Source organism: Triticum aestivum, chromosome 5D (genome assembly GCF_018294505.1).
Source record: "Triticum aestivum cultivar Chinese Spring chromosome 5D, IWGSC CS RefSeq v2.1, whole genome shotgun sequence".
NCBI classification, from domain to species: Eukaryota; Viridiplantae; Streptophyta; class Magnoliopsida; order Poales; family Poaceae; genus Triticum; species Triticum aestivum.
In genome coordinates, this window is record NC_057808.1 from 105,130,858 (window position 1) to 105,202,946 (window position 72,089).

Consider the following 72,089-nt stretch of genomic DNA (forward strand, 5'->3'; position numbering starts at 1 on the left):
TAAGCAAAGGCGTCGATGCTCCATGGCCAAAGGGATCCTTCCCGGAGATGTCCAACTTATGGCAGCGGGAGTGGTTTTACATCACGGCTCCCCGAAGTACTAAGTGGGTAGCTGCCCCCGCCTTCCGTTCGGTCCCCCCGCCACAACTGGAGTCATGGGTCAACAAGGGGCTGGACTAGGGGCCGGCTAATGACGTGCCGACGTTGCAGAGTCGCATCCGAGATCTCCTCAAGAGAGATGTCAGCCTTGTCAAGGTAATGCAAGTCATGCTAGTTCGTCGGGTCCTGCCATGCCAACGTCGACCTCTCCGTATGTGGGAGTTCAACCCAGAAGGACCGCGAACTATTCAGCAATTCTTCGGCGTGACGCTCGAAGAGATGTATAGATTGTTCTTCGTATCACGAATAAAGCGTCCGGACACCACCGAGGATGCGGGTCTAAACTGCAATCGTCCAGACACCCAAGTAAGTAATTCTTTGGCCGAACATGCTGTCTCTTTATTCATCACAACATCATTCTGAAAAGTCGCTCTTTGACCAGGACTGGATAAAAAAGGCGAAGATGATCAGGTGTTCGGCCCCCCTTCCCGAAGGCTCAACGGATCTAGTACTAGCCAGAATGCTTGAGCTCGCGCCTTATCAAGTGCCATCAGGGGAAGATAAAGGGAGGAATAAAGAAGCCGAAAGCGGGCCTCACTCATTACTCATCCAAACCAGGGGAATTAGTGTCTACGCGAAGGAGGATAACCGGGGAGAAGAATCTAAAATTCCCTCTCCCCAAGGAAGGAAGAGGACCGCCTCTGAAGACTTGGAAACAATGGTTTCCAAGCGAGGGAAAAAACCTTCGCCAGGGGGCCCTGCCTCGGAGGGCATCCTTACCGCACAGTGCCCGCAAGGGGATCAGCCCTCCATCGAGCTGTAAGTAAACAAAAGTACTTTTGGTAAATATATCCTGCTTCATTTCTGAGGACAATAACCGAGACGTATGTCTTGTAGTTCGGATCATAGCCCTTCTCAACAGAGTTCGTCTTCGGGGGATCTTCTTCCGGAGATGATGGAGAGCGAAACGCCTCCCCTTGTCTCCCCACCTCATGAGGCGGACGACCCTGAGGTGTCGTCACGGAGGATTTCTCCTGATCCGCCAAGGCCAGAAGGTAACCCTTCGGCCGCCCAAAGTCCGGAGTATTCGGCTCCTAAGGAGAGCCACAAAAAGAGTCCGGGACTGTCCGGTGCATGACCGGACGCACTGATGAGTTTTCTGGAGCAAGCGGCTGTCTCAGAGGCGCATCGTACTTTAATGGGTACGGTGGTTGAGAGGATTTCATCTGCCCAAAGTGGGTTGCATGAAGCTTTTATGAGCCTGCTGAGAGGCTTTGAGGTACGCAAAGTAATATATATATTTTTGACGGTACCACACACGCTAGGTGTGCCCTATGCACATAGTAGCCCCTGAGACTCTGGTTGTTGTCGAAAAGGCGGCAAACAGAGGATCATAGTCCCTGGTAATGATCATGCCGCTTTCATGTGCAGGCGGCTGGGGGTCCGGTGGCTAGCCGGACTGATGAGTTTGCCAAACTGAGGCGGCAACTCGATGCGGCACATGCTGACATCGTGCTTGTAAACAAGCGGCTTGACGAGGCACAGGGTATGTATTCTCCGGTGGTTAACAGGTATTAAGAGGAGCATGATGCTAGTATCTATAATATTCTGTGACTGCAGATGGAGCTGCCGCCATGGATACCCTTCGAGCGGAGCTTGCCCGAGCCAAGGAACAAGCCAGGAGAAGTGATGCGGCCGCCCTAAAGGCGGTCGAAGAGTTAAGAGCCGAAAAGGCTGCTCATCGCCAGAGCGAAGATAAAATAGCCAAGATGGCTATTGAGCTGAAGGATGCCGCCGACCGGTATGAGTTTATTGAAAGGGAAAGCCAAACGAAGACGGCGGACCTGGAGAAAGCCATGGTAGTAGCCAAGGAAACCCACTCTAAAATCAGAGCGGCGAAGGAGGAGCTACGTCAAGCCGGAGATATCACGGCTGGGAAGCCCTTTTTGTTGCGGACGAAGTTCGGAGATCCTAAGTATGCCCTTCTGGATCAATTATGGAGTTCTGCAGACGCGTACTTGGACTTGGCAACGAGTGTTGCTGATGCGACTGAGTTTTTCAAAGATCAAAAAGATCACGAAGTGGAAAAGTTGTTCTGGTCGCAGTTCAGTGCTCCAACGCGTCCGCTGCTGTTAAATGAGCAAATGGCCGAGTGGGCTGAGCTCCATAGGTTGTCCGGGCTTGCCATGAGGTTTGTTGTGGATCATCTTTGGCCGGAAGGACCAAGGCCGAATAGTTATTTTGGTTTAGTGCAACGATTTCTTGGTGCTGTGTTGCATATCGACGTTGTAAAGAGGTCGGCGTGCATAGAGTGTGCGCGGATGGCTCTTGCCCGTGTCAAGACATACTAGACAAAGATGGAGGCCACCGCTATCGCAACCCAGAATCCGGCCATAGGCCAGGTTTCGGCCGAGCACTATTTTGAAGAAGTCCTAGAAGGTGCTCGTTCAATAGAGGCTCAGTGCTCGAAGAGTATCATGTTTGAGTGACATGTATCCCAATTGTAAAAACAATGCTATTTGGATTAAAAAGGCTATGTTTATACTTTTGCCTGAAAGTATTATGATGCCTCCTGTGCGGCCGTTTATGTATGTATATAACCTGAAAGTTTGCAGTCGTCGGCTTCAGCCCCCACGCATATAATGCGGGGGTGTTCGAAAAAGCGCGTGTTCACACTTGATCCAACGTGTTGGTCCATTAAGGAGGTGATAGCGCGGCGAACAAGGCAATCGGACTATATTGCTTTAACACTTTCACTTAGCCATAGGAGTTTGACAGTGGGGCTACTATATAGCCCCTGGTACTTCCGCGCTCGTCCGAGTACGGGGCGCGTACATACATGACCGGGAAAACCGGCCCTTCGTTAATGCGGGGGAATCGCGAAGATTCCGCTAAGTCATCGAGTGGTTGACCAGTCTCGCGCTTTAACATGACAGTCAGTTTTCGGCTTTCTCTATTGAGGTGCTCATCCGGATGAACCAGGGCACAATCGCAGTAGTTCTCCCGGTGCCACCTTAGCCGATAGAGCGGAACGTAAGGTAGCAAAACACGGGAGCCGGGCAAACCCAACTATTGACCAAAGATATGATTCAGAGCTGATGCATATAAGGCCAAACTCGCGACGCTGAACACTCCCTAAGGTATTCGGACTTTAGCAAGTATACCGGGCGGAGTAACGCCCTTGATAATGAACCCTGAATTTCCAGGTACGTGCATTAGCCTGACGTGGCGAAATGCCAATAACGCCAGCATCCCTCTCGGTTGTGGTGAGTATCCGGGGGCTGTAAAGCAATAAGAGACAGTAAGAAAGGTTTACACATGGTCTTAATCTAAAAAGAAACCTGTGAGCGGGGCCCTGCTGCACGTCTGCGCCTGTGTCTCCGTTGTGCCGTATCCTGAAAGGGTGTAGCACGATTGTCATTTGTAAAAGAGAAAAACTTAGGTGAAAGTCTTCGTGCGAAAAATTGGTTATTCTTAATAAACCATTTAAAATTCAATCTAAATAGGGTCAAGCCGAATTGTAGTCCTTTTAACATGCGGGAAGCCCCTAGCACCATCTATGGGGGTATATCCATCAACCCAATCCCAGTTTTATCTAAGCTGTTACAGCTAGTGGTGCGTCGGACCCGTCTAGCTGTGTCCGCGGTCTTGATGACCGATCGTTTATTCTAGTTGGAGAGGTCGTTTAGTGTTCGGCTGCTAAAGCCGCCACACATTCTTCCGCGCGTAAGGAACGCTCAGTGTTTCCGCTAACTATGATGATGTCGCGTGGACCGAGCATCTTAAGCTTAAGATAAGCGTAATGCGGTACTGCATTAAAACGAGCGAAGGTCGTTCTTCCGAGTAGTAGTTGATAGCCGCTTCGGAATGGAGCGATGTCGAAGGTTAACTTTTCACTTCGGAAGTTGTCAGGAGAACCGAATACAACCTCTAGTACGAGAGAGCCCGTGCAGCGGGCCTCTGGGCCTGGTATTACTCCTTTAAAGGTAGTATTGCTTTGGCTAATTCTTGTTGGGTCTATCCCCATTTTGCGGACTGTGTCCTGATATATCAGATTAAGACTACTGCCGCCGTCCATAAGGACTCGGGTGAGATGGTATCTGTTGATTATTGGGTCTAGTACCAAGGCAGCCGATCCTCCATGTCGGATACTGGTCGGGTTATCCCTGTGATCAAAAGTGATCGGGCAGGCCGACCAAGGGTTGAACTTGGGGGTGACGGGCTCCAAGGCGCATACGCCTCGGAGTGCGCGTTTGCTCCTCCTCTTCGTTACGTGAATCATGTTCACTGTTTTGACCTCTGGTGGGAATTTTTTCTGTCCCCCAGTGTTTTGCTGGCGAGGCTCATCCTCGTCTTCACTTGGTGTCTCCCTCCCCTTGTGTTCGGCGTTTAGCTTACCGGCCTGCTTGAAAACCCAGCATTCTTTGTTGGTGTGATTTGCAGGTTTGTCGGAGGTGCCATGAATCTGACATAATCTGTCTAGAATATTGTTTAGGCTGGACGGTCCATCTCTGCTGCCTTTAAATGGCTTTTTCCGTTGACCGGGTCGAGAGCCCCTGAATCCGGCGTTTACCGCCGTGTTGTCTAGGTTGTCTTCATTGTTTCGACGCTTACTTTTATTGCGTCATGGTTTTCCATTATGATCCCTGACTTCGGATGTGCTTGGGTCGCTGGTGCCGCTACGGGCCAGCCAACTATCTTCGCCCGCGCAAAAGCGGGTCATAAGGCTTGTTAGGGCTGCCATTGTCCTCGGTTTTTCCTGGCCGAGGTGTCTGGTAAGCCATTCGTCCCGGACACTGTGTTTGAAAGCCGCTAAGGCTTCTGCGTCTGGGCAGTCGACAATCTGATTCTTCTTAGTGAGGAATCTGTTCCAAAGCTTTCGGGCTGACTCTCCGGGCTGTTGAATTATATGACTTAAATCGTCTGCATCCGGAGGTCGGACATAGGTCCCTTGAAAATTAGCCCTAAAAGCATCCTCAAGCTCTTCCCAACTTCCAATTGAATTTTCGGGGAGGCTCTTCAGCCAGTGCCTGGCTGGTCCTTTCAACTTGAGGGGCAAGTATTTGATGGTGTGGAGATCATCTCCGCGAGCCATATGGATATGGAGGATAAAGTCCTCGATCCAGACCCCAGGGTCTGTCGTTCCGTCGTATGCCTCTACGTTCACGGGTTTGAATCCCTCTGGAAATTCGTGATCCAGCACCTCATCGGTGAAGCATAGGGAGTGCGCGGCACCCCTGTATTTAGATGTGTCATGGCATTCTGACGGTTGTAGTGTTCGGTTTTTCTTCTATGCCGGAGCTCGCTTCCTAGATCCGTAGATGGACCTGGTTATACCGGATTTTTGGTGCAAGTCCTCACATAGATCGTGTGCTGACTTATGTGCGGCATCGTTAGCCGCCCTATCGCGGCCACGAGGTGGTCGATCCGGCTGATTGGCCGTTTTATTTTTCGGCTGTATAGGCTCTAAGGCCTCGTCATCGAATTCAGGCAGCAGCTTGCGCTTTGGATAGCTCTTTGTGTGGCGACTGCCACCGTACTTTTCTTCAGTATCGAGCACTTTGTTCCATCTACTGTTGAGTGTGTTTTGCGCGGCCTTGAGCCTTTGCTTCTGCTTCTTTAGACTCCTCGCGGTGGCAATAAGCCTTCTATGGAGGTTCTCTTGCTCCAAGTGCCTTTCCGGGATGATGTGTGCATCGTCGTCCGGACTGTTCTCCTCTCTAGAGACAGGTTGATTAGCTTTATCCTCGGCGTCGCCGTGATCGGACAGCGGCTCCGTACTATGTTCTCCGTCCGCTGGCTCGTCCTGCTCTCTCGCTGGGTCCATGTGGTCGTCATTTCCTCTGGAGTCGACCGGGGTATTATTTTTTATTGCGCTGTTATCGCTGTTTTTGCCGAGGCAGGATTTGGAGCGGCGCCTACGCCGTCGCTTTGGTTGCTTCTCGAGGGAACTATCCTTCGCTGCGTCCTTCCGTTCCTCGTCATTGTTTTCTTTGGGTGTATCCACCATATGTAAATCGTGTGATGAAGTGGCTGTCCAGCGCCCTGTGGGCGGTGGTTCCTGTTCCTCTCCTGCATCGTCGTCCATACCGTCGATGTCTTCGGAGTCGAAATCGAGCATGTTGGTTAAGTCGTCGACAGTGGCTATTAAGTGGGTGGTGGGTGGGGAACGAATTTCTTCGTCGTCCGCTTCCCGATCGAGCCGGACATAGTTCGGCCAAGGGCCTCCTGACAAGGAGAGAGACCTTAATGAATTTAGCACATCGCCCAAGGGCGAGTGCTGAAAGATATCCGTGGAGGAAAACTCCATGATCGGCGCCCAATCAGATTCGATAGGCATGGACGCAGGCGGTTCGGAGCCCGTGGCCGGGGACGAATCCAAGGATCCGGCGACACAGGTCTCATAGGAGGTGAAGTCAGTATTCGTCTCTATCGCCACTAAGTGTACGGCCTCCGAGGCGGGTTCCATCCATCCGTCCTCGAACGGCGCAATCGGCTCCGGATCGAGGGCCGGAGTAGCCACAGGTGTGATCTCCCGAACACCGTCCGACGGCAGAGCTAAGTCATGCTCGTCGTGACTGTGCGGCGCACCTGACATGGGCTTGAATCCGTCGAAGATCAAGTCTCCGCGGATGTCGGCAGTATAGTTTAAGTTTCCAAACCTGACCTGATAGCCAGGGGCATAGCTCTCGATCTGCTCCAGGTGGCCAAGCGAGTTGGCCCGCAGTGCGAAGCCACCGAATACGAAGATCTGTCCGGGGAGAAAAATCTCACCCTGGATCGCATCGTTGTCGATGATCGAAGGGGCCATCAAGCCTTATGGTGACGGCACAGTGGAACTCTCAATGAAAGCACCAATGTCAGTGTCAAAACCGGCGGATCTCGGGTAGGGGGTCCCGAACTGTGCGTCTAAGGCGGATGGTAACAGGAGGCGGGGGACACAATGTTTACCCAGGTTCGGGCCCTCTCGATGGAGGTAATACCCTACTTCCTGCTTGATTGATCTTGATGATATGAGTATTACAAGAGTTGATCTACCACGAGATCGTAGAGGCTAAACCCTAGAAGCTAGCCTATGATTATGATTGTTCTTGTCGTCCTATGGACTAAACCCTTCGGTTTATATAGACACCGGAGGGGGCTAGGGTTACACAGAGTCGGTTACAAGGGAGGAGATCTACATATCCGTATTGCCAAGCTTGCCTTCCACGCCAAGGAGAGTCCCATCCGGACACGGGACTAAGTCTTCAATCTTGTATCTTCATAGTCCAACAGTCCGGCCAAAGTATATAGTCCGGCAGTCCGAGGACCCCCTAATCCAGGACTCCCTCAGAGTACAATAGTGATCTAGGAGTAGATCACTGGACAACGGTCAAAATTATCCTTAGAGGACTAAGGAAATATTTCTCGGTTATGGAGGTGATAAAAGAATTCGTCGTAAAGAGTTACGTCGATGCAAGCTGTGACACCGATCTGGATGACTCTAAGTCTCGATCTAGATACATATTAAAAGTGGGAGCAATTAGCTAAAGTAGCTCCGTGCAGAGCATTGTAGACATAGAAAATTGCAATATACATACGGCTCTGTATGTGGCAAACCCGTTGACTAAACTTCTCTCACAAGCAAAACATGATCACTCTTTGGGTGTTAATCACATAGCGATGTGAACTAGATTATTGACTCTAGTAGACCTTTTGGGTGTTAGTCACATGGCGATGTGAACTATTGGTGTTAAATCACATGACGATGTGAACTAGATTATTGACTCTAGTGCAAGTGGGAGACTGAAGGAAATATGCCCTAGAGGCAATAATAAAGTTGTTATTTATATTTCCTTATATCATGATAAATGTTTATTATTCATGCTAGAATTGTATTAACCGGAAACTTGATACATGTGTGAATACATAGACAAAACAAAGTGTCCCTAGTATGCCTCTACTAGACCAGCTCGTTAATCAAAGATGGTTAAGTTTCCTGACCATAGAAACGTGTTGACATTTGATGAACGGGATCACATCATTAGAGAATGATGTGATGGACAAGACCCATCCGTTAGCTTAGCATTATGATCGTTGAGTTTTATTGCTATTGCTTTCTTCATGACTTATACATGTTCCTCTGACTATGAGATTATGCAACTCCCGAATACCGGAGGAACACCTTGTGTGCTATCAAACATCACAACGTAACTGGGTGATTATAAAGATGCTCTACAGGTGTCTCCGAAGGTGTTTGTTGGGTTGGCATAGATCGAGATTAGGATTTGTCACTCCGTGTATCGGAGAGGTATCTCTGGGCCCTCTCGGTAATGCACATCACTATAAGCCTTGCAAGCAATGTGACTAATGAGTTAGTTGCGGGATGATGCATTACGGAACGAGTAAAGAGACTTGTCGGTAACGAGATTGAACTAGGTATTGAGATACCGACGATCGAATCTCGGGCAAGTAACATGCCGATGACAAAGGGAACAACATATGTTGTTATGCGGTTTGACCGATAAAGATCTTCGTAGAATATGTAGGAACCAATATGAACATCCAGGTTCCGCTATTGGTTATTGACCGGAGATGAGTCTCGGTCATGTCTACATAGTTCTCGAACCCGTAGGGTCCGCACGCTTAACATTCGGTGACGATCGGTATTATGAGTTTATGTGTTTTGATGTACCGAAGGTAGTTCGGAGTCCCGGATGTTATCACGGACATGACGAGGAGTCTCGAAATGGTTGAGACATAAAGAATGATATATTGGACGATGTTATTCGGACACCGGATGAGTTCCGGGGGTCATCGGATAAATATAGGAGTGCCGGAAGGGTTACCGGAACCACCGGAGAAGTAATGGGCCTTATTGGGCCTAGGGGGGAGAGAGGGGCTGCCAAGGGCTGGCCGCGCGCCCCCCATGGGCCCAGTCCGAATTGGACTAGGGGGAGGGGCGGCGCCCCCTCCTTCCTTCTCTTTCCCCCTCCTTCCTTCTTCTCCTAGTAGGACTAGGAAAGGGGGGAGTCCTACTCCTACTAGGAGGAGGATTCCTCCCCCCTTGGCGCGCCTATGAGGGCCGGCCGGCCTCCCCCTTGCTCCTTTATATACGGGGGCAGGGGGCACCTAGAACACACAAGTTGATTGTTTAGCCGTGTGCGGTGCTCCCCTCCACAGATTTCCACCTCGGTCATATCGTTGTAGTGCTTAGGCGAAGCCCTGCGTCGGTAACTTCATCATCACCGTCATCATGTTGTCATGCTGACGAAACTCTCCCTCGACCTCAGCTGGATCTAGAGTTTATGGGACGTCATCGAGCTGAACGTGTGCAGATCGCGGAGGTGCCGTACCTTCGGTGCTAGGATCGGTCGGATCGTGAAGACGTACGACTACATCAACCGCGTTGTCATAACGCTTCCGCTTTCGGTCTACGAGGGTACGTGGACAACACTCTCCCCTCTCGTTGCTATGCATCACCTAGATGGATCTTGCGTGTGCATAGGAAAAAAAATTAAATTACTGCGTTCCCCAACACTATAACGTGGAAGACTTGGGCACCACCTAAGTGCAAATTCTTTGCATGGTTAATCCTGCAAAACCGTGTGTGGACTGCGGATCGGTTGCATCGGAGAGGGTGGCGAAATTGTGGCCTATGCCCCCTTTGCAAGCAGGCCTCGGAGACCGCCGCACATCTCCTCTTTCAGTGTAGATTCACCACTCGAGTTTGGAATGAAGTTGTCAGCTGGCTCGGCCTGCATGGCCATTCGCCGATGGCTTGGCACCATGAAAACTCTGTCCGTGGTTGGTGGCTCCGTTCGGTGCAGGCTGGAGGCCACATCAAAAAGGCCACCGCCTCGGTGATGATGCTTGTTTCTTGGGAAATATGGAAGGAGCGAAACGCCAGAATCTTCAGCAACACTGCCGCCCCGACCACCGTTGTCGTTGCAAGGATCAAAGAGGAGGCCCAGCTTTGGGCGTTGGCGGGAGCGAAACATCTGAGTAGTCTGATGTCACGAGAGTAGATTTTTGTTTCTTTGCCGCTCTGCGGCGTTTGTCTAAACCTTCTCCTTAATTAATGAAATCGGCAAGTCTTTTGCCTTGTTTAAAAAAAAATATGTTGACATTTGGGTTCATTTCATTTTAGTCTACAAGCTTGTGAAACGCAGTGATAAGCTTTTTGCGGTGCAAAGTCTTCCGATCACTTCCAACCAATGCTAATCACATGTTATTTTATAATAAAAATTCTTTCAAGTGTACGAATAACATGAATCTGTCCTTGATCAGGCCATTTATGTCTTCTTTTTAGAACCACGTGCATTTGGAATGAAGACCAGTAGAGTTACCTCTAACTATACTATGCTACTTCCTCTGATTTGTTGGGTTTAGTCCCACATTGATTGTGGGAGGAGACATAATACGATTTATAAGGATGAGGATGTTCCCTCCTAATAGGCTAGTGTTTTGAGGGGAGAGGGCTCAAGGCCTCTCATAAGTCGGTGTTGCTCCCCGGTTGGGCCTGGTTGACGCATGTGGGTTGGAACGATGGTGCGCTAGCGGACCCGAAATTGCGTAACATGATTCATATTAATTGTTGTTGGCTTAATATAACATTGTATTATCTTCGATCCATATTACTTGTCACTCAAACGGATGTACCTACACATATTTTAGTGCTAGATGCATTTATTTAAATGGTGACTAATATGAATCGAGGGAAATACTAAAGTTGTATTAAGCCAGCGATAATTAATATGAATCGGATGGAGTACTTATATTCAATAAATATTTTATAATTATGCAAAACACCAATGAGTTACCGTTGTCGAAAACATCCACACCAGAAGAGCAACACTGCAGCAAGAAATTTTTTGCGCTGCCACAAGGACTCCATCAAGGGAATCCTCCTTGGGTTTTTGAAGCCGTTTGAGCCACCCAGGCTATCCAGGGCAAAGTTCTTGGATCAGCGACATCTCCAATTGTGAAGAAAGAAACTGTCATTTGTAACCATTAGAAAGGAAGAAGGGCATTAACCATCTTGCGATGGAACCACACACACTAACTGTCGAGATCTATAGAGAGCCCACAGATCCGAGGATACAAACTCTCACATTACCTTGGTCGGCAATGGACCAGGCATCATTGAGATAGGGAGACCTTGTTCCAATCCTATATAACTAAGTAGGTGACCATTACTAACAAATTTATCTTAACATGGAAAAAAGCCCATCCCACATTCAATCATGCATGCAAAAAGCCTCAAATATTTATTTATATTATGCTACTTATATTTAATAAATATTATATAATTATACAATTTTAGTTTTACTTCTCATAATTTTAATTCCAATATTCATGTTCAAGTAACGAAATTTTGAAATATATTACAAGCAATTTCTGCCGAATGTGCAGGGTACCTCTAGTTTTTCCAAAATCAGACTACTGCCCATTTGACTTCACTCGTAAGACATAATTGCACTCGTACAATAACTTCATATCTGGGTTCATTTCATTTTAGTCCACAAGCTTGTGAAATGCAGTGATAAACTTGTTTTCCGGTACAAAGTCTTGCAATCACTTTGAATCAATGCTAATAACATTTTTTTTCTAATATGAGGATCGGGCTCCGGTCCAAATGGCCGCCTACTCTTCCTTGTGTTTGTCACTTCTTTCGGGCCAACAGAACAACAAGGATCTCAACACCGTTGCGACGCTTGTCCTCTGGGAGACGTGGAAGCACAGGAATGCGGTCGTGTTCGACGGCGCCTCCCCGTCCCTACGGGATGTACTTCGGTAGGTCATCCAGGTGGCGAGGGAGTGGGCTCATGCCAGGTTTTTTTTCCATGTTGACATGAGTTGTTGTTTGTCTGAGTTGTCTGGGGGAGGGGGGCTAGTGGGGAGATATAGCGATGTGTAATTCGTGCTTTGTCCCTCGGGCAAAGTGTAACATTGTGGACGAGTACTCTTTTACCCTCTCCTTCTATCAATAGATGATACACATACTCATGTGTATTCTAAAAAAATCTAACAAAAATTATTTGAAGTTGTACGCATAACACGAGTCAATCCTCGATCGGGCCATTTATATCTTATGGCTAGGACCCCATGCATTTGAAAATTCATTTCCCCTATGTCACCGACGAGTGGAGATCACTGTAGTTACCTCTAATTATATTATGCTACTTATATTCAATAAATATTTTATAATTATACAGAAAATAACTCTCCATCAACAACTCTCTCTCATCTTTCTCAAGATGACGTGTGAGTAGTTCCCCCTAGGGGCTGAGGTTATGTACTAGTAGCAATGTGTTCAATCTCTCTCTCCCACGATCATGTAGGTTTTCCGATCTTGATTGTACATGGTCTTTGTTAATGGAGTTGAATCTTGTGATATTTTTGCCCTCTATTATTTTTCTAGAGAATTGAATTTGTTCTTTGAGTTTCTTTATGTTGGATTGATCTTTTGGGAATCATTGAAATTACATGATGCATGTCTAGTATAACTTGACACTGGGTTACTCTATACGTAATATGTTGAACAATAAGTACCGTATGGTGTTGTCGTGGTACAATTCATGGGCTGCCCGTTGAGGCATTGGGGTGATTCAATAGACTAAGATTGGAAAGACGACTCAGAGGTGGTTTGATGTTAGCGCACCTACGCGATCTCATCTTAATTTGATTCGACGAAAGAGGAAACTTTGGAGTGATTCTTTAACACACTTTTTGAGGGCTTATCATGTGTTTTAACTATGCTCATGATGTTGAGACTTGGCACTAGTGAAAGTATGAACTCTAGGCCTTCCTTACAAGCATTGAAACACCATCTGTATTCACTTTTGTTACTTGTTACATTGTTGCCTGTATTTATTCAGATTACAAAAAGCTACTTTACCATCCATATAACATTGTTGTTCGAACTAGTGCACATATAAAACTAAGAGCATCTCCAACAGCCGCCAACGCGCGGCGCGCTAAAAACCCATTTGCAGCGCGCGGATCACCGGTTTTAGCGTGGCGCGGTGCGCTTGCTCCAGCAGCCACTGCAAATTTTAGCGCGCGCGAGCCGCTCCAGCAGCCGCTGCAAAAAATTGCACGCGCTCTCGCACAAACAACATATGCACTTCGAACTATAAATATACAAAAAACATATGCATAGATTAAAAAAAAGATACATAGATATTTCACAATGCGTACATAGTTCATCATAGCATAGATAGATAAAAAACTAGTCCAACACGATAAAGAAAATACGGTGCAACTAGATAAAAACTACTGTGCAACTAGAACCTACTCCGAGTTGTCATCATCATTCTCGCGTTGTCCGAGGTATCGAGCCACAAGTCATCCCAACGATCATCGTCTGAGTCAAAGAACTACTTCCCACCTACGTTAACGAGATCGCACTGTGATATGGCCAGTGCTTTCCGCCGACGCCTGTCCCCCCGCTCTGCGCGGTGCCTTACCGTCCTCTCCGCCCAGAAGGCGTTCTCGTAGGTGACGTCCTCCGGGTGGCGCCGGCGCCACTCCGCCATGGCTCGCTCGTCCTCCTCGATGATGAGGAGGCGGCACTGCCGCCGATGGTGTTCCTCACGGTCCTGGTCTGTTATAAGACGAGGCGGAGGGGCGACGGTCTGCGCCTGCTCGCGCGTGTAGACGTCGTGGAAGTTCATCTGCACGTGAGGCCTCTCTAGGTGCCACGCCGCAGCGTCGTACGCGCGGGCGGCCTCGTGCACGGTCTCAAACGTGCCAAGGCCGAGGCGGACGTCGCCGGACCGGATCTCAGCGTAGAAGGCACCGGAGGGGCGCTCGCGGACGCCGCGGTAGCCCGAAGATCCCCGGCGGCGCGGCGGCATGGTGGCGCGGTGGTGGCGGGGCGGGGAAGCGGCAGAGGAAGCGGGGTGGTGCGCGGTGGTGGCGGGGCGGGGAAGCGGCGAGGAAGCGGCAGAGGAAGCGGGAAGAGCGCGCGTGGCAGTGTGGATAGCGGTGGGAGCCGCGTGGCGAGCGCCACAATTTATAGGCGCACCGGAAGCGGTGCGCCAAATCTAGCACGCGACCGCCCGCATTCTCCCCCGCGCGCGCAATTGTTTCCCGCCTCCGCTGGAGCACGCGAAAACGTCTCGCGCGCGCTAAAATGACAGTTTACCGCGCGCGCGTCTTTTGGCGCCGCTGTTGGAGATGCTCTAACGGTTGTATTGGATGTGTTGGAGATACAAGAGACTACCTGTATCTAATTGCAGTGTTGTTTGAGATGGATAACTTTCAACCTACACCTTACGTGGAATGATAAATCTTAGGTCATCTACTTGAGAGAAATTTAATGTTGCCCTACAATCCTATGCGATTGGAGGCCCAATAAAGTCTCCAAGAATAGAAGTGAGTAGAAGACATCAGTGCCATAGGGTCCCCGAGGAGATATCGATGCTCAAGTCGGCCATATCTGCCTGACCTGAGTATGGGGGCTACTGCACATCCGTTTGTTCTAAGTACAAGTTTTCAAGCAGGATTTCAATTCTCGGGACGATTGTTTCCAGATTGGCATGATTCTCGGGGGCTACTGGATCAACGGATTTATTTTAACTACAAGCTACTACCGAGGAAGATTTTGATCCTCAGGTCGGCAACTTGTGCCCGACCTGAGTCTCAGGGGTTACTGCACAAGTGTTTGTCCTGTCAAGTCTAAGATTACCGACATGCAGATCGGCTTGTCCCAAGCTGGGGGAGAAGCTCAAGAAGCGGTTGGCCGCCGGTGGCCCTGGTGGTGGCAATGGGCGTGGAGGTCGTGGTGGCCGAGGCGATTGGCACGCCATGGTCGGAGTCTTACAAGCCTCCGTACTACTACACCGCCAAGAAGCTCGAAACCCCCACCGGTACGGTGCCTTACATCATCGACGTTAACGCGGCCCCGCTCTTCTCCGAGTATTCTTCGCCACGGCTCATCCATGTGCAGATGACAGCTGCGGAGCAGATGGGTGCCCGCACGCTATTCGCTAGAATGCCTAGAGCAGGGGAGCAGGCGCACGACGCGGACAGGGAGATGTTCGACAGCATCCACGATGTAGACGAGGGAGGGGGGCTATGAGGATGGGCAGGTGGAAGACTCGGATCCCACCCAGTCTGGCAACTACAGCAGCAACAGTCCTACACCCAGACCGGCGATGACACGCAACAATAATAGCATTGGGCCGCCGGAGAGCAGCAGCCGGAGGATGAGGATGAGGAGGACGACAACGATAATGATATGGATGATACAACCGGCGATCCGAAGAAGAAGGGTAGAGGAGAAAGCTTCAACATGCAGGAGGACGAGTTGTTGTTCGATGTATGGATGGCCACTAGCATTGATCCGATCCATGGCACGGAGCAAAAGGGCACAACCTTTTGGAGGACATTCACATATGGTTCCATGAACATAAGCATTTCGTGCCCTACTCCAGTGCGGTCATCCACAACCGTGAATGGAAGTCCCTCAACCATCGATGGTACACTATCCGAGAGGTCGTGTCCAAGTATTGTGGGCACTTGAAGCATCTCATTGCACGATGGCCTAGCGGTGCACAAATCACCAAGCAAGTAAGTTCATCACTAGCCGGATATGCTTTGGTTTGGTTGATCACTAGCTGGACATGTATTGTTTTGTTGCTCACTAGACGGATATGCATTGTCGACATTGTTTCACTTTGTAGCCTACTCGTGCTTGTGTGGTGTACAAGAAGTTGGAGAAGAAGTCCTTCACCGTCATGCATTGTTGGTGGAAGTTGAATGGGCAACCGAAGTGCAACCTTTTCATTGCCAAGACCGCCGCCCAAGCCAACGAGGAAGAAACCGGTAACCCTACCGATCCAACCCATGAACCGCCGAAAAAGGTTAGAAAAAATTTACGGGAGAAGAAGTGGAAGGAGGAAAGGGCGAAGCGAGAAGGTGCGGCGGCCAAACTGACGGAGAGGTTCGAGTACATCCTGGCGAAGAAGGAGCAGGCACGCGTGAGGCGCTCGGACATCAAGCAGGAGAAGAAGGCAGAGAGGTTCAAACTGTTGATGGAGGCGGCGGACAAGAAGCTCAAGCTCGAAGAGAGGAAGGACGCGCTCGAGGAAAAGAGGGTGAAGATCACCGCCAATACGGAGGATGCCAAAATGTTGACCTTGAATGTCAACTCTTTGGATGCCGACGCAAGAATGATCGTGCAATCCGTCCGCTACCAAATGTTGCAGCGACAAAAAGATGAGTTGGCGGCAACGGACTATAAGGACACTGTGGAGGCGGAGGCGGAGGCGGACGCGGACGCGGAGGCTGCCTATGCGACGGCGGCAGCAACTTCTTGATCGGGGAGCAACTGTTGGGATTGCCGGTCCGGCAGGGCAAAAATGCACGGACTGTCGGACTGATGTTCTTTTGGATTCGGACATGTAAAAACTAAGCATATTTGCCTCTTTTTTATTGTGATCAGACATGCGATCCAGTGCTTGTCTGATATCAGAGTATATTTGAATTTGAATTTAATAGCGGACATATACATAATACGGTTGGATCATGGCCTCCTGTATCCGTGTCCACGGACTGGTCCCTATCCACGGACGGATGCCGGAATAAATTTACAGGTTGACGTTGGAGCTGCCCTAGTTTCGCCATCGTTGCAACGAATCTAGATGCAGCGAATCGACGTTCGAAACGTGGGTGCCGTTGGTTTTCCTTATAAACCATGGGAATCCAACCGAAACATCATGGCTGATGACGGCAACCAATTGCAGCAAGGTTAAGAAACGAATATATCTATGTTTGTGGCGTAACTGTGCCATTTGTTTTTACCAGGTGGCTCCGCCGCTTACGGAAGGAATAAGTAAGGAAAAAGGAAAGAGGAAGAAAAGGGGGGAATAATACGTCCAAAACCTCATTGTCATGAGAATATGTGAAGTGGCCTTTCATGGGAGCACATAGGGTCACTTTTGCACGATTAAAAAAAGAAGAAAACTGGCAAGACGCAGTTTTGTCAAAAGGGAATAGCTGCAAATAGTGGTACAACGACTACTCTCGGATACATCAAAGAAATATTGTGTAGCCACATGATAAACGGTGCGAGATGAGAAACTTTGTATTTGTTTCCTTTGTACTAGTAATCCAAAAGAAACAGATATGTTATGTAATCGATCGAAGATGGCATGGCACACATGCAGAAATGGAGGACAAAGGTATGAGAAGAAAATTTAGGGGACATGGTGACCACTGAGACCCCGACTGACTCTTGGGGCCTTGAACAGTCGACCAACGTCTCAGTAAAGCAAAAACAGCCAGGCAGGCTCAGAGATAAAGAGAGGTGAATTGATGAAGAATGGACAAACTTGTCATTGCCCAGCCAGCCACAGTGGCATGAAGGGAACATGACACACACTAAGAATTGTCGAAATTTAACTCAACTGCTATATAGCCAGGAACAGATTACTGAACCCTTCTTACCAGGCTGTTCCAGGCACCGCACTACTGTTCTCGCCACTAACTAATTCAGCGCAGTTGCACACGCAAACCAGAAATTTCTGGAACAGGCATAGTGAAGGCGTCAAGAAGAAGGATTGCAGTTGTACGTGTGGAGGTTTCCACGGAGCACTCGATTGGCACTGAAATTGAAATTCGCACCGACGATGATGACCGACCGCTCCTGAAATGAAGATAGTGCATTCTGCCACTGCCAGAAGAAGAAGCGGGCTGCGGCGGTCACCTACACGGCAGGTGATAGGGACACAAGAGAGGTCCAACACAGCAAAACAACAAGGCACAAGAAATGGAGAAAGAAAGGAGAGGAAAATAGAGCAAAGAATGGGGCTCCTTTGTACTAGTGGGGTGGAACAGTAGCGTGCCGCGCTGCAGCGGTGTTGGGAGGAGGCTCCCAAAAGCAAGATGCCAAGATAAAAAGGTGGTGGCTGCTGAGAGGAGAGGAGGCCACCCCGCAGCAGCAGCCCAAAGTGGACTGCAGCACAGATCGGAGCGGGGTGTGGGTGAGTGGCCTCCACATCGGACCAGAGCTAGCTTCTTCCGTGACTTTTTGGCTGTCACAGCCGAGGCACACGCCAGGAAATCATTTCCCTTCTGTTAACCAGACTTTTCAGAGAGAAACAAACAAATGGTGGTACAGTAATGGAGGAGTTAGGTCCCATAGATCAAATTATTTCTCACGGCCCTACCCCTCTGCTCAAGTGGTCGCCACGCTCCACAACAATCTTTGCGCATGATGCAGGCAAAAAAACTAGGCTTCAGCATGGATGATGGCAGCAAGGGGAAAAAAGGCGAGAGATAGATGATGCAGGATCATTAAGCATATAACTAAAATGGAGCAGCATGTCCTAACACCCCGGTCAATAATCAATCATGTCACGTGTTATCGTATAACACGTGTCGTCGGGGCCAAAATATTTCTTAATAAAGCAAAGCAAACATAATTTGGGAGTAACTTGGGGATCGCTAATGGAGCATAAGTTGACCTGACGGCACCCAGACATTCAAAAAAGGATGCTCAAAACTTCCAAGACACATCGTGCATCGTTTCGGCTGCACAACGATGAAGAACATCCGTCCAAGGCTACGGTCAGCTTGTGACCACATATTCACAAAAAGCTTGATCTCAGCTTTGGCCCAAACAGCTCTAGAAGGACACTTCTTGCAAGGACAGGTTTGTGCAGGCACTCAGCAGTAGTAGGTGTGCTGGGCTGTGCCTATGATATCAACTTGTAAGATCTTTTTCTGAGCCTCGATAATGGCTGACAAAAAAGGTGGGATGGTGTCCTCCGTGCCAATGATAATGGCTGACAAAAAGGCCAATACTGCTTTTCATATCAAGAGGACAGAAAAAGAAAACCAAGGAAACCAGATAGAGACTTCACCAAGATTCCCATTTCCATTCGCAAGCAAGAGGTAAAATTCTAGAATACATTACCTGTTTCATGTACCACAAAGTAGTAATTTCCATTCTAAATTACTACCGCCAATCAAAAGGGAGGAGAATTAATACTCACCAGTCAATTCAAAGTAATTCATTTCAGCCAGATAAAAGGGAAAAACAGCCGGTTTACAGTTGAATGCTGATTACTGTTTATTTCTCCCAGCAGTCAACAGTTTCCTGTTTAGCACAGACCATTATGCATTAGTACTTTCCAGGATTCAACTCTATGTAGGAAAATGTAGTGTGCATGTGTGCCTCAGCAAACACATAACACAAGTGATTCATTTAAAACCAAAGCATGTTTCCTGAACTTTCACACATGCACACCGCCAAACACGGGTGAATCTGCAAACCCTTTGTTGAAAAAAAATTAGTATGTCAAGATTCAAGAGCATAGGATATCCATCCAGTTTGATTGTAATTATAGGTCTAGAATTCTCACATCAATCAACAAAAAGAAAATACTGCTTATAGTTCTATGCATGGTGGTCTATCAAAGCACCAAAAGGTTGATAAGCACAACAGCTTTTCTTTCTCGTGAAAACACAAAAGAATCACATCCCATATTCCTATCAAAGAAGAAAAGGAATCAAGAAAGCAGCAGCTACGCCTTCAGAATCACCATGTTTTGTACAAAGTTAGAGGTCTAACATTAGTTAGAAATAGGAAGTTCTGGCTAGCAGCCTGGTGGAGGTTTCAAGTCAGTAGTGGCATGAACACTAAATACTTGCTGACTTATTTATGTGGGAAACAGTGTTTCTATTTGAAGTTTTTTTTTAGGGGGTTTCTATTTGAAATTTAAAAGCATACCAGATGGCTATCACCAGCAAGAGTCAAATGTTTTAATTTTAACTAGCCAGTACTGAGTACAATCCAATAGCACTTCCTCCGTTCGGGTTTATTGGGCCCCCTCGTATTTTGGCTCAAACTTTGACCATCTATTTGACTAAAATAATATGAGATGTATGATACAAAAGGTATACTATTAGATTTGTACTTGAATGAGGTTTCCCACAGTATAATTCTTATGGTCAAAATTTGTTAAACGGATGTAGTTAAACGGAGAGGCAATAAACCCAGACGGAGGAAGTAACTGCCTAATTGGTGGTGACAGGAATTTTGTTATCAACACTCACAATAATGAATAATGGTGGGCATATACGATACAATAACAACAACAACAACAACAACAACAACAACAAAACCTTTAGTCTCAAACAAGTTGGGGTAGGCTAGAATGAATAATGGTGGGCATATGATATTCAACTAAATTTATAAGTTATTTTTCTGGACAGCTTGACCAAAGCTAAAGGTTTCAGCCTTTCAGGTATAGTTGCAAACAAGAAATATGAAGCTCATGAATTTGAAACGACACCCACTATTAACAACCAATTTACTAGTATAATGCATCAGCACTCGTGTGTACCTTGTAAGCCCCAAAAGGCATATACTGCTAGCACCAATGAAATCCGCACACTAACCAAATAAACTGACCTCATAATATACACACTATGAAGTTGCAATATAGCTTATGCAGCATGAGCCAATTGAAAAGCTACCTTTATAAGTTAGAATCTGAGGACAGCCCAAATGATGGAACATAGGGTCTTTATGGGAGCTCCAAATCACACCCACCAGATCACATGACCCCCAAGAGGCCAAGAGCTCCCTCCCTCGCCTATAAATGAGAGGCAAAAGTCATCAGACCCTTAGGCAACAAAGGTCAGCTTCCTTCTCTCCCTACTAGCTTCATTCTTCTTCTCCCAAACAGACTGGAGTTCATTAAGGATCTCGTCCTGAAACTGGAGCCCACAAGCACTCAAAGGAAGAAGAGCAAGAAGACGGGCTCCCAGCCGATACAAGGTAGGAGCGAACAACGTTAGGGTACTGTCGTTATATCCTGAGTTGATATGGTGACAGTGAGAGAAGAGACACGCAAAGGGCCATGGACAGAGCAGGAGGACATGCAACTGGTATGCACTGTCCGTTTGTTCGGTGAACGCCGTTGGGATTTCATTGCCAAAGTATCAGGTTTGAGGGGTGGGGGATCCAAAAATTAGGTAGCTATATTGAAGTATTTTGCGCAAAGTCGCAACAACAAATGTCACCTTTGCTAATAACTTTCTTCTTGCTTCAACCTCTGTAATCTCCATGCAGGCCTCAACCGCACAGGAAAGAGCTGTCGCCTCCGGTGGGTTAACTACCTCCACCCTGGCCTAAAGCGTGGGCGCATGACTCCCCATGAAGAACGCCTCATCCTCGAGCTCCATGCTCGGTGGGGAAACAGGTTTGATTCAAAGAACAACCTAAGTAATTGGGTGATAGCTTTCCTCTGCTATTATGATGTATGAATGATATATCTGGAGGCTCTTCAATAGGTGGTCCAGGATAGCACGGAAGCTGCCAGGGCGTACCGACAATGAGATCAAGAACTACTGGAGAACACATATGAGGAAGAAAGCACAGGAGAGGAAGAGGAGCGTGTCACCCTCATCATCTTCATCCTCAGTGACATACCAATCCATTCAGCCACAGACGCCATCGATCATGGGAATTGGCGAGCAGGAGCTTCATGGTGGCAGTAGCTGCATCACAAGCATATTGAAGGGCACGCCTGCTGACATGGATGGATACCTCATGGATCAGATATGGATGGAGATTGAGGCACCCTCTGGGGTCAACTTTCATGACGGGAAGGATAATTCATACAGCAGCCCCTCTGGCCCTCTGCTGCCATCACCGATGTGGGATTACTACAGCCCTGAGGCAGGCTGGAAGATGGATGAGATAAAGATGGCCCCACAAGTTAGCTACAGTAAAGGAATTGGCCCCAGTTATTGAAGCCATATATATTGTATCAGATTACTAAGTTACTTGCAACCTAGCAGAAGTGAAATGCTTTTGTTGAAAGAACCATTAGCATGGATCTAAAAAATATTTATATCTATCTAGCATTCCAAGTGTGCTCATGTTTTATGTATCTACTATGTAGCATCTAGTGTGCAAGACATGTAATGCAAGGACACTTCCACTTTGTATTCACAATAATCAGCTATCTCCTGTAAGACTTTTCCAATGCAAACATGATTAGCAGGTGTTATATCAACTTAAATGCTTGCAGATTGGGTCTAGAAATGTTATAACTGAGAAGATCATGCTGATTCAATTGAAAATATAGAAATGTATTCACAATTGCAGATTAATTGCAGCACCCTCACTCTGTATAATTGCCTCCTAGGAGGATGTAACTGAAACCCCTTCCTTTTCAATGCAATGAAACGCAAATCTTCTGCGTTTTCTCAAAAAAAAAATATAGTACAAACAATGGTAAAACCGCTGAAGATTGCTTTGCATTAACCAGGGAGAAGTCAACTGGAACTAGTGTCCCCATCTAGCTGTGATACTATTCCATAGTGGCAACTTGCAAGTTACGGGATAGGAAAAAAAAGGCATAGCTATCAGGAGTCAGGAGCCACATGTCCACGACGTCTTGAAGATAAAATGCGAGGTCGAACAGCCAAAAGACTATTGGCAAAACATTACAGAACAAATATCTGGAAGAGCAAACGAAACACAAAATAATTCCACTAAAAATGAGCTTTCAATTTACAGAAACTCCCAAGTCTATGTTTAGAATTATTTCTTAAACCTGGCTCTAGATTGAGAAAGCGTTTCTTCAAGTATAAAATTTTATCCCCTAACCCTTCATGCATATGAACAAGTCATACAGTTGGAGGACAAGATTTCAGAATCATGGTTACAAAAGAAAGACAAAATAGTGAACTCTGACATACAATGCAACACAAGCACGCAAAGCAGATGATTGGCAGATTGATGGCCCTGATGGCTACCTACTACCTAGAAACAGTGGTTCGGGAAATAAATGCGTAACCATATATGCTACTATATGAAAATTACAGGCAAAGTTCATGAATGTTGTGCTGGGAGATAGTACTTTACAAGTAAAAGACCCACAAATTATAATGTTTTTCAAGATGCATTTCGACAATATATCTACATCGCAGCATAGGAGTACTTTACAACTATTTTCAAACATAGAAGTATACATGGTCTTAGTTTTATTTTAATTTTGTAACTACATTGTCTTAGTTTTTACATGACCAAACATACAGATTGATGGACCAACTGTTGGCTAAAGCTTATAAAATTTGACCCTAATAAAAGTGTGCATTGGCCTTAAAAGATTGAAATGGAGGGAAAATCTTTGATCTAAGCAAGACAAATAGGAAACTTCTGATACACGTCATAAACAGCAGCAAGCAAGCAAAAGCTGTCTAGTTCTTTTACAGAATGCTCTACAATGGGCTCATCATCTCGTGGCTACAGAATTATCAATGTCTATAGCCTAGCCTGCAAAAAGATGAAAAGTTAAAAAAAAAACAAGTGGACTATCTTTTCTTCTTTGGTTTCTTTAGAAAAAAGAATTGATCGATTAGCATTAGAATTCTAGTTCATTAAAGTTGGGTTTGCACTGATTTTCTAGCAATCTTGCAGGTTATGCGTGCAGGAAAGCAGAAATTACACGGTGATGGGGGAATTAGAAGGTGGTTATAAGTGGCCTGTATAGAGAACTTTGTATCATCTACTTTAGTGAAACAGACCCTTCATTTATCTTTTGATTGAACAAAATCCCTAGTGCTTAACCACCTGGACCCAACCAATATTGTCGTATGGTGCCTCCAGAAAAACCAAAAAGAGGGTAGCGCTGATAGCGATAGGATGACTGTGGACCCCCAGCAACTTAAAAAACTTATAGTTGTAACTTAGCAGGGTGAATTAAAAATATGATAAAGATCAAAATAAGGCAGACAAAAGTGCTTTGGACAAGAAAGAAGACAGAACACCAATGCCATAAAATGGAGAGAGCCTTGGCAGGATGAATCCTGAACAAAGTGTTCTGCAGTTTTGCTCAATTGTTCTCTGACGAATCTAAACGTAAATGTTTAGTAAATCTAGCAATTAAAAGTTCAAAACAGATAATCCAAGGCCATCACATGTCAAAATTTTATGTCGAGGGGCTAAATCTGAAAGATCACATGGCTAATAAAATAGGAGCACACGAGTGCAAGGATATGATGCATGAGTGATCTGAAGTATAATAGTGCTTGAGACAGAAATGAGAAAACACATGGCTGGCACTTCAAGCAAATTCATATACATGGAAAGGCTTTCCGAGCAGGGAGGAGCAAACGGGTCCAAACCTCCAAAGTCCCACACTTGTCTTCAAGTGAAAATACATCAAATGCAAACAAGAATAACAAATTCACCAACTTGTATGATGTTATTTCTTCTTTCTTTCTGGACATAGTCGCATCAGTTGGTTTGGATGAAATTATTTTCACACATTTTACATATATATGCAGGAACCAGGTACATGACACTGCATTTAACCAGTGAAGTTCAAAACAGTTGATCAGATGATAGCTCCAGGATACCAGAAATGTTAACTAGCAAACATGGATTACTATCCAACATGTCTTGAAGATAAGTAACACTTATTCTTTCATATAAATACAATTCTAGTTGTGAATTAACAATGACTAATAGCCCATGATGTCAGCAATCAGAAGCCCAATCATATACAAAAACTTCCTGATAATACCAAATCTCACCAATTAACAGATAAGCCCAATCATTATGCAGTAAATCAAGGTAAATTTGTAGACAACAATATTCAAGCTATGCATAGGCAGCCCAAGCTTATTAGCAAAGAAAGAAGACAGGACAGATCCATAACCCAACACAGGGTTCTAACATGATACTGAAGGAGTACAAAAGGTTAAAATGTAAAATACACCTAAATTGGTTCAAAAGAAAGCCTCTAATTCTGCCCATAGCATTCCCTCGTTTTTGCCCACAGTGAGCAGTCATTATCAAGAAGGGAGGGACACTGGTACCAGGAAAGTGTTTTGAGAGACCTTGTAATCATTTTTTCAGGCTCTGAGTTATGTAACCCTTCCATCTTCGTCCCCAGCACCTAAAAAGTTTGGCAAGTACAATAAAAAAAGTCTGGTAAGACTTTGCATGCGTAATGTGAACTCATGAATTATGGCAAAATAGTGCAATAGCATCATGGCTTAGAGAAAGATCTTCATTTCACTTACTAACTTGCGCATGGCATTAGAACTATCAATCAGTTCATGCATTATAACTAACTTGTAACATAATGAAATTCGTACACTAGTTAAATATTGGGTCAGAGAAAGATCTTCATCTCACTTAAATAAGTACTAACTTGTGCATGGCATTAGAACTATCAATCAGTTGGCAAGTAAGATATTCTAATTAAAACTTGCATAAAAAGACGGAAAAAAATCAACAAGAGATAGATCCACATTACCCTCCCCCACCCCACACGCCAACCCCCCAAACTCTTAGTGAAGTTTAAGTGACAACTCCCAGCTCTCAAAACCACGGAGAAGACCCTCCTTGCCTGTTGACTGTGGTTAACCGTGGTTTTTGTCCTACGTGCCCGCCACCTCAGCTCCTTTCTCATCTTCACATCAGCACCTCACAACAAACTTGAGAATTTATTTTCTCTTAAACTATTGTCAGTTCTAACTGAAATTTTAATGGTAGTGTCAGGGGATTATGTTTGATTCTCAACGTTTTCTGAATATCTTCAGGACAGTTTGAATTTTGAGCCAAACTTTGAACCAAAAACTTCAGAACTGATTCTCTCCTAAACTATTGCTAGGTTTCGGCTGGATTTTAACTGTTCTGTCAGAGGACCTCGAAAACAGGGATGTTTACTGAGCTGTGGTGTATGTATCTATGTCTAGAACTGAAGTACTGAACTGTTCTTATCTATTTGATATCTATGTCAGAACTGAAGTTCTGAACTGCCACCTATGTTATGTAATATTGGACATTTTTATGTTTGGTTGTTGGCTTGTTGCTTCCTCTCTGTCTTGGTATCGTTTAACACTTGTTGTTAGCTGTTGCTAGATGGAAACATGGATTTGGAACTTGGAGTGTAGATCGATGCTTTAAATACTCAAAAGTGGTGTACTGATGTGCTGCTGAACCTTTCAATTTTCATTATTCAAAGTTACAATATTTACATTGTTCAGGCTTGGAGGAAAAGAGCGAACAACAAGGTAATCTGCCGTTCCTAGCAACCACACACATTTATTTGTGATTTTTAAAAGTAGTAAAACGTATTCCTGTACTTTAAAAATGAGAATAAAATATGTATCAGTATCAGTGCCGGCATAGCAGAGGACCATTTTCTGTATTTTTCAGATTTTTCTGGACAGTTTGAATTCTAGTTAAAATTTGAACCAACAAACTTCAGAACTGATGTTCTCCTAAACAGTTTATCAGTTTGGGCAGAAATCTGATGCTGATATGAAGGGAGGAGAGAAGCTGAGGTGGTGCCCACGTAGGAACAAACCATGGCCAACCAGAGTAAAACAAGCAGGGGGGAGGGGGACCTTTTGAGTGGCTCTGATAGCTGGAGGTTGTACTTTAAACCAAAAGGTTGAGGAGAGAGGGGGCGATGAGACAATAACTATGGAAAATTGACCTGGTTTTAATTAATATTCATAAACAAGTGATGATATACTTAAACAAAGAATTATTAACAGCAGGGCTAGCTCTTCTTTATTTAAGTTTTTTTTCTAAAAAAACGCCGTAAACAACTGTATTGAGAAATCATTGATGACAACAGCCTAGTAGCCTACTACTCTTTCACAAGAACAGTGAGGGAGTAGTAGGCTACTGTAATTGCTTATTCCTTCAGGAGGCTACAGATTAGGCATTCTCCTGTAATCCCTAACTCCATTAGTATTGTCAGGTAAAACTGTTAAATCTGTGGCTTGCCCTTTCAGTTTGTGTTGCCCTAATAATATTTCCCAGTCAGGATCAAGGAATGCATTTTCAACAAACACATATTAATGGAGAATAGACAACAGAAATACTAAGTTCGGTTAAATCAACACGCATGACCTTCAAAATAGTAAGACTCGCTACAAAGACTAAACTAATCTTGCCATTCAGAAGGTCCTAACAAAACAAAGAAATATATATTTTGTGCACGCTGATTATAATGACTTGAATAATAAACTTCTAAATATTTTCTTAAATCTTAATTCCTCATAGAGCAGCTGCCAGCAAGCTGACCTAGTGTACAACAGATCCGTAGAAGACAGCCTCAGCAGGACCAGTCATGTAAACATGATTGTTATCCTCCCTCCACTCAATTTCCAATGGCCCACCAGGCAAATCAACTACACATTTCTGTATCACAACAAAAAATATATACATCAACAAATAAGGTAAAATTGACAGTGTAGACAAAATAATAAGGTACAGACCCGTTCAGCTCGGCCCTCAAGAACAGCTGCAACAACAACGGCACAAGCACCAGTCCCACAAGCAAGAGTTGCTCCTACAGTCCAGATCATAAATTTTATTTTGTAATATCCACTACATGAAAGAAATGTCTGGAGATAAGAGGATATCTCACTCAAAATCATCAGATATTGGAGTTATTTACACTATGGGTTAATGTTTTGGAGGACCAAAAGATGTGTAACATTTTTATAACATATAAAGATAATGCAGGGAGGGAAAGGATTTCTCATGTTCAAGCACAATCATGTCCTATAAAATTGAAGGAAGATCAAGGGGATATCAGTTATACCAGCACCCCGCTCCCAAACTCGCATTTTGAGGTGTGAGCGAGACAAGACCTCCACAAATTCTGCAGAAAGAAACTTAATAAAACACAAATGCAAGGGCATTTACATTAAGCATATAGCAGCATAAAAAGTTACCAGTGTTGGTCCGAGCAGGAAACATTTCATGATGCTCAAATTTGGGCCCAATGTCACTAAGCTTCAAATCATCAACATGCAGAACCTGTGGTCCAGCCAAGAAAATAATAAACTCATCTGAACAGCTCAGGTAGGCTAACCTAAATATGATTTGCTAGCAAATAGCAGTCACTTCATTTGTAGCAAAATTTACAACAGACAGGTGGTAGAGGCAATTCATTACAATATCTGCAAAAATGGACCTCGAATTGAGCAGTAACAATATGCATCTTAAAGAAACTTTCCTTGCAGTCCAAAGGCATACAACATTGGTGTTGTCACAAATTTATTGAAGAGAAAAAATACTTGGTGACAATTGGCAATGAACAAAATGGAATGCAAAGACAACCGATCCCTCCCTATTGTTTTCATAAAGAAAACCCACTGGTCCACTTTTTTTTCTCGAAAAGACATTCATCAAAATTGCGTCATTTTGTATCAGAAGAAGCACACAGAGAAGGCAGAAAAGCTTGCAGAGGCAAAACAAAACAGAAGTTCACATAAATTGTTAGGCGATGTCTTTGCTAAAAGGACCTTTTGGTCATAGAAAACTGGAGTTAGAACACGCAGAGATGAAATTCAGTTGGCATAAAGAAATTTCTGAGCTTTGACAAAAGGCAGTTTGAAAGAAAAGGAAATGAAGTTGCAAATCTATTTGTTGAGGGAAGGCAGGCATTTTTCATCCGTATAGACAGAATAAAGCAAAGTTCAAAACATGTAAACGGGCAATTCGCAAACCGTTACCTTCAACTCTTTTGAACCAAACGTGATGCAATGAGGATTGCCCATACTAACACAGGTTACATGCCATGCTAACCCGTCAATTGCCAATTCCGCTTTTACAACAGCTTCATTCTTGGTGGATGGCAGTTTTGTGGGAACATCTGGTCCATAAAGAATGGGTTCGCCCATATCAACCTTAACCTGGGAACAAGATAAATATATTGGAATATGTGATTATTATCGACAATATAAGTTCAGAGTTGGAAGACAACCATATAGACAAGATGGTGCTTTGAAATTTGGTAGGAAGGGAACACTCTCGAGGCTAATGGGGGCAAGAAAAGACGCCAGGGGATTCAACAGTTTAAAGTGTCCAAGAAAATTGCAAAACCTTGGAAAATAATTAAGATTATAGCAACCATTATGAAATGCTTGCTACATGACATTGTTCTTGCAAGCACACTGAAAATTGTGCAAAGTTTTGCCAGTTACTCAACAATGCTAGCATAAAAGTTCGTCCTATTAGCAAATTGCAACAGGCATGGAAGCTAAGGCAGGTTTAAAACAAGAGAAAAGTATGTTTCTCGTCCCTCAAGTTTACAAAAGGTAGACATTTGGTCCCTTGTCTTTTTTCCTGCTATATTTAGTCCCTCATATTCCAAAACCTGACACAAATCGTCCAAAACCATAAATGAGGGGAAAACCGCTGACATGTCGCGGGTTTTTTGTACCCACTTGCCACGTTGGATGGGGTATTATTTTTCTCTCTCCCCCCTTAACTTTTTCCTACAGCCGTCCATCCCCGCCGCCTCCCTCTGCCACTGGCCAGCGAGGACACAACCTTCCAGCGCCGCCACTATTACCCGCAGTCCCCCGCGCTGCCCTCGCTCCCCACCCGCAAATGACTCCCCGCGCCGCCAGATCCAGCCAACCGCTGCCGGATCTGAGCCGGTATCCTTTGTCGTCTACCTACCCTTCCTTCCTCACCATCTGCACAGGGATCCTGCTTGGGGAGTAGTGCTGAGCAGCGGCCGCGTGGGGCGGGCACTGCTGGCCATGCGACTCCCGCTGACAGGGACCTCCTGTTGCACCCGCAATTAGGACCTATACGGCGCACTCAACGCCACTCCAAGGTCCAGGAGTTCCCAGTCGCGCCCTTTGTGTCTGGTTTTGGATGAAATTTGCAAGGTTTTGAGACACGAGGGACTAAATGTCGCCCAAAAAATCTTGAAGGACTGAATGTCTACTTTTTGTAAACTTGAGGGACGAAAAACATATTTTCCTCTTAAAACAATCCTGAACCACTGCAGAGCCAGGAACAAACTATAGCAGGCTGCTGGAGATGAAAACGAATAGTTTACCTTGCTCATGATTGAATAATATGAATGGAAAACTATGGTGGTGTATGCCTTCCAAATTTAGCGACAACAATAATAAATGACTAAACAAACTAAATGGCATTTACCTTTCCATCATCTTGTATTTCAGGAATAATTAATCCAGCGCCAGTATGGATTTTGAAGCTGAAACACGAGAATGTAACTTTAGGGGGCAATTAAAATAATGGTTCATCTATATAGGAGTACCAAATTACCAGTACCCACTTTAAAGAACAGGATACCATCCAATTAGAACTATATGAATATTAAACTGGGATTCTGGTAGACAGATTAAATCTACGGGTGGAACTTTCCTACCATTTCACTCCCAATTTAATTATCAAAGGATATTGAAAAGTTCGTGCATGAATTGGCACCTATGTGTTCCCTGTAGATTTTCAACCTCCGCTATAAAGCGAGCAAAGCAACGAACTCCATTGCCACACATCTGAAACATAAAATACATTATGGATGAAAAATACATATGAAACAATTCATGGTAACAATAAGATCCATGGTGAACACATTTTTTAGCAAAAATTGAGATAAAAAAAACACGGCGCAGAACAAGTGAACAACTAGAAGAAAAAAAACATATGCCAACTTTAATTCCCTCTGGAAGGCAGCTCATTGACAATGGTGTGAAGTGTATGACTAAAATGCTGCTTTGTACAGTAGGGTTGAAACATAATAGCACTTCCAAACCTTTACAGTCCATCAAGCTCACAATTTGATAAATATGCAAAACATGCATATTATGCAGGGACATGTATGGTATACTGTTGATGATTCTAGATAGATCCTCAATATATTGGATAGAGTATTATGAACATACTCTAGACGACCAACTCTATGATCTACAACCACTGTGACTTAGCGTGTGTTTAGTTCCAGGTACCAAGCGGAACGTAACGGGTTGGACCCGTTCCTACCCCTCGTTCTGGCGTTTAGTCCGCAGCTGGGATGGAACCTGCTCATTCCCACCAACCGAATATTCAGCTGAGATCCGGAACCAAGTGATACCTCCAAATCGAAGGAATTACATGGAACCGGTCGTTCTCTCTTTCTCCTCCCCCGTGACCCCTCGTCTCGCCGTCTGGTGCGCCGCCGCCCCCTCGTCTCGCCCCTCCCTCTCCGGTACACCGCCCCCTCGTCTCGCCGTCTAGTGCGCCACCGCCCCTCGTCTGGCCCCTCCCTCTCCGGTACGCCGCCTGCCCCTCGTCTCGTTATGCGCCGCCACTGGATCTGTGTCGTCACCGGCTCACGTATCTATTTCTGTGTCGATCTGCAACACACAAAGGGACGAAGATGGGATGCTTGAAAGAAGAGGAGCACGTGCAGCCCGCGAGTAGCTGCGTAGCTGCAGTCATGCAACGGGTTACAGCGGGGCTTGTGTTAGTTTTCTGATTGAAGTTTGGTGTTCTATTCTGTTCAAACTAGCTACATGGAAGCAATCAAGCAAAAGGAGGGAGTTAAAGAACAATAAGAAGAAAACTTAGCATGTGCGTGCTGGAGTCTATTTTTGTTAACAACTGTACATCTTTACATCTTTTCAGGATCGCCCAGCAACTGGATTTGCACCTGATTTCGACCAAGAGAGTGCTAACCTCGATTCAGGAGGGCCAAATGTTCAGAATGTAACCTTACTTTTTGGCGAATGAACTTGCTATCTTATGAAATTGTGTTCTATGTGATGTAATACATATATCATGCTTGTGAATATATATTGTTATGTTGTTTTTCTCGAAAATACAAATGAAATGCTGCCGAAATTTTCAATTTTTGTTATTCCATCTTTCATTCCGTGCTTCCGAACCAAACACAAGAACAGAACCATTCCATTCTACCTTTTACTCGTACCAAACACAAGAACGGAACCGACCCGTTCCTCTGGAATGGAACCATTCCATTCCATGACAGTTGGTTCCTCAACCAAACACACCCTTAATGTAAGACGTTTTTGCAGTTTAAATTAAACTGCAAAAATGTCTTGCATTAAGTTACAGAGGGAGTATTATGTAAGTAGACTGACAGTACATGTATCAGTATACAGAAAATGTGAACTATAAAACTAGCTACAGAGACTGGATTTGCAGGCTATAGTTTTCCCCAGACAACACTTCAAGCATCACAGGAGGTTGTACGGCTACATCATACATTTTCCCTTCTACAGACAATGTCACGAAACTATATGCATGTCGGCAAAGATGTCACAGCAGAGAATGGTCATAACTGATATGAACATAATGCCGGATAACCCATAACTCATTTCCTATGGCCCAACATTATTCAGTGATGTAATGAAACAGCGGCTCACCTCCGGCTCGCTGCCATCGGAGTTGAATATCCTCATAGTGTAGTCCGCGCCGTTGACCCCCGGCAGGACGAAGATGACGCCATCAGCACCAATACCAAAGTTTCGGTCGCATAGCTTCGCCGCCTCCTCCGGTGTCACCTTCGGTACGGCCGAATCCCTGTTGTCGACCTACCAACCCAAACAGAATTCATCAAAATAACATAAATAAAATTAGCAACAGCACAGAATCTAAAACGGCAAGGATTGCACGAATTGGTAGCGGCATGTCACCCCCAAATGTATTCACAACGTGTGGTAGCTTGAAAAGAAGAACGAGAGAGGGAAAAGCATCACCATTATGAAGTCGTTGCCGAGGCCCTGGTACTTCACGAAGTGGAGCGCGCGCTCGGACTCGCGGCGCTCGAGGAACGAGGCGGCGGCTGGCGACTTGGGAGCGGACACGGCCATCGAGGCGACGGCGCGGCGGGGGCGCGGATTCCCACGGAACGGACGGAGGAGGCGACCGCCCGAGGAGGGGGCAGTGGAGGTGGTGAAGTTGGCAGCGAAGGATGTGGCTCTGGCGGCGGCGGCGGCGGGCGACATGGCGACGAGTGCGAGAGCGGGGAGGGGTTTGGGGGAGGGTCCCTGTCGCCGTCGCTGCCGGCTAATGACGGGGAGCTTTCTGCTCTATGCAAGCGGGCTCCATGTGACACGTTGGCCCACTGTCATTGAAGGCGAGGGTTATCTGGGCTAACGTGCCCAATTTTTTTTTCTGGACGGAGCACGATCCTCTGCGCATCGGGTGGACTTTTTTTCTTCTTATTATTATTACTAGAAAAAGAGCTCGTGCGTTGCAACGGAAGAGAAAACATAACACACGCTCTTAACTCAACAACCATCACTCAAGACCACAATAGGTCCATCTCCCTTATTTTTGCGAGGCATCATATTTGTGTTGCCGCTTATCCTCCTTCTCACCCTCGCCGGCGATGGCCTCGGTGTTCATACAAAACAATAAAAAACGTGTGTTGAATATGGTTAATCCTAAGGCGTCTCTCTCTCACTCTCTCCTCCCTCTCCCTCTCTCTCTCCCTCTCTCGCTTTCTCTCACTCTCGCGATGAGAAATCTGTTGTTTTCCCCTGCGACATTTTTCAGAGGTATGCATGTGTAGTTATCGATGTTTTCTTTTCCCTATATGGTTATAGTGTGGTGTTTATTTGCAATCTGGATCGCCATCGGTATGAAAAAAAGATCTTGCGCTATAAATTATAAGTTTGCTTCCATAACAATATTTTAAAAATATTTAACAAGTAAAATTAACATCATATTTAGATTCCACACATTTTTCTAATAAAATTTCATATATAATATGTTAAATCGAAGTTACGGTTTAAAAGATACAGATAATTTAGAAAATCATTTGGTTTGACTCAAATATATTCCAAAATAATATTTAAAAATACTTAACAGGTAAAAATAATCTCATATTCATATTCTACATATTTTTCTAATCAAATTTAATATATAACATGTTCAAATCGGAGTTACGGTTTAAAAGATATGGATGATTTTAAAAAGCATTTGTTTGACTTAAATATGATCCGCGGATGAATTATCTAAAACATTAGGGGGTTTCGAAAAATGTAAAATAACGGTTCGGATGTGACTTAAATCCGGACGGCGGGTTGAATTCTCTGAAATAGAGGGACGTTTCTGAAAAATGCCATGACGGACGAAAGAAACCCAATTTGCTTTATTATTAGGTAAAGATAAAGATTTTGAGCTGTCCGACGAGTGTTGACCCGTCCTACCATGCCATATGTTAGAGTCCCAAGCAGATTCCCTAAAATCCAAATAGTAAATCGACTTTCAGATTGCAAATCCATCAGGCGGAATAGATACATAAAAGGGCGACGCTAGATGCCGGCGCACCGGACCAACAGTTGGGCCGGTCCAACCCTGGCCGCCCGATGCAGCGATTAATAGCCGTCAGATCTGTCCATCGCTTCGTCCTCTTCACGAGTCATTTTCAAAAAAAAAAATGCAACGGCCCGAGCACCGCCGACACCATGCCATATCCCCGCGAGAAAACGGCTGAGTTTGAAGCACCACCGCGGCGTTCCTCGTCGCCGGTGGGCGCCCTCGCCGGCCGTCCGCGCTTGCCCGAGATCCGCGCTCGCCATGGATGCAGCTTCGCCGCCCACGCTCGTTAGAGATCTGCGCTCACCATGGATGCAGCTCCGCCACCCGCGCTTGCCATGGATGCAGCTTCGCCGCCCACACTCGCCATGGATGGATCCCGCCCTCGCCGCCCGCGCACGCCATTGATGCAGCTCCGCCTCGCTGGTGATTGACTGGTTCCAGCAAATAGAATTGCCCGTTGTAGCATTTTTCGTTGTCGGTCGTAGCAAAATAGAGACACGGTTGCAGCAAAAAAGAAACGTCGCCGTCGTCGCTTGTTGTAGCTCGCCATTGCGGGTAGCAACATTTGCATCTAAAAAATGAACGGATGTAACAAAAGCCGTTGCCGGACATAGCAAAAACCTACGACGGTTGCAGCAAAAATGTCGTCGTCGCCGTCGAGCCTCGCAGCTCAGCCGTGATGGATGTCGCAAAACGTTATGCCGGTTGTAGCAAAAATCGATGCTAGTTGTAGCAAAACGCTACGCAATGTCAGCTATGTGTTGTAGCAAAACGTGACGCCGGTCGTAGCAAAATGCTATGCCGATTGTAGCAAAATCTATGCCGGTTGAAGCATGTAGCAAAACTGCAGCGTTTTATCATCTTCTTCCACCTCCAGCCTTTGCTGGCTGAAACTTTCTTATTTTCATAGTGTCTAGTTGTAGCTTTCTTTCTCAATGGTTTGAGCTTTTTCCAACAACCGTTGAAGCTTTTCTACCAAAAGTTGTAGCTATTTTCTTTTTAGCAGCGCTTGGTCAAGGCTTTTTGTGTCATTTCGGTTGAAGCTTTTTTCATTGAAGGTTGTAGCATTTCATGTCAACGGTTGTAGCTTTCCGGCGATGGCGCTGACCGCTTGTAGCTTTCTCTACATCCGGTTGAAGCTTTTCATCTAGGGGGTGAAGCTTTTTTTTAACGGTTGCAACATGAAGGGGTGCGACGGTTCTGCAGAAGCCTCCGGTGTCGTCCATCGCCGCCCGGCTCGTCGGCGGCGAGGCAGAAGCACGAGGCGCGTGGGAGTTGCAACCGACGGGAATGGGATTGGTCAACGGCCTGGCTGCATCCAATGGCAAGCGGGGCTGCAAGCGTGGCGGGGTGAGATCTACATCCATGGCCGGCGGGGATTCGATCTTCCATGGTCGACGGCGAGCTACTCACGCACTGCAGCGATGGAGGCAGGAGATGCGGGCGTCGGCATTGCGTGCTGCAACGACGGAGGCAGGAGACGAGGATGGGGCGAGATCCGTGGAGCTGGGAGACGGGGATGGGGTGGGATCCGCGGGAGATTGAAGAAAAGCAGCGATTTGGATGACCCGCATCCTACGTGTCGCTTGGTGGATGGCTGGGGCGGAGCGCACGTGGACGTGACCGGCCCAAAGTTCGGCCGGCGCGCCGTTGCCAAACATTTACCTACGTAAAATGATACTGGATAATTCAAAGACCTACTTCAGGCGAGAATTTGTTTAGTGAGATCACGCGGTAGTCCGTTAACACAGTTCGCAAACGAAGACGAACAACAAGCATAGTTCATACAAATTACAAACCAAACCCTAGATAAACGAATACCTAACCCTAGGTTTCATGGATCAAGCTTGTTGCAATGCAGGTGTCCTCCATGTTGAGGTAGAACTGCACGACGGAGGTGCACTGCGCCCACGCGAGCATGTGCTCCTTCCGGGCGTCCTCCCAGCGATGCTTAGCATCCGGGTCATCGGTCACCGCCACCTCCTTGGCCTCTAGAAGGGTCGTCGTGGTCTCGTAGGTCCGCACTACATGTGGTATGGTGTGCTTGTTGAGCACATCGTAGCGCCATGGCCCCTGCCACTGCTTCGGGAGAGACCACGGTCCCGCATCGCCTCGCGCTCGTCATCCTCGTCGCTCCATGGCACTGCGTTGCTAGAGCTTCCGGCCTCCATGTCGTGGGCAAGGTTGCGGCGACGACAGGCGGTAGGCGCGGTTGCTCGGAGGCGCACCCCCACGGCTCCCACCCGCCCCAATTGTTGGAAATCGTTGCATGGAAAACAAAAAAAGTTCTACGCGCATGCAATGATCTATCCATGGAGATGCATAGCAACGAGGGGGAGAGTGTGTCTACGTACCCTCGTAGACCGTAAGCGGAAGCGTTTCACAACGCGGTTGATGTAGTCGAACTTCTTCATGCTTCAACCGATCAAGTACCGAACACACGGCACCTCCATGTTCTGCACACGTTCAGCTCGGTGACGTCCCTTGCCTTCTTGATCCAGCAAGACGTTGAGGTAGTAGATGAGTTCCGTCAGCACGACGGCGTGGTGACGGTGATGGTGAAGTGATCTCCGCAGGGCTTCGCCTAAGCACTGATGTCTACTACGCAACTTTATTCTTGTAGACACGTGTTGGGCCTCCAAGCGCAGAGTTTTGTAGGACAGTAGCAATTTTCTCTCAAGTGGATGACCTAAGGTTTATCAATCCGTGAGAGGTGTAGGATGAAGATGGTCTCTCTCAAATGACCCTGCAACCAAATACAAGAAATCTCTTGTGTCCCCAACACACCCAATACAATGGCAAATTGTATAGGTGCACTAGTTCGGCGAAGAGATGGTGATAATAGTGTAATATGGATGGTAGAAATACATTTTTATAATCTGAATAAATAAAAACATCAAAGTAGCAATTAGTAAACGGGCACAAAAACGGTATTGCAATGTTTGAAAACAAGGCCTAGGGTCCGTACTTTCACTAGTGCAACCTCTCAACAATGCTAACATAGTTGGATCATATGATTATTCCTCAAAGTACAATAAAGAATCACTCTCGAGTTCCTATTAGAGGAGAACAAAAGATATAAATTGTTTGTAGGGTACGAAACCACCTCAAAGCTATTCTTTCCGTTCGATCTATCCTAGAGTTCGTACTAAAATAACGCAAGCTATTCTTTCCGATCGATCTAATCAAGAGTTCGTACTAAAATAACACCAAAGCAAATTCATATTCATAATACTCAATCCACACAAAGAACTACAACGAGACCCCGGAGTTTCTATCGGAGAAAAGATAATAAAAACATGCATCAACCCCTATGCATATATTACCCCAACGTCACCTCGGGAATCCGCAAGTTGAGTGCCATAACATACATCAAGTGAATCAATATGACACCTCAATTGTCACCTCAAGTATTCATACCGCAAGACATACATTATGTGTTCTCATCTCTAAATATTCAATCTGACAAGACAAAACTTCAAAGGGTAAAGACTCAGTTCATCATGATAAGAGTATAGAGGGGAGAAACATCATATGATCCATCTATATTAATAAAGCTCATGATAGTTGTCACATCCCTAGTTCTGGTATGACCTAGACTAGCTAGTCATGTGTGCATCATGTTTAAATTTCATTTAAATTTGAAATGGGGATTTGTGAAACCCTCATAATTCATTTCTGGAAATGACCCAGATAAAAAGTGCTCCAAAAAGGTCCAAGAAAATGTTCATGTTGCTCTCTGAAAATATTGGTCAGAGGTAAAATTCAAACCAATATTTTTAGGAGCTCATAAATATTTATTTTGGCCATTTGGAATTAATGCAATAATTATTTGCATTGGATATATATATGTTATATATGTCCAAAAATTCTGAATTTTGGTGAGGGGCTTTGGAATAATCCCTTAGGTCCCTGCAAAAATTGTCAGAAGAAAATAAGTTGATTTAGTATTTTACTAAATCAGAACAAATGTCAGAAAAATAGAAAAGAAACAAAATGGAGAGGCTTACCTGGCACTCACTTGGCGGCCCAGCAAGCCGACTGGCCCAACCGCCACTCGTCGTCCTTCTGGCGACGACAGAAGGACGAGAGGCACGCGCTCGCCGCCCGCGCGCATGGGCGCCACGCCACCTGTCTGTCTGCCTCACGCCCTCGTCGCCCTGGACGCCCTGGACGACGCCACACGCCGCCCCGGACCTCTCTCACTCTCTCTCTCGCTCTCCCTCCTCCCGTGGATCTCTCCCTCTCCCCGCGACCGAGCGCTGCCGTCGCCGCAGCTCGTCGCCGTCGTAGCTACCGCCTCCCCCTCGCCCCTCCGTCGAGTTCACGAGCTCCGCCACGACTCCCTCGTCCTCTCCGTCAAGCCACAAGACGTCGGACGCCCTGTGGAGCCGTCGTCGCCGTCGTCTTCTTCTCCGGGCACCGAAGATCGCCTTCGCCGCCCTGCATGCTCCGGGCCTCCCCCGAGCTCGCTGACGCCTCCGCCGGATCCGCTGTGAGCCCCGCCGTCGAACCCCCCTCTCCCCTGCTCTTCCGACGCCCCCTAGTCATAGTTCCACTGAAGCCGAACTCCGGCCGTTGCCTCGAGCCCCGCTCCGGCGAGCTCCGGCGCCCCCGCAGCTTTCCACTTGCTTCCCTGGATGCGGACGACGACGGGCTACGCCCCAGTGGTCTCCGCGCGTCCAGCCGCCGCTCGTAGCGCAAGTCCGGCGAGTTGCCGCCGCGGTTTTGGTCGCCGCCGGCCAAAACTCCAGTGGGCTGATGTGGCATTTTATTTAAGCACTAAACCCCCACCTCCTGACACTGACAGATGGGCCCCAGCGCCCACTAATCCTGTAATTAAGTTAAACCCCCTGTTTAACCTGTGACACTGACGTGTGGACCCCACACGTCAGGTTTGACCTGGTCAGCGCCGTTGACCTGCTGATGCAGGCATGATGCAGTGCTGACGTAATTAATCATTTTCTGGATTTTAATTTAATTAGGAAATTCCAGAAAATGTTCAAAACTTCAAAAATTCATAGAAATTCAACCGTAGCTCAGATTGAAATAATTTATATATGAAAAATTATTAGAAAAATTCAATCTGTCCATCTGTACCAGTTTCATGCATGAAAAACCAACTTATATCTGCTGTATATGTGAAAACACATGAATGGCATTTATAAATGCTTATTTTGGAGTTGCATTTGAATCTTTGGTTCAAATGGACTTCATGCAAATGAATGCTAGTGGCATTAGCTCAAACAACATCACATCTTCATGCCATGTTCATGCATCATATTGTTGCATATGCTTGTGTATTGATTGCCGACACCGTTCCTTCTCGATAGGTCCTGCTCCGGAGACCGATCCAGAGTACCTGTCTGAGGAGCAGTGCCCCCTTGTTGATCTACCAAGCAAGCAAACCCCCTTGTTCATTCCGATACAATCCCACTCTCTCGCTCCTGCTCTCTTTTATTGCATTAGGACAACAACGATTCAACTGCTACTTTATGCTGCGGTAGTTGAACCCATTCCTCTGCATGACCTGTCATTGCCACAGTAAATAGTCGAAACCCACTAGCATGTGTAGGAGTTGATTGAGCCATGTTGTGTTCCTACCATGCCATGCCTGCTATTGCTTAGAGTTGTGTCAGGTCTGATTCATTGGGAATGGATTGGAGTGTTATGATATGTTCTGATGCTGAGAGTTAAGCGTGTGAACACGATTTGGTAAAGGTAGCGGTGAGAGGCCATGTAGGAGTACATGGTGGGTTGTCTCATTGGGACCGTCCTTAAGAACCGAGTTCTGTGTAAGTTGTCCAATGACTAGCTACTACCACACATTGGGCTCCGGGCACTCCAAGCTCTCTCGACTTATTAACCATCTTGATCTTTGTCCAGGGGTCGCAACTAGTTTCTGGTGTTTATAGGTAGTGCTATTTTTCTACCGAGTGGCACCCGGCAGGGTGGGCTTGGGACAGACTAGGCACAGGTGGCAGGGTGTACCAAGTGGCACCCGGATGGTGGGCTTGGGAACCCTTCTCACATCGTTTGGGGCCGTGGCCGGATCTCCTTGCGGATGGAACCCGAATAGGCGATAAACCTGGACTAGAGTCTTGTGTGGTTAGTCAGGTCGTGGCCGACACCCTCGCCAGGCTTCCGCTTGAAGGTTGCCGAGATACATGACGTGTACATGGCGGTAAGTGGCGAGAGCGTGTGTGAAGAAGTACACCCCTGCAGGGTTATCATGATCTATTCGAATAGCCGTGTCCTCGGTTATGGACTTCTTGGATGCTTACGTGGTACATAGACAACTTGAAGTGGATAGTCTAAAATGCTCAAGATAAGTGTGAGTGCTATGGATGTCTTCTCGTAGTGAGACGGGAATGAATCCATAGTGGTGTATTGAGGTGGTGATTAGTGGACTCGTGTGTGCTTTCTTACCTCAAAGAAGTTACTCGTAGTCGTAGAATAGGTTAGCCACTGAGTCAAAGCTGGCTTGCTGCAACTGAACCCCACATTGCCTCCTTGATACTAATGCATGTATGATAGGATCTGATGTAAGTCTTGCTGAGTACCTTTGTACTCACGTTGCTTTATTTATGTTTTTGCAGCGGAGACTTCGGTCTTACTAGTTTACATGGACTTCAACAAGTAGCTTGTACCTCAGCTACGATCTTGTACCCTTGGGAGGGTCTTGTAGATAGTCAGGCTTCTCAGCTTTTTTTCTTTTGTAGTTGTCTGTACTCAGACATGTATGCTTCCGTTGCTTGTATGCTCTGAATGATGGGTCACGTGACCCCTGCTTGTAATAACTGCTATGTGGCTCTTCTGGGCCTTTATCTATATGAGTTTGTGTTATGTTGTGATGCCATGTTGTACAGCACATACTTGCATGTTATGCGTACGTGTAACGTGTATTGCTATGTGTGGGATCCGTCAACCTAGTTGTCTATCCTTGGTAGCCTCTCTTATGGGGAAATGTAGCCTAGTGCTTCCACCGAGCCATGGTAGTCCGCTACAGCCCGGTTTACCGGAGTCCTGCTAGCCCAGCACTACTGCTTCGGAACACTTAGACTGGCCGACATGTGATTCACTTCGTTCCTGTGTCTGTCCCTTCGGGGAAATGTCACGCGGTGACATCCCGAGTCCTGCCTAGCCTGCTACAGCCCGGGTTCCCGGAGTCCTGTTAGCCCAGTTGCTACAGCCCGGATTCACACGCTGCTGACCGACATGCTCGATGTTGTTTCATGTATGCCTGTCCCCATAAGTTAGTGCCACTTTGGGTTCACGACTAGTCATGTCGGCCCGGGTTCTCTGTCATATGGATGCTAGCGACACTATCATATACGTGAGCCAAAAGGCGCAAACGGTCCCGGGCCATGGTAAGGCGACACCCGTGGGAATACCGTGCGTGAGGCCGCAAAGTGATATGAGGTGTTACATGCTAGATCGGTGTGACTTAGAATCGGGGTCCCGACAATATAGATCACGAGAGAGAGATTAAACACATAGCTACTGGTACAAACCCTCAGCCCCGAGGGTGGACTACTCCCTCCTCATCGTGGTGGCCGCCGGGATGATGAAGATGACCACCGGAGATGATTCCCCCCTCCGGCAGGGTGCCGGAACGGGTCTAGATTGGTTTCTCGTGGATACAGAGCCTTGCGGCGGCGGAACTTCTGATCTAGGTTAACCCCGATGATTTTCGGAATATTTGGGAATTTATAGTGCAAAGAGGGGATGCGGGAGGCCACCGAGGTGGGCACAACCCACCTGGGCGCGCCAGGGGGCCCTGGCGCGCCCCCAGGTGCTGCTCTGGCCCAATGGATGTCTTCTGGCCCATAAAAATTCTCCGTGGAGTTTCGTTGCGTTTGGACTCCGTTTGGTATTGATTTCCTGCGATGTAAAAAACAAGCAAAAAACAGCAACTGGCACTGGTCACTGGGTTAATAGGTTAGTCCCAAAAATGATATAAAGTTGCTATAAAATGATTGTAAAACATCCAAGAATGATAAAATAACAGCATGAATACTTCATAAATTATAGATACGTTGGAGACGTATCAGCATCCCCAAGCTTAATTCCTACTCGTCCTCGAGTAGGTAAATGATAAAAGAAATAATTTATGAAGTGTGAATGCTAGCAAAGTGCATAAGTTTGATCAATGACAATTTCAATCACTTTTCCTAGCATCATAACAACAATTCTTTCTTATAAAACTTCTCATGTTATAGTAGCAACCAACTCACATGTTAAGGTTCAAACAATGAGCTCTCTTGAAATTCAACAACCAATGCTCTTAGTCACCAAGCAATTGCAATTCAACTTATTCAAAGGAGTTTAAGTAAGAGCTTCACATACTCAACCATCATATAGTCTTCTATGATTGCTAATACTCACCGCGTACACATGAGCAAAACGTTTCAACCGGACACATAGAAAGATAGGGGCTTATTGTTTTGCCTCCCAACACATTCACCTCAAGGGTGATGTCAACAATAATAACTCATGCTACCCATATGCAACTGGACATATGTGCCTAGATCTTTCCTCACCACATGATGCTTGCCAAAGGAGAAAAATAAAAAGGAATATAGAGAAAATTTTTGACTCTTTGCATAAAAGTAAATACATAAAAGTAAAAGATAGGACCTTCACAGAGGGAAGCAGAGGTTGCCATGCGCTTATTTGTTTGTATGCTCAATCCCTTAGTGCAAAATAACGTCACGTTGTATTGCCCCTTAAGATGACAACCTTTATTATGCAGTATGTCGCTTTTATTCTTTGCCATCCAAGTTCGTACAATGCTCGATTTTCTCTTACACTAAATGATCTCACACTTTTAGAAGCAATTTTTATTGCCTTATTGCACCGATGACAACTTACTTGAAGAATCTTATTCAATCCTTAGGTAGGTATGGTGGACCCTTGAAAAAAAGATTTGGGTTTAAGGGTTTTTGGATGCACAAGTAGTATCTCTACTTGGTGCGGAATTTTTGGCTAGCAAAGATGGGGGGCAAGCACCACATGTTGAAGGATCTATGACAATATGACTTCTATGTGAATATGAACAAACATAAATCATTACATTGTCTTCCTTGTCCAACGTCAACAATTTTGGCATATAATATTTTGATGGGGGCTCACAAACACAAAAGATTTCCAGGATAGTGTATTTGCATGTGAATGTTCTCTTCCTTATACTTAATTATTCGTGAATTGCTTGTATGACCAAAATTGTGACTGTCAAGCCTCAAAAGATTTCACTTTCTAAACACAATGTGAAGCATGATATAATTTCAACTTCATGACATTCAATTTATTCAACAATTTACTCATAGGATAAAGTGAAGCAGAAGAGCAATTCCAAAGAAAAGAGCTTCATTGACGGGATGTGAATGCCGCACTTAGCCTCCTTGGCAACTATTTGATGGCTCTATTTTATTTAAAAGCTTTCAGATCTAAGTATTTTATTAAAATAGCAAGCAAAACAAAAATAAAATGACATTCTAAGAATAGCACAACTCATGTGAAGAAGCAAAAACTTAGGTTCAACCGATATTGACCGATAATTGTTGGTGAAGAAAGGTGGGATGCCTACCGGGGCATCCCCAAGCTTTGATGCTTGAGACTTCTTGAAATATTATCTTGGGATGCCTTGGGCATCCCCAAGCTTGAGCTTTTTTGTCTCATTAATTCCTTTTATATCACAGTTTCTCCAAATCTCAAAAACTTCATCCACACAAAACTCAACAAGAACTCGTGAGGTAAGTTAGTATAAACCAATGCAAAAACTTTATCATTCTCTACTGTAGCAAATCACAAAAATTATTATTCAACATTGCATACTAAATGCCTCTGCATATTTAATACTCCTATCCTCAAATAGAATCATTAAACAAGCAAACATATGCACACAATGCAAACATAACAACAATCTGCCAAAACAGTACAGTCTGTAAAGAATGCAAGAGTAACAGTACTTCCCTAACTCCAAACATTATAAAATTTTAGCACACTGTAGAAAATTTATCAGAGCATATTATGCAAAAAGTTTCAACATTTTATCACATTCTGACTTTCCTCGGGAATTTTTGCAACATCGACAAACTTTCTGTTTTCAAACAGCAACAAGTATATTTGCAAGATAAGCATGGCAAAGGTTATCAATGCCACTTTTATTGAAATAAAAGATTCAAAACATTATTTTAAATAACAGCAAGCAAATTCTTAACAAAATAAATTGACACCCCAAGAAAAACACATATCATGTGACGAATGAAAACATAGCTCCAAGTGAGGTTACCGATAATGTTGGAGACGAAAGAGGGGATGGCTTCCTGGGCACCCCCAAGCTTAGTTGCTTGGCTATTCCTTGAATATTATCTTGGGGGTGCCTTGGGCATCCCCAAGCTTAAGGTCTTGTCACTCCTTATTCTCCTCATATCGTCATCTCACCCAAAACTTGAAAACTTTAATCACACAAAACTTAACGGAACTTTGTGAGATAGGTTAGTATGATAAAGAGCAAACCATTTCACTTTTGGCACTATCAAAGACAAGATTCATAATTGTTTTCACACAATGCCTACTGTATCATATCATTTCCACATTTTATATTGAGCAATATAAGCCATAGAAACTAGAAAGCAAGCATACTATGCATTGAAAACAGAATCTGTCAAAAACAGAATAGTACGTAAAGATCTGAATATTAGTCATACTTCTGCACCTCCAAAAATTCTAAAAAACTAGGACAACGTATAAAATTTGTATATCAATAATCTGTAAAAAAATTAAGAATGTTTCGAATCCAGTGAATTTAAACAATTCTGTTTCTGGGAGCAAAAGTTTCTGTTTTTGCACAGAATCAAGTCAACTATCATCCACACTATCCCAAAGGCTCTACTTGGCACTTTATTGAAACGAAAGCTATAAAACATGATTACTACAGTAGACTAATCATGTGAACACACAAAAACAATAGGTAAAAGTGTTGGGTTGTCTCCCAACAAGCGCTTTTCTTTAATGCCTTTTAGCTAGGCATGATGATTTCAATGATGCTCGCATAAAAGATAAGAATTGAAACATAACAAGAGCATCATGAAACACATGGCAAGCACATTTAAGCCTAACCCACTTCCTATGCATAGGGATTATGTGAGCAAATAATTTATGAGAGCAAGAATCAACTAGCATAGGAAGGCAAAGCAAGTGCAACTTCAAAACTTTCAACAAAAAGAGAGGAAACTTGATATTATTGAGATGTGTAACAGCATATGTTCCTCTCTCATAATAATTTTCAGTGGCATCATGAATGAATTCAACAATATAGCTATCGCATAAAGCATTCTTTTCATGATCCACAAGCATACAAATTTTATTACTCTCCACATAAGCAAATTTATTCTCATGAATACTAGTGGGAGCAAATTCAACAAAGTAACTATCACGGGATTGAAAATTGAAATCATGATGACAAGTTTCAAGGTTATCATTATTCAATATAGCATACATGTCATCACCATAATCATCATAGATAGCAACTTTGTTATCATAATCAATTGCAACCTCTTCCAAAATAGTGGATTCATCATCAAATAAAGTCATGACATCTCCGAATCCACTTTCATTAATATAATCATCATAAATAGGAGGTGTGCAATCATCATAATAAATTTTCTCATCAAAACTTGGGGGACTAAAAATATCATCTTCATCAAATATAGCATCCCCAAGCTTATGGCTTTGCATACCATTAGCATCATGGATATTCAAAGAATTCATACTAGCAATATTGCAATCATGCTCATCATTCAAATATTTTGTGCCAAACATTTTATTGACTTCTTCTTCTAACAATTGAGCACAATTTTCCGAACCATCATTTTCAAGAAAGATATTATAAAGATGATCAATAATATGATGCAACCTCAATTCCATTTTTTTGTAGTTTTCTTTTTATAAACCAAACTAGTGATAAAACAAGAAACTAAAAGATTCAATTGCAAGATCCAAAGATATACCTTCATGCACTCACCTCCCCGGCAACGGCGCCAGAACAGAGTTTGATGTCTACTACGCAACTTTATTCTTGTAGACACGTGTTGGGCCTCCAAGCGCAGAGTTTTGTACGACAGTACCATTTTCCCTCAAGTGGATGACCTAAGGTTTATCAATCTGTGAGAGGTGTAGGATGAATATGGTCTCTCTCAAACGACCCTGCAACCAAATACAAGAAATCTCTTGTGTCCCCAACACACCCAATACAATGGCAAATTGTATAGGTGCACTAGTTCGGCGAAGAGATGGTGATAAAAGTGTAATATGGATGGTAGAAATATATTTTTATAATTTTAATAAATAAAAACATCAAAGTAGCAATTAGTAAACGGGCACAAAAACGGTATTGCAATGTTTGAAAACAAGGCCTAGGGTCCGTACTTTCACTAGTGCAACCTCTCAACAATTCTAACATAGTTGGATCATATGATTATTCCTCAAAGTACAATAAAGAATCACTCCCGAGTTCCTATTAGCGGAGAACAAAAGATATAAATTGTTTGTAGGGTACGAAACCACCTCAAAGCTATTCTTTCCGTTCGATCTATCCTATAGTTCGTACTAAAATAACGCAAGCTATTCTTTCCGATCGATCTAATCAAGAGTTCGTACTAAAATAACACCAAAGCAAATTCATATTCATAATACTCAATCCACACAAAGAACTACAACGAGACCCTGAAGTTTCTATCGGAGAAAAGATAATAAAAACGGGCATCAACCCCTATGCATAGATTACCCCAACGTCACCTCGGGAATCCGCAAGTTGAGTGCCATAACATACATCAAGTGAATCAATATGATACCTCAATTGTCACCTCAAGTATTCATACCGCAAGACATACATTATGTGTTCTCATCTCTGAATATTCAATCTGACAAGACAAAACTTCAAAGGGTAAAAACTCAGTTCATCACAACAAGAGTATAGAGGGGAGAAACATCATATGATCCATCTATATTAACAAAGCTCATGATATAGATCACGAGAGAGAGATTAAACACATAGCTACTGGTACAAACCCTCAGCCCTGAGGGTGGACTACTCCCTCCTCATCGTGGTGGCCGCCGGGATGATGAAGATGGCCACCGGGGATGATTCCCCCCGACAAGGTGCCGGAACGGGTCTAGATTGGTTTCTCGAGGATACAGAGCCTTGCGGCGGCGGAACTTCTGATCTAGGTTAACCCCGATGGGTTTCGGAATATTTGGGAATTTATAGTGCAAAGAGGGGGTGCGGGAGGCCACCGGGGTGGGCATAACCCACCTGGGTGCGCCAGGGGGCCCTGGTGGGTTGTGCCCCCCTCGCGGCACCCCCAGGTGCTGCTCTGGCCCAATGGATGTCTTCTGGCCCATAAAAATTCTCCGTGGAGTTTCGTTGCGTTTGGACTCCGTTTGGTATTGATTTCCTGCGATGTAAAAAACAAGCAAATGGCACTGGGCACTGGGTCAATAGGTTAGTCCCAAAAATGTTATAAAGTTGCTATAAAATGATTGTAAAGCATCCAAGAATGATAAAATAACAGCATGAATACTTCATAAATTATAGATACATTGGAGACGTATCAAGCACTACGAAAATATGACCGGGGTTGTAAACGGTGGAGGGGGCGCCGCACACGGCTAGGCAATTGTCTGGTGTGTGCTAAGGCGCCCCCACACACATACACACATATATAGGTGGGAGGGAGAGGGGAGGCTGCCAGGAGGCGCCCTAAGTAGGCCGAATCCTACTTGGGGTCCTCCCCTTGGCCATCCCCCTGCCATGTTTATCGGAGGGGGAAGGAAACATGGGGGAGAGGGAAGGAAGGGGGAATCCTAGTCCTCTCTTTCCTTTCCCTTCCCCTCTTTCCTTCTCCTCCTAGGTCGGCCCATATGGGGGGCGCACCAGCCCCTTGTGGCTGGTGCGTTTCCCTTCTTGGCCCATAAGGCCCATATCTTTTGCCGGGGGTCCCGGAACCCCTTCAGGTGACCAGATAAGTACCCGGTACCCCCCGAAACACTTCCGATGTCCGAATACCATCGTCATATATATCAATCTTTACCTCTAGACCGTTTCCAGACTCCTCGTCATGTCCGTGATCTCATCCGGGACCCCGAACAACATTCGGTCACCAAATCACATAACTCATATAATACTATATCGTCATTGAACGTTAAGCATGTGGACCCAACGGGTTCGAGAACTATGTAGACATGACCGATACACCTCTCCAATCAATAACCAATAGCGGAACCTGGATGCCCATATTAGCTCCTACATATTCTACGAAGATCTTTAATGGTCAAACCGTTTGACAACATACGTAATTCCCTTTGTCTATCGGTGTGTTACTTGCCCGAGATTCAATCATCGGTATCTTCATACCTAGTTCAATCTCGTTGCCGGCAAGTCTCTTTACTCGTTCCATAATACATCACCTCGTGACTAACTCCTTAGTTGTTTGCTTGCAAGCTTATGATGTGTATACCATGAGGGCCCAGAGATACCTCTCCGATACTCGGAGTGACAAATCCTAATCTCAATCTGTGCCGACTCAACAAACACCTTCGGAGATACTTGTAGAGCATCTTTATAATCACCTAGTCATGTTGTGACGTTTGATAGCACACAAGGCATTCCTCCGGTATCCGGGAGTTGCATAATGTCATAGTCGAAGGAATATGTATTTGACATGAAGAAAGCAATAGCAATAAAATGAATGATCATTATGCTAAGCTAGATGGGTCTTGTCCATCACATCATTCTCCTAATGATGTGATCCTTTATCAAATGACAACTCATGTCCATGGTTAGGAAACCTTAACCATCTTTGATCAATGAGCTAGTCTAGTAGAGGCTCACTAGGGACACGATGTTTGTTTATGTATTCACACATGTATTAAGGTTTCCGATCAATACAATTATAGCATGAATAATAAACCTTTATCATGAATAAGGAAATATAAAATAACAACTTTATTATTGCCTCTAGGGCATATTTCCTTCAGTCTCCCACTTGCACTAGAGTCAATAATCTAGTTCACATCGCCATGTGAATAATACCCATAGTTCACATCGCCATGTGATTAACACCCATAGTTCACATCGCCATGTGACCAACACCCAAAGGGTTTACTAGAGTCCATAATCTAGTTCACATCGCCATGCGATTAACACCCAAAGAGTAATAAGGTGTGATCATGTTTTGCTTGTGAGAGAGGTTTAGTCAACGGGTCTGCCACATTTAGATCCGTATGTATTTTGCAAATTTCTATGTCTACAATGCCCTGCATGGAGCTACTCTAGCTAATTGCTCCCACTTTCAATACGTATCCAGATTGAGACTTAGAGTCATCCGGATCGGTGTCAAAGCTTGCATCGACGTAACCCTTTACGACGAACTCTTTATCACCTCCATAACCGGGAAACATTTCCTTAGTCCTCTTTAAGGTACCTAAGGATAATTTTGACTGCTGTCCAGTGATCTACTCCTAGATCACTATTGTACCCCCTCGCCAAACTCATGGCAAGGCACACAACAGGTCTGGTACACAGCATGGCATACTTTATAGAACCTATGATTGAGGCATAGGGAATGATTTTTGTTCTCTCTCTATCTTCTGCAGTGGTCGGTTTTTGAGTCTTACTCAACTTCACACCTTGCAACACAGGCAAGAACCTTTTCTTTGACTAATCCATTTTGAACTTCTTCAAAATCTTGTCAAGGTATGTGCTTTGTGAAAATCCTATTAAGCGTCTCGATCTATCCCTATAGATCTTGATGCCCAATATATAAGTAGCTTCACCGAGGTCTTTCATTGAAAAATTCTTATTCAAGTATCTTTTATGCTATCCAGAAATTCTATGTCATTTCCATCCACATATAATATTACAAATGCTACATAGCTACCACTCACTTTCTTGTAAATACAGACGTCATCATAAGTCTGTATAAAACCATATGCTTTGATCACCTCATCAAAGCATATATTCCAACTCCGAGATGCTTACACCAGTTCATAGATGGATCGTTGTGAAGAAAATATGCCCTAGAGGCAATAATTAAATTGTTATTTCATATTTCCTTATTCATGATAAAGGTTTATTATTCATGCTAGAATTGTATTGATCGGGAACCTAAATACATGTGTGAATACATAAACAAATACCGTGTCCCTAGTAAGCCTCTACTGGACTAGCTCGTTGATCAAAGATGGTTAAAGTTTCCTAATCATGGACATGTGTTGTCATTTGATAACGGGATCACATCATTAGGAGAATGATGTGATGGAAAAGACTTATCTGTTAGCTTAGCATATTGATCATTTAGTTTATTACTATTGCTTTCTTCATGTCAAATACATATTCCTTCTACTATGAGATTATGCAACTCCCGGATACCGTAGGAATACCTTGTGTGCTATCAAATGTCACAACGTAACTGGTGATCATAAAGATGCTCTACAGGTATCTCCGAAGGTGTTTGTTGAGTTGGCATAGATCGAGATTAGGATTTGTCACTCCGAGTATCAGAGAGGTATCTCTGGGCCCTCTCGATAATACATGATACGTCTCCAATGTATCTATAATTTTTATTGTACCATGCTATTATATTATCTGTTTTGGAGTTTTATATGCATTAATATGCTATTTTATATTATTTTTGGGACTAAGTTATTAACCTAGAGCCCAGTGCCAGTTTATGTTTTTCCTTGTTTTTGAGCTTCGCAGAAAAGGAATACTAAATGGAGTCCAAACGGAATAAAACTTCACGATGATTTTTCTTGAACCAGAAGACACCCAGGAGACTTGGAGTGCAAGTCAGAAGAGCCACGAGGCGGCTGCAAGGGTGGAGGGCGTGCCCCCTACCTTGTGGGGCCCTCGTGACCCTCCTGACCTAGATCTTCCTCCTATATATTCACATATATTCCAGAACCACCAGAAGCATCCACGAAAACACTTTTCCACCACCGCAACCTTCTATTCCCGTGAGATCCCATCTTGGGGCCTTTTCCGGCATCCTGCCGGAGGGGGATTTGATCACGGTTGGCATCTACATCAATCCTATTGCCCTTCCCATGAAGCGTGAGTAGTTTACCTCAGACCTACGGGTCCATAGCTAACAGCTAGATGGCTTCTTCTCTCTCTTTGATTCTCAATACCATGTTCTCCTCGATGTTCTTGGAGATCTATCCGATGTAACCTTCTTTTGTGGTGTGTTTGTCGAGATCCGGTGAATTGTCGATTTATGATCAGCTTATCTATGAATATTATTTGAATCTTCTCTAAATTCTTATATGCATGATTTGATATCTTTGTATTGCTCTTTGAATTATCGGTCTGGTTTGGCCGACTAGATTGGTTTTTCTTGCAATAGGAGAGGTGCTTAGCTTTGGGTTAAATCTTGCGTGATTTCACCCAGTGACAAAGTAGGGGTAGCGAGACATGTATTGAATTGTTGCCATTGAGGATAAAAAGATGGGGTTTACATCATATTGCATGAGTTTATTCCTCTACATCATGTCATCTTACTTAACGCATTACTCCGTTCTTTATGAACTTAATACTCTAGATGCATGCTGGATAGCGGTCGATGTGTGGAGTAATAGTAGTAGATGCATGCAGGAGTTGGTCTACTTGACACAGACGTGATGCCTATATTTCATAATCATTGCCTTGGATATCATCGTAACTTTGCGCTTTTCTATCAATTGCTCGATAGTAATTTGTTCACCCACCATATTATTTGCCTTCAAGATAGAAGCCTCTAGTGAACCCTATGGCCCCTGGGTCTATTTTCCATCATATTAGTTTCCGGTCTACTATTTTGAGATCTTTTATTTTCAGATCTATAAACCAAAAAACCCAAAAATATTTATTTATCTTTTGTTTAGTTTTATCTATCTCTTTCAGATCTCACTTTTGCAAGTGACCGTGAAGGGATTGACAACCCCTTTATAGCGTTGGGTGCAAGTGTTTGATTGTCTGTGCAGGTATTGGTGATTTGCGCATTCTTCTCCTACTGGATTGATACCTTGGTTCTTAACTGAGGGAAATACTTATCTCTACTATGCTGCATCACACTTTCCTCTTCAAGGGAAAAACCAACGCAAGCTCAAGAAGTAGCAATACACATCATAAGCTTGCAAGCAAACTGAAAGAACATGCGGTGCCCCCATGTTTGGTTTTGGTAATTGATGACAATCTCTATGGACTAATGGTTGCCTTGAGTTATAGTTGAAGGATTTGTCCATAGGAATCTCTTGAAGTCCATGTGTTGGTTTCAAGGAGTTTATGTGGTGACCAAGGTGTTATTAAGGAATTATCCAAAGATTGGTCATGTGAGAATTGAGCTTATTGCAATCATGTCTTGAAGAAGAAGATTGTGTGATCATTCATGTTTACCTTCAAGACATCATACAAATGAAGAGAGTTGGAAAGAGTCAAGGTTGATCAAGACTAAGTCAAGAGTGAATCAAGTTGATCAACACACAAAGCGCACAAGATGTACCGAGGGATCAAGCGATCCCATGGTATGGTAAGCATTGTCAATTACGCTTTGTGTACTAACCCATGGTCTTCGTGAGAGTTCTTTGTGGGGTTAGGTTGCGGTGTGCAAGTTCAAGTGAAGCGGGCAAGTTCAAGTAAAGCATCACGAAGAGATCAAATGCTTGAAGCCATTGTGGTGACAATGGACTTGTGAAGATGTGCGGAAGGGTGGCTCACCCATAGTGGAGTATGGGGGAGCAATCAACTAGTCTTCATCGAGCCAACGCAATGAAGAAAGGTGGTCCATCTTGAGGGAGTCAAGATCGTCATCATCTAGCTCAAGTGGACCATGTGCAAGGCAAAGGTTTGCTCTTGATAGGTTTTCTATTTTACCAGTCTCATGATGGTAGTTGGGAGACCGGGTTATAGGATCGATTGCCGTACTATCAAGGGGAGCTCTCGATGAGTAGCTTGATCGTATCGTTCATAGAGAGCTCAAACCATTGCATCCTTGCATCATCTTTATTGGTTCTTGTTTGGTTCTTCTCTTTGTGAGTTTTGGATCTTATGGTCATCTTGATGACAAGCTCGAGTTCATCGAAAACGGAGTTCACTCGCATCTTCTATGATGTTTTCGATGTTGGAAGGTTATGCCGGTTCTTCTCGGTTGGAGGTTTCACTCCTCTATTTGTTGGCATACCTCCCCTGCCTCTTCTTACTATAACCAGTCGCTGTCGGTAGTACCGCTTGTAGCGTCAAGCGCTAGTACTGCTCCAGTACCGCTCTACTACCGCCTCGATTTTGGGTCTGCTCTTTTCGTGTCGGGTTCAACGGTAGTCGCGCGGCAGTAAGGCACGGTAGTACCGCCTATAAGCAGTAGTACCGCTCTGGTCGAGCAGTAGTACCGCTACTGCATTACTGCCACCGTACTCTGCTCTGTCCTGCCTCCTAACTGTCCCGTGTTCTGCTCCTCCAGCGGTAGTACCACTGGGGTGAGCGGTAGTACCGCTTATCGGCGGTACTACCGCCCCAAGGTTCTTGGTTTGTTGCTCCTTTTCACTGCTTCTTCCGCCCGAGCGGTAGTACCGCTCGTGTGCGGGCTGAGCACATAACGGTTGGATTTTCCCCCTCCTATAAAAGGGGGTCTTCTTCCCCAATGAACCTTATCCTTTGAGCTCGTGTTCTTCCCCCATTGTTGACCTTCTTCGAGCTTGCTAACTCTCAATCCCTCCATGGATTCTTGCTAGTTTTTGAGGGAAAAGAGAGAGGAGATCTAGAGCCACATTTCCACCAATCACTTTCTCCTCTATGTGAGGGGAACCCCTTGGATCTAGATCTTGGAGTTCTTGGTGTTCTCCTTCTTGTTCTTCCTCTCATTTTCCTCCCTAGCATTAGTTGCTTCGGTGGGATTTGAGAGAGAAGGACTTGGGCACTCCATGTGCCCTTGCCATTGCATTTGGTGCATCGGTTTGAGTTCTCCACGGTGATACGTGGAAGTTACAAGTTGAGAAGCTTATTACTCTTGGGTGCTTGGTACCCTTGAGCTTGTTCCTCTTGGGTGCTTGGGCGCCCTAGACGGTTGGTGGTGTTCGGAGCTCAATCATTGTGGTGTAAAGCTCCGGGCAAGCGTCGGGGTCTCCAATTAGGTTGTGGAGATCGCCCCGAGCAATTTGACGGGTTCCGGTGACCGCCCCCAAGGGTTGCCAAAGTGTACGGGTTCAGTGACCGCCCCCAAGGGTTGCCATTTGTACGGGTTCGGTGACCGCCCTCAAGGGTCCCTTAGTGGAATCACGGCATCTTGCATTGTGCGAGGGCGTGAGGAGATTACGGTGGCCCTAGTGGCTTCTTGGGGAGCATTGTGCCTCCACACCGCTCCAAACGGAGATTAGCATCCGCAAGGGTGTGAACATCGGGATACATCGTCGTCTCCGAGTGCCTCGGTTATCTCTTACCCGAGCCCTTTACTTATGCACTTTACTTTGTGATAGCCATATTGTTTCTTGTCATATATCTTGCTATCACCTAAGTAGTTTTTCTTGCTTAGCATAAGTTGTTGGTGCACATAGGTGAGCCTAGTTGTTGTAGGTTTTGTGCTTGACAAATTAACCGCTAGGTTTATTCCGCATTTGTTCAAGCCTCAACCGTAATTATTTTAAAGCGCCTATTCACCCCCCTCTAGGCGACATTCACGATCTTTCACAAACGACTAAGGAGTTAGTCACGAGGTGATGTATTACGGAACGAGTAAAGAGACTTGCCAGCAGCGAGATTGAACTAGGTATGAAGATACCGACAATCGAATCTCGGGCAAGTAACATACCGATAGACAAAGGGAATTACATATGTTGTCATAACGGTTCGACCGATAAAGATCTTCGTAGAATATGTAGGAGCCAATGTGGGCATCCAGGTTCCGCTATTTTTTATTGACCGGAGAGGTGTCTTGGTCATGTCTACATAGTTCTCGAACCCATAGGGTCCGCACGCTTAACATTCGATGACGATATAGTATTATATGAGTTATGTGATTTGGTGACCGAATGTTGTTTGGAGTCTCAGATGAGATCACAGACATGAAGAGGAGTCTCGAAATGTTCGAGAAGTAAAGATTGATATATAGGACGATGGTATTCGGACATCGGAAGTGTTTCGGGGGTTACCGGGTACTTATCGGGTCACCGGAAGGGGTTCCGAGAACCTCCAGCAAAAGATATGGGCCTTATGGGCCAAGAGGGGAAATGCACCAGCCACAAGGGGCCGGCCTAGGAGGAGAAGGAAAGAGGGGAAGGGAAAGGAAAGAGAGGAATAGGATTCCCCTTCCTTCCCTCGCCCCCCCTTTCCTTCCCCCTCCGACAAACATGGCAGGGGGGCGTGGCCAAGGGGAGGACCCCAAGTAGGATTCAGACTACTTGGGGCGCCTCCTGTCAGCCTCCCCTCTCCCTCCGACCTATATATATGTGGGGGGCACCCTAGCACACACCAGACAATTGCCTAGCCGTGTGCGGCGCCCCCCTCCACGGTTTACACCCCCGGTCATATTTTCGTAGTGCTTAGGCGAAGCCCTGCGGAGATCACTTCACCATCACTGTCACCACGCCATCATGCTGACGGAAATCATCTACTACCTCAACATCTTGCTGGATCAAGAAGGCGAGGGACGTCACCGAGCTGAACATGTGCAAAACACGGAGGTGTCGTGCGTTTGGTACTTGATCGGTTGAAGCGCGAAGAAGTTCGGCTACATCAACCGCGTTGTGAAACGCTTCTGCTTACGGTCTACGAGGGTACGTAGACACACTCTTCCCCTCGTTGCTATGCATCTCCATGGATAGATCATTGCGTGTGCGTATAATTTTTTTGTTTTTCCATGCAACGATTCCCAACAGTGGCATCATGAGCCAGGTCTATGCGTAGATGATATGCATGAGTAGAACACAAAGAGTTGTGGGCGGTGATAGTCATACTACTTACCACCAACATCTTATTTTGATTTGGCGGTATTGTGGGATGAAGCGGCCCGGACCAACCTTACATGTCCACGCACATGAGACTGGTTCCACCGACTGACATGCAACTAGTTTTGCATAAAGGTGGCTGGCGGGTGTTTGTTTCTCCTACTTTAGTTGAATCGAATTTGACTGCGGCCGGTCCTTGAAGAAGGTTAAAATGGCAAACTTGACGAAACACCGTTGTGGTTTTATGCGTAGGTAAGAACATTTATTGCTAGAAACCCGTAGCAGCCACGTAAAACTTGCAACAACAAAGTAGAAGACGTCTAACTTGTTTTTGCAGGGTATGTTGTGATGTGATATGGTCAAGATATGATGTGATATACGTTATTGCATGAGATGATCATGTTTTGTAAGATGTCAGGCAACCGGCATGAGCCTTATGGTTGTCTCTTTATTGTATGAAATGCAAACGCCATGTAATTTCTTTACTTTATCACTATGCCCTAGCGATAGTTGTAGAAGCAATAGTTGGCAAGATGACCACGACGCTACGATGAAGATCAAGGTGTCGAGCCGGTGACGATGGAGATCATGACGATGCTTTGGAGATGGAGATCAAAAGCACAAGATGATGATGGGCATATCATGTCACATATTTTGATTGCATCTGATGTTTATCTTTTATGCATCTTATTTTGCTTAGTACGGCGATAGCATTATAAGATGACCCCTTCACTAAATTTAAAGGTAAAAGTGTTCTCCCTGAGTATGCACCGTTGCTACAGTTCATCGTGTTGAGACACCACGTGATGATCGGGTGTGATAAACTCTATGTTCACATACAATAGGTGCAAGACAGTTTTGCACATGCAGAATACTTGGGTTAAACTCAACAAGCCTAGCATGTACAGACATGGCCTCGGAACACTGGAGACCGAAAGGTCGAACGTGAATCATATAGTAGATATGATCAACATAGAGATGTTCACCATTGATGACTACCCCATCTCACGTGATGATCGGACATGGGTTAGTTGATTTGGATCACGTATCACTTAGATGACTTAAGGGATGTCTATTTAAGTGGGAGTTCTTAAGTAATGTGATTAATTGAACTTAATTTATCATGAACTTAGTCTTGATTGTATTTGCAGATCTATGTTGTAGATCAATAGCTCGCGATATAGCTCCCCTATTTTTGATATGTTCCTAGAGAAAAAAGTTGAAAGATGATAGTAGCAATGATGCAGACTGGATCTGTGTGTCGGTGCAACAAACCCTGGGCCTGTTGCCCAACTGTGCACAGGCACAAGATCAAGATTGAAGCACCAGCTTAAGTCAGGGATTAAAGAACCAAGAGATTTGAAGGACCAACATGCAGCTCAGAGGGACCAAGATCAAACCAGAGGAGCAAGATATCGGCAAGAGAGAGGCCACCACCAGAAGCAAGCAGCCAAGACTCCACAGGGAACCTGCCGGGGGGTCACGGGGGTTGAACCACCCCACCAACCACTCAAACGCGACTCACGTTGTCAGTCAGCGCGGTGTCAAGCCGCAAGGTGATTAAGTGGTAGCCATTCGCCACATGGCATCCATTTCCTACAGAAGAAACCCGAAGATGACACCTGTTCCGCAACATGTCAAGGGAATAGGCGCGGAGCTGGCAAGATAGCCCGGCAGGCCTTGTCGGACAACTAGTAATGTGACACTAAGCGGCGCATTTAATGCACCCTGTCAGCCCACAGAGTTAGGTATGATAGCACTTTTTGCTATAATATCAGTGGATAATGACCACTTTGCCAGTGTGGTGATCCCTTAATCTATAAAAGGAGGCCCATGGCTCTTGGAGGAGGGGTTAGAAGGTTGGAAAGTTGATGAACCCAAGCCACCATATGCGCGTAGTCGCTATGGCCCCGAGGCAAACCCTGCCAGGCAAGTGTACTACGCATCACCACACTCATTCCGCCATCAATCCACCAAAGCAGGAGTAGGGTCTTACACCTCGCCGCGGCCCGAACCTGGGTAAATTGCTTGTGTGCTCTCTATCGTGCTGCCATGCGCTGATCTGCTCTTTGTGCAACGTGACGTCCCCCCGCCAGACCAGCAAAGGACCACCCGGTCCCATAGGTGGCCGCGGATATTGAAGGAAATATGCCCTAGAGGCAATAATAAAGTATTATTTATTTCCTTATATCATGATAAATGTTTATTATTCATGCTAGAATTGTATTAACCGGAAACATAATACATGTGTGAATACATAGACAAATAGAGTGTCACTAGTATGCCTCTACTTGACTAGCTCGTTAATCAAAGATGGTTATGTTTCCTAGCCATAGACATGAGTTGTCATTTGATTAACGGGATCACCTCATTAGGAGAATGACGTGATTGACTTGACCCATTCCGTTAGCTTAGCACCCGATCGTTTAGTATGTTGCTATTGCTTTCTTCATGACTTATACATGTTCCTATGACTATGAGATTATGCAACTCCCGTTTACCGGAGGAACACTTTGTGTGCTACCAAACATCACAACGTAAATGGGTGATTATAAAGGTGCTCTACAGGTGTCTCCAAAGGTACTTGTTGGGTTGGCGTATTTCGACATTAGGATTTGTCACTCCGATCGTCAGAGAGGTATCTCTGGGCCCACTCGGTAATACACATCACTATAAGCCTTGCAAGCATTGTGACTAATGAGTTAGTTGCGGGATGATGTATTACGGAACAAGTAAAGAGACTTGCCGGTAACGAGATTGAACTAGGTATCGAGATACCGACGATCGAATCTCGGGCAAGTAACATACCGATGACAAAGGGAACAACGTATGTTGTTATGCGGTTTGACCGATAAAGATCTTCGTAGAATATGTGGGAGCCAATATGAGCATCCAGGTTCCGCTATTGGTTATTGACCGGAGAGGTGTCTCGGTCATGTCTACATAGTTCTCGAACCCGCAGGGTCCGCACGCTTAACGTTACGATGACAGTTTTATTATGAGTTTATGTATGTTGATGTACCGAAGGAGTTCAGAGTCCCGGATGAGATCGGGGACATGACGAGGAGTCTCAAAATGGCCGAGACGTAAAGATCGATATAATGGACGACTATATTCGGACTTCGGAAAGGTTCCGAGTGATTCGGGTATTTTTCGGAGTACCGGAGAGTTACGGGAATTCGTATTGGGCCTTAATGGGCCATACGGGAAAGGAGAGAAAGACCCCAAAGGGTGGTCGCACCCCTCCCCATGGGCTAGTCCGAATTGGACTAGGGAGGTGGGGCGCCCCCTTCCTTCTTTCTCCTTCCCCTTTCCCTTCTCCTACTCCCACAAGGAAAGGAGGAGTCCTACTCCCGGTGGGAGTAGGACTCCCCCCTTTGGCGCGCCTCTCCCCTTGGCCGGCTGCCTCCCCCTTGCTCCTTTATATACGGGGGCAGGGGGGCACCCCAGAAGGACAACAATTGATCCTTAAGATCTCTTAGCCGTGTGCGGTGCCCCCCTCCACCATATTACACCTCGATAATACCGTTGCGGAGCTTAGGCGAAGCCCTGCGTCGGTGGAACATCATCATCGTCACCACGCCGTCGTGCTGACGAAACTCTCCCTCAACACTCGGCTGGATCGGAGTTCGAGGGACGTCATCGAGCTGAACGTGTGTAGAACTCGGAGGTGCCGTGCGTTCGGTACTTGATCGGTCGGATCGTGAAGTCGTACGACTACATCAACCGCGTTGTGATAACGCTTCCACTGTCGGTCTACGAGGGTACGTGGACAACACTCTCCCCTCTCGTTGCTATGCATCACCATGATCTTGCGTGTTCGTAGGATTTTTTTTTGAAATTACTACGTTACCCAACAGTGGCATCCGAGCCTGGTTTTATGCGTTGATGCTATGCACGAGTAGAACACAAGTGAGTTGTGGGCGATATAAGTCATACTGCTTACCAGCATGTCGTACTTTGGTTCAGCGGTATTGTGAGATGAAGCGGCCCGGACCGACATTACGCGTACGCTTACGCGAGACTGGTTTCACCGTTGCGAGCACTCGTTGCTTAAAGGTGACCGGCGGGTGTCTGTCTCTCTCACTTTAGTTGAACCGAGTGTGGCTACGCCCGGTCCTTGCGAAGGTTAAAACAACACCAACTTGACAAACTATCGTTGTGGTTTTGATGCGTAGGTAAGAACGGTTCTTGCTAAGCCCGTAGCAGCCACGTAAAACTTGCAACAACAAAGTAGAGGACGTCTAACTTGTTTTTGCACGGCATGTTGTGATGTGATATGGTCAAGACATGATGTGATATAATTTGTTGTATGAGATGATCATGTTTTGTAACCGAGTTATCGGCAACTGGCAGGAGCCATATGGTTGTCGCTTTATTGTATGAGATGCAATCGCCATGTAATAGTTTTACTTTATCACTAAGCGGTAGCGATAGTCGTAAAAGCAAGTAGTTGGCGAGACGACAACGATGCTACGATGGAGATCAAGGTGTCGCGCCGGTGATGATGGTGATCATGACGGTGCTTCGGAGATGGAGATCACGGGCACGGTGCTTCGGAGATGGAGATCACAAGCACAAGATGATGATGGCCATATCATATCACTTATATTGATTGCATGTGATGTTAATCCTTTATGCATCTTATCTTGCTTTGTTTGACGGTAGCATTATAAGATGATCTCTCACTAAAATTTCAAGATAAAAGTGTTCTCCCTGAGTATGCACCGTTGCAAAAGTTCTTCGTGCTGAGACACCACGTGATGATCGGGTGTGATAGGCTCTACGTTCAAATACAACGGGTGCAAAACAGTTGCACACGCAGAATACTCAGGTTAAACTTGACGAGCCTAGCATATGCAGATATGGCCTCGAAACACAGAGACCGAAAGGTCGAGCGTGAATCATATAGTAGATATGATCAACATAGTGATGTTCACCATTGAAACTACTCCATCTCACGTGATGATCGGACATGGTTTAGTTGATTTGGATCACGTAATCACTTAGATGACTAGAGGAATATCTATCTAAGTGGGAGTTCTTAAGTAATATGATTAATTGAACTTAAATTTATCATGAACTTAGTACCTGATAGTATCTTGCTTGTCTATGTTAATTGTAGATAAATGGCCCGTGCTGTTGTTCCGTTGAATTTTAATGCGTTCCTTGAGAAAGCTAAGTTGAAAGATGATGGTAGCAATTACACGGACTGGGTCCGTAACTTGAGGATTATCCTCATTGCTGCACAGAAGAATTACGTCCTGGAAGCACCGCTAGGTGCCAGGCCTCCTGCAAGAGCTACGCCAGAAGTTATGAACGTCTGGCAGAGCAAAGCTGATGACTACTCAATAGTTCAGTGTGCCATGCTTTATGGCTTAGAACCGGGACTTCAACGACGTTTTGAACATCATGGGGCATATGAGATGTTCCAGGAGTTGAAGTTAATATTTCAAGCAAATGCCCGGATTGAGAGATATGAAGTCTCCAATAAGTTCTATAGCTGCAAGATGGAAGAGAATAGTTCTGTCAGTGAGCATATACTCAGAATGTCTGGGTATAATAATCACTTGATTCAACTGGGAGTTGAACTTCCGGATGATTGCGTCATTGACAGAATTCTTCAATCACTGCCACCAAGCTACAAGAGCTTCGTGATGAACTATAAAATGCAAGGGATGGATAAGACAATTCCCGAGCTCTTCGCAATGCTAAAGGCAGCGGAGGTAGAAATCAAAAAGGAGCATCAAGTGTTGATGGTCAGTAAAACCACTAGTTTCAAGAAAAAGGGCAAAGGAAAGAAGAAAGGGAACTTCAAGAAGAACAGTAAGCAAGTTGCTGTTCAGGAGAAGAAATCCAAGTCTGGACCTAAGCCTGAAACTGAGTGCTTCTACTGTAAGCAGACTGGCCACTGGAAGCAGAACTGCCCCAAGTATTTGGCGGATAAGAAGGATGGCAAGGTTAACAAAGGTATATGTGATATACATGTTATTGATGTGTACCTTACTAATACTCGCAGTAGCACCTGGGTATTTGATACTGGTTCTGTTGCTAATATTTGCAACTCAAAACAGGGGCTACGGATTAAGCGAAGATTGGCTAAGGATGAGGTGACGATGCGCGTGGGAAATGGTTCCAAAGTCGATGTGATCGCCGTCGGCACGCTACCTCTACATCTACCTTCGGGATTAGTTTTAGACCTAAATAATTGTTATTTGGTGCCAGCGTTGAGCATGAACATTATATCTGGATCTTGTTTAACGCGAGACGGTTATTCATTTAAATCAGAGAATAATGGTTGTTCTATTTACATGAATAATATCTTTTATGGTCATGCACCCTTGAAGAGTGGTCTATTTTTAATGAATCTCGATAATAGTGATACACATATTCATAATGTCAAAGCCAAAAGATGCAGAGTTGATAATGACAGTGCAACTTATTTGTGGCACTGCCGTTTGGGTCATATCGGTGTAAAGCGCATGAAGAAACTCCATACTGATGGACTTTTGGAATCACTTGATTTTGAATCACTTGGTACTTGCGAACCGTGCCTTATGGGCAAGATGACCAAAACACCGTTCTCCGGAACTATGGAGAGAGCAACAGATTTGTTGGAAATCATACATACAGATATATGTGGTCCGATGAATATTGAGGCTCGTGGCGGATATCGTTATTTTCTCACCTTCACAGATGATTTGAGCAGATATGGGTATATCTACTTAATGAAACATAAGTCTGAAACATTTGAAAAGTTCAAAGAATTTCAGAGTGAAGTTGAAAATCATCGTAACAAGAAAATAAAATTCCTACGATCTGATCGTGGAGGAGAATATTTGAGTTACGAGTTTGGCCTACATTTGAAACAATGCGGAATAGTTTCGCAACTCACGCCACCCGGAACACCACAACGTAATGGTGTGTCCGAACGTCGTAATCGTACTTTATTAGATATGGTGCGATCTATGATGTCTCTTACTGATTTACCGCTATCGTTTTGGGGTTATGCTTTAGAGACGGCTGCATTCACTCTAAATAGGACACCATCAAAATCCGTTGAGACGACGCCTTTTGAACTATGGTTTGGCAAGAAACCAAAGTTGTCGTATCTTAAAGTTTGGGGTTGCGATGCTTATGTGAAGAAACTTCAACCTGATAAGCTCGAATCTAAATCGGAGAAATGTGTCTTCATAGGATACCCAAAGGAGACTGTTGGGTACACCCTCTATCACATATCCCAAGGCAAGATATTCGTTGCTAAGAATGGATCCTTTCTAGAGAAGGAGTTTCTCTCGAAAGATGTGAGTGGGAGGAAAGTAGAACTTGATGAGGTAACTGTACCTGCTCCCTTATTGGAAAGTAGATCATCACAGAAATCAGTTTCTGCGACACCTACACCAATTAGTGAGGAAGTTAATGATAATGATCATGAAACTTCAGATCAAGTTATTACTGAACCTCGTAGGTCAACTAGATCAAGATCCGCACCAGAGTGGTACGGCAATCCTGTTCTAGAGGTCATGTTACTAGACCATGATGAACCTACGAACTATGAAGAAGCGATGGTGAGCCCAGATTCCGCAAAATGGCTTGAAGCCATGAAATCCGAGATGGGATCCATGTATGAGAACAAAGTATGGACTTTGGTTGACTTGCCCGATGGTCGGCAAGCCATTGAAAATAAATGGATCTTCAAGAAGAAGACTGACGCTGATGGTAATGTTACTGTCTATAAAGCTCGACTTGTTGCGAAAGGTTTTCGACAAGTTCAAGGGATTGACTACGATGAGACCTTCTCACCCGTAGCGATGCTTAAGTCTGTCCGAATCATGTTAGCAATTGCCGCATTTTATGATTATGAAATTTGGCAAATGGATGTCAAAACTGCATTCCTGAATGGATTTCTGGAAGAAGAGTTGTATATGATGCAACCGGAAGGTTTTGTAGAACCAAAGGTAGCTAACAAAGTGTGCAAGCTCCAACGATCCATTTATGGACTGGTGCAAGCCTCTCGGAGTTGGAATAAACGCTTTAATAGTGTGATCAAAGCATTTGGTTTTATACAGACTTTTGGAGAAGCCTGTATTTACAAGAAAATGAGTGGGAGCTCGATAGCATTTCTGATATTATATGTGGATGACATATTACTGACTGGAAATGATATAGAATTTCTGGATAGCATAAAGGGATACTTGAATAAGAGTTTTTCAATGAAAGACCTCGGTGAAGCTGCATATATATTAGGCATTAAGATCTATAGAGATAGATCAAGACGCTTAATTGGACTTTCACAAAGCACATACCTTGACAAAGTTTTGAAGAAGTTCAAAATGGATCAAGCAAAGAAAGGGTTCTTGCCTGTACTACAAGGTGTGAGATTGAGTAAGACTCAATGCCCGACCACTGCAGAAGATAGAGAGAAGATGAAAGATGTTCCCTATGCTTCAGCCATAGGCTCTATCATGTACGCAATGCTGTGTACCAGACCTGATGTGTCCCTTGCTATAAGTTTAGCAGGGAGGTACCAAAGTAATCCAGGAGTGGATCGCTGGACAGCGGTCAAGAACATCCTGAAATACCTGAAAAGGACTAAGGATATGTTTCTCGTTTATGGAGGTGACAAAGAGCTCATCGTAAATGGTTACGTTGATGCAAGCTTTGACACTGATCCGGACGATTCTAAATCGCAAACCGGATACGTGTTTACATTGAACGGTGGAGCTGTCAGTTGGTGCAGTTCTAAGCAAAGTGTCGTGGCGGGATCTACGTGTGAAGCGGAATACATAGCTGCTTCGGAAGCAACAAATGAAGGAGTCTGGATGAAGGAGTTCATATCCGATCTGGGTGTCATACCTAGTACATTGGGACCAATGAAAATCTTTTGTGACAATACTGGTGCAATTGCCTTAGCAAAGGAATCCAGATTTCACAAGAGAACCAAGCACATCAGAATACGTTTCAATTCCATCCGGGATTTAGTCCAGGTGGGAGACATAGAAACTTGCAAGATACATACGGATCTGAATGTTGCAGACCCGTTGACTAAGCCTCTTCCACGAGCAAAACATGATCAGCACCAAGACTCCATGTGTGTGAGAATCATTACTGTGTAATCTAGATTATTGACTCTAGTGCAAGTGGGAGACTGAAGGAAATATGCCCTAGAGGCAATAATAAAGTATTATTTATTTCCTTATATCATGATAAATGTTTATTATTCATACGAGAATTGTATTAACCAGAAACATAATACATGTGTGAATACATAGACAAATAGAGTGTCACTAGTATGCCTCTACTTGACTAGCTCGTTAATCAAAGATGGTTATGTTTCCTAGCCATAGACATGAGTTGTCATTTGATTAACGGGATCACCTCATTAGGAGAATGACGTGATTGACTTGACCCATTCCGTTAGCTTAGCACCCGATCGTTTAGTATGTTGCTATTGCTTTCTTCATGACTTATACATGTTCCTATGACTATGAGATTATGCAACTCCCGTTTACCGGAGGAACACTTTGTGTGCTACCAAACATCACAACGTAAATGGGTGATTATAAAGGTGCTCTACAGGTGTCTCCAAAGGTACTTGTTGGGTTGGCGTATTTCGAGATTAGGATTTGTCACTCCGATTGTCGGAGAGGTATCTCTGGGCCCACTCGGTAATACACATCACTATAAGCCTTGCAAGCATTGTGACTAATGAGTTAGTTGCGGGATGATGTATTACGGAACGAGTAAAGAGACTTGCCGGTAACGAGATTGAACTAGGTATCGAGATACCGACGATCGAATCTCGGGCAAGTAACATACCGATGACAAAGGGAACAACGTATGTTGTTATGCGGTTTGACCGATAAAGATCTTCGTAGAATATGTGGGAGCCAATATGAGCATCCAGGTTCCGCTATTGGTTATTGACCGGAGAGGTGTCTCGGTCATGTCTACATAGTTCTCGAACCCGCAGGGTCCGCACGCTTAACATTACGATGACAGTTTTATTATGAGTTTATGTATGTTGATGTACCGAAGGAGTTCGGAGTCCCGGATGAGATCGGGGACATGACGAGGAGTCTCAAAATGGCCGAGACGTAAAGATAGATATAATGGACGACTATATTCGGACTTCGGAAAGGTTCCGAGTGATTCGGGTATTTTTCGGAGTACCGGAGAGTTACGGGAATTCGTATTGGGCCTTAATGGGCCATACGGGAAAGGAGAGAAAGACCCCAAAGGGTGGCCGCACCCCTCCCCATGGGCTAGTCCGAATTGGACTAGGGAGGGGGGGCGCCCCCTTCCTTCTTTCTCCTTCCCCTTTCCCTTCTCCTACTCCCACAAGGAAAGGAGGAGTCCTACTCCCACTGACTCCCGGTGGGAGTAGGACTCCCCCCTTTGGCGCGCCTCTCCCCTTGGCCGGCTGCCTCCCCCTTGCTCCTTTATATACGGGGGCAGGGGGGCACCCCAGAAGGACAACAATTGATCCTTAAGATCTCTTAGCCGTGTGCGGTGCCCCCCTCCACCATATTACACCTCGATAATACCGTTGCGGAGCTTAGGCGAAGCCCTGCGTCGGTGGAACATCATCATCGTCACCACGCCGTCGTGCTGACGAAACACTCCCTCAACACTCGGCTGGATCGGAGTTCGAGGGACGTCATCGAGCTGAACGTGTGTAGAACTCGGAGGTGCCGTGCGTTCGGTACTTGATCGGTCGGATCGTGAAGACGTACGACTACATCAACCGCGTTGTGATAACGCTTCCACTGTCGGTCTACGAGGGTACGTGGACAACACTCTCCCCTCTCGTTGCTATGCATCACCATGATCTTGCGTGTTCGTAGGATTTTTTTTTGAAATTACTACGTTACCCAACAGATATCCCGCGACATCTTTGGTGCACCAAGTAGGGGGATCGCTTGCACAAACCTGAAATCATGCGCAGCGCGTCATCTTCATCGCCATCTTCATCTTCGACAACACCATCGACCATGGCGCCTAAGAAGAAGAAGAACTCCGGCCCTTCGGCCCATCCGTCCACCTCGAAGGCTCCATCGCCCGCGGCCTCTAGTGCCGGGGGAAGAGATGAGAAGGTGTTCGCGAACTACTTCCCTTTGGCCCTCAAGTCCAATGTGAGGTCTTGGGTGATGCACCTGCCGGAGAACTCCATTTCGTCATGGGCAGACCTGTGCCACGAGTTCATCGGTGCCTTCACCGGTGGCCGCCAAGAGCCCGGCAGTCCCAGCGACCTGCAGCTTCTCCAGCAGAAGGAAGGAGAAACCCTCCGTGAGTATTTATAGAGATTCAGTAAAGTTCATAGAAATATTCCAAATATCCATCCGGCAGCCGTTATAGCAGCCTTCCAGTCCAATGTGCGCAACCGTCGCATTTGTTCTAAGATGAATGTATGGTTGCCCAAGACTGTGAAGGAGCTATACATACTGGTAGATAAGTGTGCTCGGATGGAGGGAGGAAGGAAGTTGCCCGTAGAGGACGATTGCATCAATGTTGATTCAGAGGATGATGATGAATCAACCAGTCAGAGAAAGGGCAAGAAGCGCAATAAGAAGACAAGGGATAAGGCAGTAATGATTGTGGAAGGATCGGGCTCACCTAGTACCGGCAAGAAGGCCAAGGTTGAGGCCCCTGACAAGGAAGTTGTCGCGTGCGCTGCCTGCCGGGAAGCCGCTGCCACGGAAAAAGTTGGGAAAGGTGATGGGCCGTACTGCAAGATCCACCGGACCAAGGGCCACGACCTTCAGGAGTGTTATCAGGTTGAGCAGATCCAAGCACCAAGGACAGTTAATGATGTAAGGCACCTGAAGGATGCATTACCGCGCTAAGTAGATTCATTTCCAAGTCTGCCGAGCATGCCCTGCCGTTCTTCAAAATTTTGAAGAAAGCAGGGCCCATGAAGTGGACCCCGGAAGCAGATGCAGCTCTGCAAGAATTGAAGGCCTACCTATCGTCTGTGCCTAACTTGGTTGCACCCAAACCCCAAGAGCCGTTGTTACTTTACTTGGCGGCAACCAACCAAGTGGTCAGTGCGGCCTTGGTGGCACAGTGAGAGGTGGATGAGGCCGAAAGTGGCCAGATCACGACAGAGTCAGAAAAGGATCAGAACAGCAGTGAGCATGGCAACGAGGGCAACCCCAAGGACGCGGCAAGGAAGAAAGTGGTGCAGCGCCCAGTATACTTTGTCAGCTCCTTGTTACAAGGGGCTAGATCGAGGTATTCTGGTGTGCAAAAGTTGATCTTTGGCCTCGTCATGGCCTCAAGGAAACTGCGCCACTACTTCCAAACCCATGAGATTACAGTTGTCACTCGTTTTCCGTTGCAAAGGATACTCCAAAACCCTGAGGCCACCGGTAGAATGGTGGAGTGGGCTTTGGAGTTATCCAGCTTTGGTTTGAAGTTTGAAAGCACGTCAACTATTCAAAGCAGGGCACTAGCAGAGTTTATTACAGAATGGACGCCAACCCCTAATGAGGAAGTGGCAGAAATAGCTCTCCTCTGCAAGGAATCACCCCAAGAATGGATTATGTATTTTGATAGTGCTTTTTCCCTACAAGGTGTAGGGGTTGGCGTGCTTCTTGTTGCCCCCTCCGGGGAGCACTTAAAAGTCGTCCAAATGCACTTTGCTCGGGAAGAAGCCACCAACAATACAACTGAGTATGAAGGGCTCCTTGCCGAGCTCAGGATTGCAGCAGAATTGGGAATTAAGAAGTTGATCATTCGAGGAGATTCACAGCTTGTGGTGAGACAAGTCAACAAGGATTATCAAAGTCCATTGATGGAAGCATACGTCAAGGAAGTGAGGAGATTAGAGGAGCACTTTGATGGGTTGCAAACAGAGCATGTACCCTGTGTGGAAAACAACATAGCTAATCGTCTGTCAAAGTGTGCTGCGCAGAAGCTTCCTGTGGAACCAGGAACTTTTGTTCTCCATCTCTCTCAGCCATCCGTATCACCAGCGACAATGGCCCGGAAAAGGAGAAAGTTGGACTACGGTAAGCCTCTCCCGGTCGAGCCGTCCGCCCCCGGCAGAGACCCTGCCGGAAACAACTCCTCACAGCCTGTCGAACCACCCCCTCCAGCCGGGCCTATGGACCCCGTGAACGAGGCTGGTGCTCCCGCAGCCGAGGAGGTGCCGCTAGTCCTCGTTGTCGAGCCCCGGGCTCCAACTTGGGTAAGGCACATTGTCCACTTCCTCCAAACCGGAGAACTTCCCGGCGACCAAGATGAAGCTGAGAAAGTAACCCGGAGTGCCAGTATGTATCAGTTTGTCGATGAAACTCTGTACAGAAGGAGGCCCAACGGTGTGAAATTGAAGTGTGTCTGCCGGGAGGATGGAAAGGAACTGTTGGCTGAGATTCACAGAGGAATGTGCGGCTCACACATTGGATCAAGGGCATTAGTTGGGAAAGCATTCCGGCAAGGATTCTATTGGCCCATAGCCCTCCAAGATGCAGTTGAGCTCGTCACGACATGTGAAGCCTGCCAGTTCCATTCCAAGAGAACACACCTGCCTGCCCAAGCCCTTCAGACAATCCCTCTATCATGGCCATTTTCGGTCCGGGGGCTCGATATCGTCGGCCTCTTCCCCCGAGCAATCGGGGGCTTTGAATTCTTGTTCGTTGCCATCGACAAGTTTACAAAGTGGCCGGAAGTGACTGCCGTGAGAAAGGTGATTGCTCAGTCAGCTATCAAGTTCTTGAAAGAATTGGTGTGTCGTTTCGGAGTTCCGGCAAGGATCATCACTGACAACGGCACCCAGTTCACAAGCCATGCCTTCATGCAATACGTTCATGCCCTTGGATGCAAGATCTCATTCGCTTCTGTGGCACACCCCCGGAGCAATGGACAAGCTGAGACGGTGAACGCTGAAGTACTTCATGGACTCAAGACAAGAACTTTCGATACGCTGCAGAAGCATGGCAGGCGGTGGATCGAGGAGCTACCGGTAGTTCTCTGGTCCCTCAGAACGACATCTAACCGAGCTACCGAGCAGACTCCCTTCTCCTTGGTCTACGGGGCAGAAGCAGTTATCCCCACGGAACTCATTTACGGGTCCCCTCGAGTGCTTGCCTACGATGAAGTAGCGCAAGATCAGCACCGGCGTGATGATGCTATGCTACTCGAGGAGAACCGTCTCCGGGCTGCTACGCGTGCTGCACGCTACCAGCAAGCCCTGCGTCGCTATCACAGCCGCAGGGTTCATGCCCGGTGTTTTGAGGAAGGTGACCTTGTCCTTAGGCGCGTTCAGTCCGCCAAGGGTACAAACAAGCTATCACCGAAGTGGGAAGGCCCTTACCAGGTGGTATGAGTCGCCAGACCTGGCGCAGTCCGTCTGGAGACCGGGGATGGCACTCGTTTGCAAAACTCATGGAATATTGAGCATCTCCATAAGTACTACCTGTAAGGCGCGAGGCCGCCAGGAACTGCCCGACAACCACCCTTTTGTACAGGCCTTGCCTCAGCTGCATGTTGATACGTCTCCAACGTATCTATAATTTTTGATTGTTCCATGCTATTATATATTCTGTTTTGGATGTTTAATGGGCTTATTTAGACACTTTTATATTATTTTTGGGACTAACCTATTAACCCAAGGCCCAGTGCAAATTGTTGTTTTTTTGCCTATTTCAGTGTTTCGTAGAAAAGGAATATCAAACGGAGTCCAAACGGAATGAAACCTTCGGAAGAGTTATTTTTGGAACAAACGTGATCCAGAGGACTTGGAGTGGACGTCAAGAAACGAACGAGGAGGCCACGAGGCAGGGGGGCGCGCCAACCCCCCCGGGCGCGCCCTCCACCCTCGTGGGCCCCTCGTGGCTCCACGGACCTACTTCTTCCTCCTATATATACCTACGTACCCCGAAACCATCGAGGAGCACCACGAAAACCTAATTCCACCGCCGCAACCTTCTGTACCCGTGAGATCCCATCTTGGGGCCTTTTCCAGCGCAACGCCGGAGGGGGAATCAATCACGGAGGGCTTCTACATCAACACCATAGCCTCTCCGATGATGTGTGAGTAGTTTACCACAGACCTTCGGGTCCATAGTTATTAGCTAGATGGCTTCTTCTCTCTCTTTAGATCTCAATACAAAGTTCTCCTCGATCTTCTTGGAGATCTATTCGATGTAACTCTTTTTGCGGTGTGTTTGTCGAGATCCGATGAATTGTGGGTTTATGATCAAGATTATCTATGAACAATATTTGAATCTTCTCTGAATTCTTTTATGTATGGTTGGTTATCTTTGCAAGTCTCTTAGAATTATCAGTTTGGTTTGGCCTACTAGATTGATCTTTCTTGCAATGGGAGAAGTGCTTAGCTTTGGGTTCAATCATGCGGTGCTCGATCCCAGTGACAGTAGGGGAAACGACACGTATTGTATTGTTGCCATCGAGGATAAAAAGATGGGGTTTATATCATATTGCTTGAGTTTATCCCTCTACATCATGTCATCTTACCTAATGCGTTACTCTGTTCTTGTGAACTTAATACTCTAGATGCATGCTGGATAGCGGTCGATGTGTGGAGTAATAGTAGTAGATGCAGGCAGGAGTCGGTCTACTTGTCACGGACGTGATGCCTATATACATGATCATGCCTAGATATTCTCATAATTATGCACTTTCCTATCAATTGCTCGACAATAATTTGTTCACCCACCGTAATACTTATGCAATCTTGAGAGAAGCCACTAGTGAAACCTATGGCCCCCAGGTCTATTCTCCATCATATTAATCTCCCATCAACAAGCTATTTCTATCGCCGTTTATTTTGCTTTCTTTACTTTTAGTCTTTATCATAAAAATACAAAAAATATTATCTTATCATCTCTATCAGATCTCACTTTTGCAAGTGGCCGTGAAGGGATTGACAACCCATTTATCGCGTTGGTTGCAAGGTTCTTATTTGTTTGTGT

The 72,089-nt window shown here is 45.4% G+C and overlaps 2 protein-coding genes across 5 annotated transcripts; one reads left to right on the top strand and one right to left on the bottom strand.

The window, feature by feature from the left end:
• Positions 1-20,674: 20,674 nt before the first annotated feature.
• Positions 20,675-22,049, top strand: LOC123119713 (myb-related protein MYBAS2). 4 transcript variants are annotated; one of them, XM_044539611.1, is made up of 3 exons: positions 20,675-21,042; positions 21,169-21,298; positions 21,390-22,049. In XM_044539611.1, the coding sequence occupies exons 1-3, from the start codon at positions 20,922-20,924 to the stop codon at positions 21,850-21,852; spliced, it is 714 nt and encodes a 237-aa protein (XP_044395546.1). In that variant the 5' UTR covers positions 20,675-20,921; the 3' UTR covers positions 21,853-22,049. The 4 variants fall into 4 exon arrangements, with proteins under 4 accessions (XP_044395546.1, XP_044395547.1, XP_044395548.1 ...); XM_044539612.1 differs by having other exon boundaries at positions 20,684-20,984; XM_044539613.1 differs by having other exon boundaries at positions 20,690-21,071.
• Positions 22,050-24,647: 2,598 nt separating this feature from the next.
• LOC123119712 (diaminopimelate epimerase, chloroplastic) lies at positions 24,648-32,946 on the bottom strand. Its single transcript, XM_044539610.1, has 10 exons — positions 32,604-32,946; positions 32,271-32,438; positions 30,331-30,401; positions 30,040-30,097; positions 28,596-28,775; positions 27,813-27,897; positions 27,680-27,739; positions 27,351-27,424; positions 27,157-27,273; positions 24,648-25,009 (listed from the first exon to the last, which is right to left on the bottom strand). The coding sequence occupies exons 1-9, from the start codon at positions 32,850-32,852 to the stop codon at positions 27,157-27,159; spliced, it is 1,062 nt and encodes a 353-aa protein (XP_044395545.1). The 5' UTR covers positions 32,853-32,946; the 3' UTR covers positions 24,648-25,009.
• Between the last annotated feature and the right edge of the window lie 39,143 nt (positions 32,947-72,089).

Bases quoted from the DNA above. Each gene is read 5' to 3' on its own strand.
- LOC123119712 (XM_044539610.1), bottom strand. From the start codon at position 32,852: ATGTCGCCCGCCGCCGCCGCCGCCAGAGCCACATCCTTCGCTGCCAAC. The intron at 28,776-30,039 runs GTAAATGCCATT...TCTTGTTCCCAG, and splicing joins AAATACAAGATGATGGAAAG to GTTAAGGTTGATATGGGCGA. The intron at 27,274-27,350 runs GTCTGTACCTTA...GTTGTGATACAG, and splicing joins TTGAGGGCCGAGCTGAACGG to AAATGTGTAGTTGATTTGCC.
- LOC123119713 (XM_044539611.1), top strand. From the start codon at position 20,922: ATGGTGACAGTGAGAGAAGAGACACGCAAAGGGCCATGGACAGAGCAG. The intron at 21,043-21,168 runs GTTTGAGGGGTG...ATCTCCATGCAG, and splicing joins TTTCATTGCCAAAGTATCAG to GCCTCAACCGCACAGGAAAG. The intron at 21,299-21,389 runs GTTTGATTCAAA...GCTCTTCAATAG, and splicing joins CATGCTCGGTGGGGAAACAG to GTGGTCCAGGATAGCACGGA.